The sequence below is a fragment of the Chiloscyllium plagiosum genome, chromosome 10 (genome assembly GCF_004010195.1).
Source record: "Chiloscyllium plagiosum isolate BGI_BamShark_2017 chromosome 10, ASM401019v2, whole genome shotgun sequence".
Classification (NCBI taxonomy): Eukaryota; Metazoa; Chordata; class Chondrichthyes; order Orectolobiformes; family Hemiscylliidae; genus Chiloscyllium; species Chiloscyllium plagiosum.
Window position 1 is genome coordinate 33,858,765 of NC_057719.1, and position 72,089 is coordinate 33,930,853.

A 72,089-nucleotide genomic window follows, 5' to 3' on the forward strand; every position below is an offset into this window, starting at 1 on the left:
ACCATCAAAATGAGACCCATAGAAAGAGTATTTGTTATGTGTAGCAAGGTATAAGAAAGCATGGATGAGGATAGATACCTCTCTAGTCTAATTAGAAAGTCCCCTGTAGTAAATACTATGTATTTATTGCATTATTGCACTGATTTATATATTGCATGAATATGATGTACATCACTACAGTGATTGTTAGAGCACAAGAGCGTTACGTCTGTCTCCTACCATCTGCTGCATTACAGTGGCCAAATCCCTAAGAAATTATCACACTGAGTGGTGCTTAATGCATTCATTCATATATTTACCCTTGTTATTCGACCCATAATTAGCATTTCTCTCCCCACTTCTATTTTTTCCCTTCATACTATTATTTTTATACATTTGTTTATGTATTCATATTTACCAATTTACCACTACCCCATCTCCCCTCCTGCCCATACCCAAGTCTTTAATTTTATAAATTCAGATAATCAGGACATCTTTTTATTCATCCTGAGCATATTATTTTCAGACATGGCAAATTGGTAGTGGTGTGTTGGATAGAAGTTCATTGACATGGACAGACCTCCTGACAGTCTGAGGTCCATAGTCTGTCTTGAATTGGAGAGCCTTTAACATCTTGTAATTCGTTCACAAAAGATTTCACTGATGTATGTCCTTGGTTTATGGCTATCAGTGTGACCCCTGCTAAAGCAGATGATTTTTTTTGTTTGTAATGTCTTGGACCCTTTGCATGTTGTTAGTCTCTCATTCATGACACCTTCTGCAGAGTTGTATTATATCTCCAATTTGATTCAGTGGAATTTGCCTATCATTCCACCCGTAGATCTGTGCTGACCTAGGTAGACTTTTTACTTAAATGCCTTGAAAATGTTGGGTTTTGTGTTTCCTTCTTGGTTATTGAATATTGGTGAAAACAATTTGTTCACTTGTACATTTATATTACCGGGAGATGCATTCTTGCTGGTATGATACCCTTTCTAGTTGTTAGAGGACTTTCTTTGGAAGATAGGGCAGTCGGACATTTTGGGTGAACTTGTCAATTCTTAATCACCTCGGTCCTTAGTGGCAGATTGAATTTGGAATGCAAAACTGTCTACAAAGCTGTGTGTAAATATGGCTCAATTCTGTTGACATTACTTTCATTGGCTGAGATAGTGGCGGTGAGAATCAGTTGTTGTCATCATCACTGAATCCCCCATTATCAACATTCTGAGTGTCGCCATTGACCAAGGTTCCTTGCATTGCACCTTTTAATCCTATGACCATTACCATCTAGAAGGACAAGGACAGCAGATGCATGGGAACACCAATACCTGCAAGTTCCATTCCAAACCACACACCATCCTATATTGCAATTATATTGCTTAGTCAAAATCCTGGAACTCCCTTCCTGATAGCACTGTAGATTACAATAATTCAAGAAGGCAGCTCACCACCAATACCTTAAAGCAGGGGTGGGCAATTAATTCTTCCAAAGGGCCACATGAGAAATCTGAGTTGTGTTGGAGGGCCAAACCAACAATAAGTTGAACATAATTCTGCTCAGTATTAATTTTCTCCCATTGTAAAAAGTACAAAATTATATAGTTTTGCACTGAAACTTATAATCAAAAGAATAAGGATATTCTGTTACAATAAAGATATGAAATTGTGGAGTAGGTCAAATATAGAAGAAATAAACAGTAAAAACAATAATTTCAGTATTTCATTTTATTTTTAACATTTTAATCTCACAAACCAATAATGAAAAGTTGTTTCATTATTGTTCAGTATTACAAACAGCAAACAACTCTGTACAAAAAGCAATAAGTGCTTTTGATGTGTTTCAGTTCATTTTACTTGTTTAGTGAGAAAAATCCAGTCTGTTTTGGGCTTGAACAAGTGCACTGAAATCTGGTTGAATATCTGAGGTGGATATGTGAACGACAGCTGAGAGGTGATCGTCGGTGATAGAGGATCTGTATTTGGATTTGTTGAACTTCATCACTGAGAATATCTGTTTGCATATATAGGTAGATCCAAAGAGGACTAGAATCTTCTAAGCATGCCTCCTTATGTGTGGAAAGTTCTCCTCTTTGAGGGAAGAGTAAAAATCAAGCAGTGAGACTGACCTAAAGTATTCTGCCAGGAGTGTGTCAGACTGCAGGTCAATGAGTTCAAGCTGAACATCACTAGGTGCATTCTCCACATTGCATGTAAATGGGGAAAAAATCATGTGCATTTCATTCTCAACCTTTTTAAAGTCTTGAAATCGCCTTGAAAATTCACCATGCAGTGTTTCTAACATAGATGAGTATCTGTGGAGGTGATCAGCTGAAGGTGTGGCTTCCTTCAGTGTTGGCAAGTGGGTGAGAATGTTGTCCTCCATTTGGCTTGAGAGAAACTGCAACTTTCTCAGAAAAGCCTTCACCAAGTTGTACATTTCATGGGCAAAAAGGTCCTTGCACTGCAATTTCATATTTAGTTCATTCATAAGTGCAGACACATCAACATCAAAACTAAGGTCTGCAATCTAGTCTGCATCTGAAAGCTGTGGAATGCCATTCCCTTTCTTCACACAGAAATCTTGAATCTCTTCTCTCAGGTCCTATACACTTTTCAGCATTTTGCCCAGGCTGAGCCACCTGACAGCTGTGTGGTAGCCTACGTCACGATATTCAGTCTCATTTTCCTCCAAAAGTGCAACAAACTGCCTGTGATTCAAAGCTCTTGCCCTGATGAAGTTAACTATTTTAGTTACAACATCAAACACATGGTTAATTTTTAACACTGACTTACACAACACTTCCTGATGTATAATACAATGCAAAAATACCAATTTCTGTTCAGGGTCAATTTCTGTCACTTTATCCTGCATTCTCTTTAAGAGTCCAACATTTTTTCCCATTAGATTTGGACAACCATCCGTTGTCACACCCACCAGCTTGTCCCATTTTAGTCCCAACCTGTCCAAACATGCATTTACCTCCATGAACAAACCATTACCAGTTGTTGTTCCTTTCATTGACTGCATGGCTGCCAGCTCCTCCGTGATTTTAAAGTCCATAGTTACCCCACGGACGAAGATGAGTAGCTGGGCTGTGTCACGTATGTCGCAGCTCTCATCCAAAGCCAAGGAAAAAAAGTCAAAGTTGACCGCTCTGTGCTGCAGTTGAAGCTCCAGATTTCTCGCGATGTCCCCATTCCTTCTCGTTACAGTGCGTCGGGAGAGGGGCACATTCTCAAATGCCTCCTTTTTCTCCAGGCATATTAGTTCTGCTGAGTCCAACAAGCATGCCTTAATAAACTTTCCATCAGAAAACGGTTTACTGTTTCTGGCGATTTTGTGGGATATGACATGTCTTGTCTTGTCGTGGGCGGCACGGTGGCACAGTGGTTAGCACTGCTGCCTCACAGCGCCAGAGACCCGGGTTCAATTCCCGCCTCAGGCGACTGACTGTGTGGAGTTTTCACGTTCTCCCCGTGTCTGTGTGGGTTTCCTCCGGGTGCTCCGGTTTCCTCCCACAGTCCAAAGATGTGCAGGTCAGGTGAATTGGCCATGCTAAATTGCCCGGAATGTTAGATAAGGGGTAAATGTAGGGGTATGGGTGGGTTGCGCTTCGGCAGGTCGGTGTGGACTTGTTGGGCCGAAGGGCCTGTTTCCACACTGTAAGTAATCTAATCTAAAAAAAAACTGACATTTTGAGGGCTAGCCAGCAAGCATCACTTTTAGCTGTTCATGCACGTACATACACGTGTATGTGTGTCCATACGTAAATAAAAAAAACATTCTTTTCAAAACAAAAGCAACACAGTTGTATTGTGTGCATGGCATAAGTACTTTTTCATTTATGTTCTAATTTAAGATTGACCTCATGCGGGCCGGACAAAGGGCCAGATATGGCCCGCAGGCCGTAAAATGTCCAGGTCTGCCTTAAAGGCAGCTGGGGACGGAAAAAAATGCTGGCCGCAGCAGCAAAAGGATCATCCTGTTGAATGACAATGAGACTTGTCTAATGTCACATTTGAAATTCATGAGATGCCCCATTGACAGAAACGTCTGCCTGTGGAATATTTGGTCTGAGTTATTAATTTCCGTTAAGAAAGCTTTGGGATTGTCTGCTACAGAAAACTGAACCACCATATTTATCTCTTTGTGTGTGTAGTTCATTGGACTTCTTGTTTCTCTATCCTGCTTCAGAACATTTTCTTTAAGTGTCCAACCTCCTAACATCAAAAATATTTCATTTTTTAAAGCTAAGAACTGCTCATGGCTGTGTGATCTCTTTTTTTGCAGTATTGGTATGTACTGTTACTATTTGGTGTTTATCCCACCCATTTCATTAGCTTCTCTGATGTTCTTTCATAATTTTTATACCCAAACACATTAATGGATTCCATATATCATCCCCTCTTAGGATTCATCTGTTTGTTTCAGGACCACTTACCACTTGAATGATATTTTCTAGGTTAGGTCATTATTGGACTGTCATAAATCTGACAGATTCATCAGTAATGTCCAGGACAATCCAGTCTCTTATGAATTCTGCCTTAGCATCCAGTGTGGAAGTTACTCTATACCTCAAGAAATGTGTTCCCCAAGTTATCTAGTTTTGACCAATCTTAAAATTAAATCTTCTTAGCAACGTTATTTCAGATATTTCGGCTTCCTGATGTGACTTTATCTGCTTTAAAGGTTGTTTAATCTACAACAATGACATTTACCCATGCTTTCCCTCTGTATTGGAGTATTTTCCTGCTTTTGTTGGTACAGTGGAGGTTTTTCTAAATTTAGCAGCTATGTTGGAGATTTTCCCATGGTTTGAAGACTTGCTACGACTCCCATAGCATTTGCCTTGTCTCCTTAAAAAAGTTCTGCCAGGCAAAACTTGCAAACATCTTGAAATTGCCCAATACTTACCTACTTTAATTGAAGACTTCCCCAGCTTTCCTTCCCTACAATCTCTGAGCTTTCACTTTCACTTTTCCAGCTCTGCATTTTGCTATCTGTGTGCTATGAGGGTGACATCCAATCAGAGTTACAACTTGTTTTTAAAATGATCACGACTGCTCACTCAGTTATGGCAGGGCCCCACCATACGAGTGTCCACCACACTACTGCTCACCATGCTGTATGTGTGAGTTCCTTCATGCCTGGAGTGGTCTAACCTGGATGAGGATAGCCACCAGAATAATCAAACAAGGGGAGGCTTGCTTGGTAAACTGTATAGTTTATTACATTACTGCAGCTGTTTACAGATAATATGAATGTGACTTCAATTTTAAGAGCCTAGTGATATTGTAGCTAGACTGTCAATCTAAAGACCCTGTTGTGTTCTGAAGATCCATGTTTGAATTCCACCACAGCAGATGGTGGACTTTGAATTTAATAAAAACCTGGAATTAAGAGCCTAATAATGATGCTGAATACATTGCTGATTGTTAATAAAAACCCATCTGATTCTCTAATGTCCTTTAGGAAAGGAAACTGCCATCCCCATCTGGTGCGGCCTACATGCGGCTCGAGATCCACAGCAATGTAGGTGGCTCTGAACTGACTTTTAGTTAAGAATGAGCAATAAATGCTGGCCTAGCCAGTGCTGCCCTCCTGTGAATGAATAATCAGGAAAACAATTACTACAGAGAGTGTAGGAGAATAATTGCTTCCTGCTTTGCTCTGGCCAGGTTCCCCATCACTCCATCATAATGGATGGAGCTTAATGCATGAAATCAAGAATTAACCATTTCAGATCCTTAAAAATTATGCATACTAAGCATTGGGCATTAAGCCATAGTGTTAATATTCAATTAAAACTTAATCAAACCCAATTATAAAGCGATTCCAAGTCTTTCAGTATTGTTATACAATAGCAATGAATTAACACACTTTCCAGATAATAAACATTTAATGACTCAACACTTTTGTTATTCAATTGGAGATTTTATCAAATGAAGCTGAAAATATTATTACAATTAAATCTAGGACCTATGTCTTTTTTGAGTATCTCACCTTTCTACTTGGTGATGGATTAGTTTAAACTATAAATAGGAAGGTTATATCATTTTTTGAAATATTGTATATCTGTGTATTTGGGGACATGGTGAGATTAAATGTAAAGCTCGTCCGAGGCAAGGCAATAGAGTAATCAGGGGGCAAATATGCACATGAAGACTTTCACCAAGTGAGTAGTTCCTTCTTTTAGAAAGGGCCAGTATTTATCAGAACTGAAAGATATAAAAGAGACCTAAGGGGCAACCTTTTCAACCAGAGGGTGGTACGTGTATGGAATGAGCTGCCAGAAGGAAATGGTGGAGGCTAGTACGATTGCAACATTTAAAAGGCATCTGGATGGGTATATGAATAGGAAGGGGTTTGGAGGGATATGGGACTGGTGCTGGCAGGTGGGACTAGATTGGGTTGGGATATCTGGTTGACATGGACAAGTTGGACCAAAGGGTCTGTTTCCATGCTGTAGATCTCTATGACTCTATGACTCCATGACTGAAATTAACAATGGGTTCAATAGTATGACAAACACTTCTGACCCGTATTTGAATCACTATTAAATATACAATATTTCTGAATGCTATGTATGCATTTGATCAGAAACGTCATGGTGTAATAAGTTAGCTGTTCGTCTTTCACTCCTGGTTCGAATCCAACCTCAGTCGATTAGATGTTAGCTCTACAAATGAAAAATGAGTTAATACATTTTCAAATTTAGCTCCTCACAAGCATTTCTTTGCACACCCGATCTCTAATGGTCAATGCCTCTTGGATAGAGTTGATAAAGTGTGGTGCTGAGAAAGGTACAACATGTCAGGCAACATCCGAGAAGCAAGAGAGTCGACGTTTCAGGTATAACTCTTCTTCAGGTTATTCCCGAAACATTGATTCTCTTGCTCCTCAGATGCTGCCTGACCTGCTGAGTTTTTTTTCAGCACATTGCTTTATTAACTCTTGAAAATGTATTAACTAATTTCTCATCATGACTCTGACTCTCCAGCATCTGCAGTCCTCACTTTCTCCTAGCCCCTCAGATAGGTCAATGAGAATGCTGATGGAGTGAGGCACAAACTTCAATGCACCAACCTTATGCAGACAATCTCCACTCCAGCTGCCATCTAACCACAGCCCAGCCGATCCCTCAATTGCATACATTTGCACTAACTTTGCTGATTCGTTCCTGTCTCCTGCTCTGTTCATCTTGGCAGCGACCAATAGTAGATTGAACTGTTTGCTGAAACTCACCAAATCCTTTCCGAGTATTGACCTTTCCATTTTAATCATGTAATTGTCATCCACATGTTACATTTAATTTATGTTCACCCTTAGAGCATGTCTGCAGTTTAGATCCATTTACATCCAAATTTCTGATAATCTAAGAAAGTTGACCCAATGGTATTTCTAAAATAACATTGTAAAAATAAAATCCATATTTGGGAGCATGTAATAGAAAGTTCTACTTTTTAGCAAGTTCTACTTTTTCAGCATTGGCATACCTCGTTCTTACCGTAAACATCAGAGAGAAAAAGTATCAAAGTGCTTGAAAAGGATTATATTCTCTTGGATTCTCATCTTGTTATCAATATCTTTTTAACTCTCAAAAGACATATCAATTCCTATTGAATCTGGGAGTACGTTTTATACATTTAAATAATTATCATGCAATTGTAAACCAATACTTACTGTAAAGGAACAAATGGCTGTTTTTGTTGAAGGAGGAACTAACTTTCCATTTGAACCCATCTTTGAGTTAGATTAATTATACAGTATCTTTTGTTGTGTGGTTTATTGCCAAACTGTGAGTTTGGGAAATTTACAAGTTTATCATAGTGAAGGCAAAGTCAAGAACTGTATCCAGACTTAAAATTTAAACTAACATTATTTATTATACATTAAAACTAAACACTTACACATGGTCATCATGGATATATTAGACTATGACAGACAGTTGTATTTGGTAATGACTGACATCTTTTTCATGTGTCCATGTTCGTGCTTTCGTGTGACTCTTCAGTGCAGTGCAGTGATGTTCTTCCAACGTTTTTTTAACTCTGTCCACTTTGTGCCATTTATACTCAGTGATGTGCAGTTCTGTGACAGCATTGCAAGTCTGCTCCAGCGTCCTGATGTCCTTTCATAACACAGCAGAGAAACTAATCAGAAGATGCACCACAATTTTTGAGTTGATTTCTCATTTCCCATGACTGAACAAACAGTTTAAAATAAAACATTTAGAACACCTGGAAACTTACAAAATGCTAAGGAGGCACCAAATAAAAAATAAAGGAATAAGAGCATTAGCATTAGCAAAGAAATATGCCTTTAGGATTTCTGCTGTGATATAGGTTAACAAAACAGTTGAGTAGCCAAGTAACTATAATGTGGGAAAGGAATAAATTTAAATTAGAAATAGCCGCACCTAAACTCTCTAATGGATGATTAATGCACAACTGAAATGTATTTCAAGTTTTGGTCATCTTGGTAAAATGCAGTTATAGCCCATATTGCTTAATTTGTACCTTTTGATTGGTTACTCATCCAATACTTTGTAAAACTGATATTAAATGTGCTAAATTATTTGGACTGTATGAGACTGTGGAGATCATGGTGCTTTTAAAACAATCACTGACAACTCAGACTGACTTTTCCATTTCAGATTGTTTTCCTGCTCTGTATGCACTTGTTGATGGTCTGATTTAGGTGTCATGATTTAAGGCAATGAATGAATGTTTATGTCATGGATATGTGTTCTGATTTCTAACGTAATAGTAATTCTGACAAAATTGGGAGGAGTAAGTGAGGCTTAATATATGATAAACGCTACAGGTAGGGGGCAGTTCCCTTGGGAAGCTAAGAGAACAACTCTGGTTTGGGTGGGTGTCTTGTAAGGGCCCATAAAATGCAGCAGCAGAGGTAGGTCATTCGGTTCACTCAGTCTGTTCTCCATTGATTGAGATCACGATGGACCTGATTATCTTCAACTGAACATTCCCATCTTTTTCCCCATAGCTTTGGATTCCTTTTCTGATTAAAAAATCTTCTCTCTCATCCTTAAATATTACTAATGACCCAGCCTTACCATTCTCTGCTGTAAAAAAATTCTGCAGAAATTTTACTTACTGGGGGTAGACATTTTTCCTCATTTCTGTCTTAAATGGATATTCTTTACTCTGAAATTAAAACATCTAATCCCAGATCCTCCCACAGAGGAAATAGACTTTCTGCACCTACACTATCAAACTCCCATTTTTAAAATATGTTCATTCATGGAATGTGGGAGAGCAGTTTACTTCCCTAAAGGGCATTATTGAACCTGATGGATGTTTCCAACAAGCAACAATGGTTTCATGGTCACCGTTAGATTCCTAATTCCACATATTTAGATTAGATTAGATTAGGTTACATTACAGTGTGGAAACAGGCCCTTCTGCCCAACAAGTCCACACCGACCTGCCAAAGCGCACCCACCCATACTCCTACATTTACCCCTTACCTAACATTACGGGCAATTTAGCATGGCCAATTCACCTTACCTGCACATCTTTGGACTGTGGGAGGAAACCGGAGCACCCGGAGGAAACCCACGCAGACACAGGGAGAACGTGCAAACTCCACACACAGTCGCCTGAGGCGGGAATTGAACCCAGGTCTCTGGCGCTGTGAGGCAACAGTGCTAACCACTGTGCCACCGTGCCACCCAATTTAGTGAACTCAAATTTCACCATCTACATGGCAGGATTCAATGCTGGGTCCACAGAACATTTCTAGCTATCACCTTCCCTTTATGAGTACAGGTCCAATTTACTGGACCTCTCTTCCCAATAGAATCCATCCATTCCTGTTAACAACCTAGTGAACTTTTTCTAGACTGCTTTCAATGCTAATTCCGATTTTTCCTCAGATGATGGGATTAAAACTGTTCACAATATTCCCTAAATGCTCTAACTAGTGCCTTGTATAGTTTTAACAAAACTTCCCTGCTTTTATACTCCATTCCCTTCCAAATAAAGAGCAACATTTTATTTGCCTTTTCTGTCACCCGCTGAGGTTGGATGTTAGTTTTGTGATGCTTGGACAAGGACTCCCAAATCCTTCTGTGCTATAGCTTTCAACATTGTTCTTCCCATTTAAATAATATTCATCTCCTCTTTTGTTTCCTGGCAAATGCATAATCTTACATTTTCCCATATTATAGTCCATCCGCCAAGTTTTGTCTATATCCTCTATAGAATCACAGTGATATCCTCACCATTTGCCTTCTCACCTGTTTTTGTGCTACTTGCAAGCATGGTCAAATTACATTCACTTCCCTCATCCGAGTCAGTTTCCTTTCATCTTATTCTGCCCAATGGTGAAGGAACTGATGCCTCCAGTGGGATATTGTTTGTGCTGTTCAGGTTGTGGATAAACATGTGATGCCAACCATTCTCATTTTTTAACAGGGTCTATTTGGCCTAAAGTGTTAGAGGATTCTAACAAGAAAAGGGCCTTTTCATACACAAAACCATTTATTGCATGATAGCAATCACGTATAAATTACATTAATCAGATTGAGATTATTACTTAGACTACTGGGAGATGTAGGATAACAGATCTGACCTTTTTTTTGCCTTTCTCCATGCAAGCACTTATGGCATTATCAGATTAGGTAAATCTAAGCTTAAGGCTTCAACAAGTTCAGAACCAACAACTCATATAAAATTTTCTGCCATTTCATGTTCTCTTTCCAGGTTTCTTTGTGTTGTAGCAATATTCCCACTTAACATGACCAATTACTCTCTCATACATTGTGGAGCTCCCAGTGGACCACTATATTTGACATCTCTGTTCCACATACACTAATGAACCCTGACTCAGGAAAATGGTTAGTGGGTTAAGGTCAATAAAACTGTGTGCAGGTTTTTGAGGAAACTGAGTCCTGTCTAAAACATCAGATACTTTCAACTATCCGATGATTTAAGACTCAATTTTTACTCAATCAGTTCAGCAATTGTCTGATAACATATCTGCACCGATGGCACCAACATCTTTTTTAAAAGTGACTTTGCATGTGTCCTAGTGAACCACTTAGGCCTTCAACCCTTTGTATATTGACCTAACGCGTGGTTCAAGATGCTCTTGTCAAATTGGACTGCCTTAACCAAATCAGTTGTTACACCTGCTCTATAGGTTTTCTGTCTGAGATGAAGAGTTTAAAGTGGAAACGATACACTCGTCAAGGGCCATGGCCCATCAATGATTAGTTCTCTTCTCATTGTCCTTGTACCAGAGTATATCTGAAAGCCAGAGAATCAAATGTTCCAAAATTTATCTTATAGAAATGGAGAGGCTGCCTGTCTTGGCTTGAAAGGCCCTGGTAGCTCATGCAAATTATGAAACAAAGGCCCATTTTCTATGTGGGGTATTGGCTGTTCGTTCTGCACCCTGAAACTGGCCTGAAATAATCTCTGCCACCAACGTCTGTGGGTTCTCTTTCAGCTGCTGTACTACCTGCTTTCAAGTCCAATAGTTTCTGTTCATATTTCGGATTTTCATTGGGGTAATTTTAAGCTAACCAAGTGATTAGGAAGTTCATGGAATCAGATCACCTGCAAGCTTTACACCTCATTGATTTGCTCTTGGTCAATGTTTTATGTTAAAATTACATCTACTGCTTCATTACACAAAAATGTCTGAATGATCATCCAAGGTGCACTGATAATGGATCCAGAATAAATTTTCAAAGGGTAGTTGTATCTATGGTGAGGTCGAACTAATACACATTTACAGAAATATGATCGTCATGTCCCTTCATTTTAGTGGCAAGGGGACAATAATAGGAATAGTTCAAATCAGTAATTCCAGTATTTATGTAAATAGCAATGTTCTTTGAAACTATTACCTACAAGTGGTCTGAAGATGATTTATTACAGCTTTTAAACAAAAAAAGTGAAAACATAATTATAGGAATCAAAATAGTTGAACATTTTTTAACAAGGTTTTCAGCACAGTATGGTTCCTCAGCTGAATGTGAAAACGTTCACTAAGACTGTTGCTAGACAAGGAATGTTGAAATATAACATCATCAAGCTATCTTAATTTAGAGCAATAAAGAGACAATCACCCTGTATTTTTATAAACTGAGCTTTACTGCTGATGACTTGCAGAGGCTTTCCATTAACTGGGTCAGCTCTTGCATATCAATTGGAGGAGTAACTAGTATAAAAACTTTATGGTGTTGGAAAACTAAATTGCAATTTTAAAAAAATATATGTTTTAGCTAAAGCTTGGAATAGCTGACTATGCACTTTGTTATTAAGGAATACTGCTTGACTTACTCAGTTGACTATCAATTAGCTTCACTGAATATTCCTTCACTCTTTCTCATTCCACTTTTGTGTGACACTAATACAAGGACACAAGCACATTCCCAGGGCACAGCAGAACAAGGAAAGATTACTGATGATGGCCTGCAAAACCATTTTGGATGAAACTGGTCTCAAGAGATACAGTCTGATGTCGAGCTTGGTAGAAATTCTGACAGTAATGTAGCATGAACCCTATGAATTGTGGTGGTACTGACTCTGAGTGCAAATCCTTTTATCTATTAAACAGCAGACTAGTGCTGTAAGAGATTCAATGATGTGAGCAGGTCAGGCAAGGTAGTACACCATCAACTCTCCTGTTCCTTTTTTGTGTACCAGCTCATTGTTATGCTGTAAAACTAATTGTTATACAACAAAAAATACATTCAAATACAAATTTGTGAGCAAAGTTATGAAATAAAAGGGCCAGTGGATGAGTAGCAATGTGGATAGAAAGTTTGGCTAAGTGATAGGAAACAGAATAATGGTCAGTGGCTATTTTTAGACTGGGGGCAGGTTAGTAGTGAAATTCACCAGGGGTCAGTACTGGTACCATTGCTTTTCCTGAACTAAATTAATAATCTGGCTCTAGGCGTGTGAGGGCATTTTTAAAGTATGACACAAAACGTGCAAGTATTGTATACTGTAGAACCCAAGACATGTTGGTGGAGTGGGCAGATGGGTTGCAGATGAAGTTCAATGCAGAGGAGAGTGAGATGTTACACTTTGGTAGGAAGAACATTATAAGACAATATAAAATAGGAGGTACAATTCTACAGTGGGGGTGGAATTGTAAGAGCAAAGGACTTGAGTGTATATGTGCATAGATCATTGAAAGTGGCAGGAGAGTTAAAGAGAGCAGTAAGGGAAGCACTCAGTATGCCCATCTTTAATATTGAGGCATAGAGTTCAAAAGGAATGAAATGATGCTGAACTTGTATAAAACAGTTATTAGACCTCAGCTGGCATATTGTACACAGTTCTTGATGACACATTATAGGAGGAATGTGAACACATTGAAGAGAGTGCAGAAGCAGTTTACAAGAATGATTCCAGGGATGAGAAGCTTTAGTTACGATGATACTGTGAAGAAGTTGGTACACACTCCTTGAAATGAAGGATCTCTTCTACATTTTATGGTTTTATGATTTTGTAGATTGGAGATTGGACAGAATAAGACAGAGTATATAGGGAGAAGCTGTTCCCACATGTAAAACGAACAAGAGTAAGAGAGCATGGATAATCGGCAAAACTAAAGAACTGATCATTGACTTCAGAAAGAAAAGAGGAGAACATGCCCCCAATTACATCAACGGGGAAGAGATTGAGAGAGTGGAGAGCATCAAGTTCCTCGGAGTGACGATAACCAACAATCTCTCCACCCTGCAGGCACTCTGCCTCTGTTCCTGATGAAGGGCTTTTGCCCAAAACGTCGATTTTCCTGCTCCTCGGATTCTGCCTGAACTGCTGTGCTTTTCCAGTACCACTCTAATCTAGAATCTGGTTTCTAGCATTTGCAGTCATTGTTTTTACCTATACAACCATCCTCAACTTGCCATGTAGATGTGATGGTCAAAAAGGCACATTCCCAGCATCATTCTTGTAAACCTGCTTCCCTCTCCAGCAAGGCCCAAAATTGCTCACAATATTCAAAATGCAGTCTGACCAGAGCCTTATGCAGCCTCAGCAGTACATCCCTGCTCTTATATTCCAGCCTTCTTGAAATGAATGCGAACGTTACATTTGCTTTCCCAACTGTCAATTGAACCTACATGTTAACTCCCAAGAGAATCTTGAACTAGGACTCCTAAGTCCCTTTATGGCTTTATATTTTGAAAGTCTTTCCCCAATTAGAAAATAATCTATGCCTTGATTCTTTCTGCCAAAGTGCATAACCTCACACTTGCCCACATTATATTCCGTCTACCACTTCTCTGTCCACCATCCTTGCCTGTCAAAGTCCGTCTGCAGTCTCCCCTCTTTCTCAACACCATCTGCGCCTCCACCTACCTTTGTGTCATATGCGAACATATCAACAATGCCCTCAGTTCCTTCAATAATGTGAATAATTGTAGTCTCACCACTGACCCCCGTGGAACTACACTGGTCACCGGCTGCCTCCCTGAAAAGACCCCTTTTTACCCACTCTGTGTTCTGCCAGTCAGCCAATCCTCCATCCATGCCAGTAATTTACTCTTAACACCATGGGCTCTTATCTTATTTAGCAGCTTCCTGCGTGACACTTTGTCAAAGGAACTGAGAGCAGGAAGATCTGATTTTCAATGTGGCAATATTTCATGCATAATCAATAAAGCACATGGTTAACAATGTTAAACCATACCTTTGTGATTAAGTTAGCAGCAAATGAACAAATGTCTTCAGATTCACAACTGTTTAAAGTTGGCAGCAGCAGATGAGGTAGTCCTGCTGGTCGGGAGGAGGAAGGAGCAGCTCTTGTTTCTCACAGGGATCTGGGAAGGCAAATTGTTTTGTGTCACCATAGTCTTACTAGACCATAGGGACTGCTCTCTCATTAGAGAGAAGCAACTGGTGGTGATTTAACCTGAGGGCCACCAGACCTCAGGTGAGAGAAGCAGTTAAGAAGGAGAGTCCTTCATGGTAATCTCAAACTGGTGATGGGAATTGAACCCATGCTGTTGTCAGCCAATGGAGCTAAACCAATGTCCACTGGAAAGAAGAGATTGCGCTATTGCATTGACCTTAGGTGATGGCTGTTTAGGGAGTTGGGTCATGACTTTCCTTAGGAAGAGTTGTCTTGATAAGAGCTTCAAAGGTCCAAGTATGGCAGCAGTACCATTTCAAAATGCTACACAGACATGTAAACTAATGCTGCTGGCTTTCAGGGAGTTGGTGCCTTTTCTGACACCATTTAGGTATGGCCCTCATGTCTTTGACCCCATAAGGTAATGATGGGGGTCCACTGCTCTGCACTGTTCCATCGAAGGAACTTAGGATCTAAGCCTTTTAGTGAAATAGAACTCAAGACACCTCCTCCTTTCAGGTAGAGTTTACTGATTATTCAGTCACCCAGTTTCTACACAGTCACTTAATCAATTAACCCCAGTCAGAAGCTTTAACCCTTGTGATCCTGCATGCAAAACTGATTGGCCTCCTTGAATATGCATAGTCAATTGGCTATTAGAATGATGAGAGTGAGTAAGGAAGGTATTGCAGACAATAGCAACAGTGAGAGTACGTGAGCCTTGGTGAGAAGTGGGTACAGTAGCAGAGAGAGAGTAAGTGTGAGGTCTTGGAGATAAGATGGTTGCACTTGCCCTGGCTGAAAGGAGAAGGACATTACTCATTTTCCTGCAGTGCCAGGCTTTCCTCAATTGGCTGAGACTGCTCTAACCCAGGGGGTAACTATGATCCAGGCTGGCATGGCATCTGGTATTCTGGTCTCCACTACTGATCCTGGGGGAGGAGAAAGTCCAATGCAGTACCACACATCCAACAGGTCTTCCAGGAGCCTGCCCACAAGGCAGGGTGCCAAATTCCCCCTGATCACCATCTCTCAGGCAGATGTCAGAGAACCATGCAGGGCAGCTCCAGATTGAGAATGCTTCTCCAAGTTTACAATGGGCTTTTAAGGATATTGCAGGTGCAAGCTATGTCAGTGATCCATCAGATATCCACTAAGTAGCCAGTTGTTCCAGGAACAGGATATGGTAAGATTTGTCAGACATTAGTTGTGAGAGACTCTGTGCAGGTGTGGTAGGTAATTAATGAGATACATTTGACAAGATATGTTGCGAGAAATTGCTAGGTCCTGGCAGCAAAGTCCCACTAAATAATTCAAAAAGACTCAGACATGGAGTCATAGAGCTAAAGTCATACAGCACAGAAACAGAGCCTTCGGTCTAACTCATCCAGGCCGATCAGACATTGCAATCTGTCCCAGTCCTGTTTGCCAGCATTTGGCCCATATGCCACTAAACCTTTCCTATTCATTAACCCATCCAGGTGCTTTTAAACCTTACAATTGTACCTGCCTCCACCACTTCTTCTGACAGCTCATTCCATACATGCAACAGCCTCTGTGCGAAAAAGTTATCCCTCAGGTCCTTTTTAAATCTTTCCCCTCTCACCTTAAACCTATGTCCTCTAGTTTTGGATTCTACCACTCAAGGGAAAAGACCTTGGCTATTTACTCTGTCATTCCCTTCATAATTTTATAAGCCTCTATAAGGTCTCCTCAGTCTCTGACGCTCCAGGAAAAAAAAAGCACCAGCATATTTGGGCGGCACGGTGGCACAGTGGTTAGCACTGCTGCCTCACACCGCCAGAGACCTGGGTTCAATTCCTGCCTCAGGCAACTGTCTGTGTAGAGTTTGCACGTTCTTCCTGTATCTGCGTGGGTTTTCTCCGGGTGCTCTGGTTTCCTCCCACAGTCCAAAAATGTGCAGGTTAGGTGAATTGGCCATGCTAAATTGCCCGTAGTATTAGGTGTAGGGGAATGGGTCTGGTTGGGTTGCTCTTCAGAGGGTCGGTGTGGACTTGTTGGGCCGAAAGGCCTGTTTCCACACACTAAGTAATCTAATCATCTTCAGCATCCCTCTGTGCTCAAAACCTCCTGACCTGACAACACCCTTGTAAATCTTTTCTGCACCCTCTCAAGTTTAACAACATCTTTCCAATAAAAGGACAACCAGAATTATATGCAGTTTTCCAAAAGTGGCCTCACCAATATCCTGTATAGCTGCAATATGACATCCGAACTCCTATACTCAATGCTCTGACCAACGAAGGCAAGTGTGCCAAATACCTTCTTCACTACCCTGTCTGCCTGTGATTCCACTTTCAAGGAGCCATGCGCCTGCACCCCTAAGTCTCTTTGTTCAGCAACATGCCCCAGGACCCTACCATTAACTGAGCCAAATATACACAAGGTTGAACCCAAAGTTTCATGTCTGTGACCATCATATCATATGATATAACTTATGCCATTACTAAAACATTTTCATGCATTTCAGATTTCACACTGGAGAATAAACCAAAATTAATTCTGACAAAGACTTTTCAATAGATTGAAAAATCAGTAGAGTTGTAAATAATTCTGTAACAAAAGGGCCATGCTTTGATGAATTTTAAATGAATCTGCTGGAAAAAAAAAAGGTGTTTTGCAGATTTAAAAGAACATAGAATGTCAGGTTCCCTTTCAGACAGCCCAAAGAACCTGAGAAAATAACAGTTCTATATTTGAAGGTTCAGACAAATAATAAAATTGATGACTCATCTGACTCATCCAATTGAATGTCAACATTTTGACAAAATTGTTAGTGAACAGAATGGATAGCGTATGGACTAGATAAAGTTGGTTTCATTTCGAGTCAAGCTTTTTTGCAATAGTAAGCTGTTACTTTTTATCTCTTTGAGCCATAAGGAAGACTGATGTCTCCACAATGGTGGTTTTTCATGGTGTGGCAAGATAGCTAATAGAATGGACGAAAGGTATTGCTAGTTCTCTTTGAGACAGATTGACAACATTCAATGATGGATGATGGTGCAAAAAATCATAAGGTACATACGGATGAGGAAGGCTACTGAGTTTGTGCTAGCTATTCAGAAGCTATTCAGATTTACAGACCTACTGTTAAAGCATGCAACTGGCAACAAGGCTCCTTTGTTCTATCCGGGCATCAAACTAAGTGTTGATTGCTCTTTTCATGAGAATGTCACCCTGCCATAACTTCCCTTTCCCCCCGTTTAACCTATGGCCCCTTGTCCTATTTATCAAGAAGTGAATTTAATCTTGCCAAATTGTTTCAGTTTTGGAATTAAATGTGGTCACCCTTTCCAGATACCTCAAAGAAAGATTCCCCACAATGAACTGCCCAAAATGTCTTTTTAACTCCAGTGGACAGCAATCACTTTGTAAGTTTTGGGAGGAATGTCTTAATATAAAATCTATTTAAAAAAAAAAGATTCAGAATCCTAACTGCATTCTCACTATTAGTTGGTGATAGTTTTGATTAGTTTACAACAAATTGGTGACAGATTGGTGAAAAATAATAATGCAAAATCCTCAGTTCACATCTCATATCAATAAAGAGTTGTTTTTGTTTTCAAGGCAGGGCTTATACAAAAATGATTTCCTTACAGTTTTGGTGTCTTCACCACAACCTGAACAGAGGTTTGGCAGAAACCCTGGGTGGGCTGTTGACCTCAGGAATTTCCATTCTGAACAAAAGATGGCTTGGGTGTGGATGAATTGGGGTTTAAGATTTTTGATTTGCACAGCCAAATGCAGTTCAGATCAAATTGTTCACTTTATTTTACAGAGTGCCTTTGAATGACAGGGCGAAGTGATGTCAGAGATTTAATTAATGCGGGCAGGAAGGTACTTATTGTCCCAATTAACATCAGGAGAAGATGGTAATAAAGTCTTTGCAAATATGTTTTAACCTGGTTTGAAATTTAATGTGTGCAACACAGGTTCCTCGGGGCTTGGGAAACTGAATGGAGAACCAGTGTTGAGTTTAAGCAGTAGTTTCGATGGGTTTTTAACTTCATCTCTGCCTCTTTGAGATAAAATCTCACTTATAGAAACCTTTGGCTCCAATTCCTCTGGCAAATACTTGGAAAACAATGCTTGTGTGGATGCAGCTTTTATCAAGGACAGAGGCTTCAGGATACAAGGTGCATAAGGAAAGAAAGATCATCACCATCCATAACAGTAGTGACATGTAGCAGTGGGATTAGCAGATTGTCAAGAAAGAGAGAATTGCAATGGAGTGAAGTGCCCAGGCAAGAGTCCAGGACAGAATTGTACTGAAATCCTGAAACTCACTTTGTAACAGCGCTGTAGGTCCATTTACATACTAACATATGAATTAGCAACAGGCAAGATTAGGGTGTTCAACCCTTTGAGCCTTTTCTGCCATGCAATAAGATTATGACTGATCAAATGTAACCTCAAATCTGAATTTCTCAAATCTGCAAATTTACCTCAGATAACTTTCCACACCTTTGTTGCTTGATAAGAAACTATCTACTTCTGCTGTGCAAAATGTTCAACATATCCACCACATTTTCCAAACAAGATATTCAAAAGTTCAGGACCCTCGAAGAGACAATATTTCATCTATACCTATTTTAAGTGGACAATCACTGATTTTTAAACAGTGATCCTTAGTTTCAGATTCTCCCCTATCGAGGGATTTCACTTGAGTCACCTCTTATTCCTCTAAACCCCAGTAGATATGAACTGAGAATGTGGTGCTGGATAGCCACAGCAGGTCAGGCAGCATCCGAGGAGCAGGAGAATCAACGTTTCAGGCCAGGGCCCTTCACGTTGGGCCCGAAACATCAATTCTCCTGCTCCTCGCTTGCTGCATAGCCTGCTGTGCTTTTCTAGCAACATACTCTCGACTCTTATCTCTAACATGTGCAAACTTCACTTTTTCCCAGTAGATATGAACCTGGCCTGTCCAACCTTTCCTCATAAGATAACATTTTCATTTCAGGCCTTAGTCCAGAAAACTTTCTTTGGAACACATGTACTTTATTCTTTAAATAAGGTTATTGATGCTGCGCTCAGCACTTCAGATGTGGTCTCATCAGTGTCCAGTACAACTGAAGCATAACCTCCCTACTTTTGTAGTCAATTTCCTCCCTCAAAAAATTATACTCTGTTAGATTTTTTAATCACATGCTATACCTTGTATACTAATCTTCTGTAATTCATGTACACAACACTAAGCTCTATTTGCTTTTTAGAGTTGTGAATCTCTCAAAATTTAGACAATATGTGTCTTTGCTATTCTGCCATCTTGGTTTCCTGAACGTAGGGCATCCTTCAATATTGTGATCATCCAACATTAGCTAAGAGAGCCATCCTTCCACCTTATTCCAGTTTCCTGTCATTCCTAAATAACCTATACCTTTCTACATGACAAAGACTGCAGTAGTTCAAGAAAACTGTTCACCACTAGCTTCTCAAAGGCAATTAGGCATGGTTAACAAATGCTGGCTTAGCCAGCAATACTACCATCAGATGGCAATTTTTAGATAAAGAATGTCTTTTTATTGTTGCCACCTAACCCTAACCCAAACCCTAACCCTAACCCTAATCCTAACCCTAACTCTGACCCTATTGGGCCACCATCATATTCCAGGGTCTGCTTGGCCTATTGTGGTATAGGAAAACCACTTGGTAGTCTAAGAAGAAGATCTTGTCTTAAAAATAATGTAGTTCATTGCACGATGGCAACTATGTACAAGTTAAACTGATAAGACAGACATTGCCTTCCTTGGTCAGGGCATTGAAAGAAAGGTTGGCAAGTCATGTTACAGCACTTCGGTCAGACCACATTTGGAGTCCTGTTTGCATTTCTGATCACTGCACTATAGGAAGGATGTGAAGGTTTTGAAGAGGGTAGAGGAAAGGTTTATGAGGATGTTGTCTGGATTGGAATGTATTAGATATAAGGAGATGTTGGACAAACTAGGATTGTTTTCCTTAGAGGCTGAGGGATGACCTGAGAGAAGTTTAATTAATGTTATGGAACTGTCAAGCTGCCATGGAAACTGTGAAGCTCTCATGATATTTAATCTCATTTTCTATCAATTTAAAAATAAACTGCTGGCAATGCAATAAAATCAATGTTTACTTTTGACTCCATCTGTTAACAATTGGGATGGCTGTCACCATTTCATTTATGATACCTGATTGATTTCACAATCTATCATTTGTACAATGGGGCACCTGTCACTTCAATTTAATTGACATCTCCAAAAGCTTGTAAAGTCAGTGGATTATGTCAATGAATACAAATGTTCATTTTAATAAGGTATCAAGTAACTTAAGGAAGTTAAACACAACAAATGGGTTTTTATCAATGAGAGAGTGTTGTTTTTAAACAGTAAAATCACCAATCGACACTTAAGTTCTTTAACTTAATTCATCACATGAGCTGACGTGTGTCATTATGGATATTCAGCGCATTAGCATAAAGCATGTTTGAGCAAAGATAGGAGGGCAATTTTGGAATTGGATGTTGGGACTATGTTGATATAGAGTCTATAAAAAGACCCTGGTGAGTAAAGAGGCAATGTAGACATGGAGGGGATGAGTGGCCTCCGAAACAAAATAGCCCAATGCACTTTCTCGTGAACAAAAACAGAAATTGTTGGAAAATCTCAGCATGTCTGGCAGTATCTGTGGAAAGAAAGCTGAGTTAACATATTGGGTCCAGTGAGCCTTCCTCAGAACAGGAATTTTGTCTTGAGTCTGAGTTTGCAGATTCAGGAATTTTGTCAAATCTGTGTTCAGACACAAATATAATCTTGGTTTACACTTTCCTGTTATGTGTGAAATATTTTGAGCTTCCCATCAGACTATGTCTCCTATTCATTCTCCACTTAATTTTATTTTTAATGAGATGTGGGTCTCACTAGGCCAGACTTTGTTATGCATTTGTTGAATGGAATCCTCCGCTATCAACATCTTGCAGGTATCTATTGACAAAAAACTGAACTGAATTAGTCATAATCGTAATTGCAGTGGCTACAAGGGTAAGACAGAGGCTAGAGATGCTGCAGCATGTAACTCAACTTATGACTCCCCAGGGCCTTTCTATCATCTACAAGGCACAAGTCAGAACTGTGACATACTATTTCCCACTTTCTGGATGAGAGCAGTTCCAATAACACTCAATAAGCTTGACACTATCCGTAATTGATTGGCATCCACAAATATTTACACCCTCCATAATGGAAGCTGCGTAGCAGTAATGTGTACCATCTACAAAATGTACAAATCTATGCAGAAATTCATCAGGGATCTTTAGAAAGCACCTTTCAAGCCGATGACCACTTCCATCTTGAAGGACAAGGCCAATGGTTACATTGGATTACCACCACTCCCAAGTTCTCTTCAGGAATAAAAGAATGACGAGGGTAGGAATAGGACCAGTCAAGGATAGTAGTGGGAAGTTGCATGTGGGGGCTGAAGAGATTGGGGAGACACTGAATGAATACTTTTCGTCAGTATTCACTCAGGAACAGAACATTGTTGCCAATGTGAATACTGAGTCACAATTAAGTAGAATGAATGGCTTTGAGGTATGTAGGGAAGAGGTGTTGGAAATTCTGGAAAGGGTGAAAATAGATAAGTCCCCTGGGCCTGATGGCATTTATCCTGGAGTACAGGAGGTTAAGGCGGTGACCTTATACTTTTATAAAATCATGAGGCATTGATAAGGTAAATAGCAAAGGTATTTTCCCTCGGATAGGGGAGTTCAAAACTAGATGGTATAGTTTTAAGGTGAGGGAAAAGATTTTAAAGGCACTCGAGGGGCACCTTTTTCACGTAGAGAATGGTCCACATGTAGAATGAGCTGCCAGAGGAAATAGTAAAGGCATGCACAGTTACAACATTTAAAAGACATTTGGACAGGTAAATGGGTAGGCAAAACTAAAGGGATATGAGCCAAGCACAGGCAAACAGACTTGCTCAGTTTAGGACAGCTGGTTGGCTTGGATAATGTGGGCTGAAGAGTCTGAATGTGCTCTGTGACTATGACATTTTAACATTGTTGTTTTAGGCAGTATATAGAAGACTAATATGCACTGAAGTGAAGAGAGTTCAAACCATTGGAATCACAGCAAACAATGCTCACCAATAATTCTGAAAGCTAAATCCTTCAACCATCAATCCCCAGGACATCCAAAAGGCAAGCAAAAATTCCTCATTTACATTGCGTATTGTGCAGTTTACCTTCCCTAAAGCTGTTTAAATAGGAACAATCTTGGCCAACTGCTGTGAACAACAAATGTAAACAATTTGCATCGGTCAGGTGGACAAGAAAGTGGTAAACGGAATCCAACCCGGAGAAGCATAAGATGCATTTGGGAAGACCCAACAAGTCAAAGGCATACACAATAATTGAGAGGATCCAGAGGATAGAGAGAGGAAGTGAGGGACTTGGGTTGTTAAGACAAATTGAACATATTCCGTGATTAACAGGTATTGAATGTAAAAGAGCAGGAAAGTTAGTCAAACTGTTAACAGAGTAGGTTTGGGGTTGTTTTCATTGGAGAAAAGAAGGTTTAGGGGTGACTTGATAGAGCCGAACAAGATGGTTCGGGGTTTAGATAGGGTTGACCGTGAGAACCTTTTTCCACATATGGAGTCAGCTATTACGAGGGGGCATAGCTTTAAATTAAGGGGTGGTAGGTATAGGACAGATGTTAGGGATAGGTTCTTTACTCAGCGAGTCGTGAGTTCATGGAATGCCCTGCCAGTAGCAGTGGTGGACTCTCCCTCTTTATGGGCATTTAAGCGGGCATTGGATAGGCATATGGAGGATAGTGGGCTAGTGTAGGTTAGGTGGGCTTGGATTGGCGCAACATCGAGGGCCAAAGGGCCTGTACTGCACTGTATTCTTCTATGTTCTATGTTCTAAGCTATCTGTCATCCTGACTTGGAAAAAAGTTGCCATTCCTTCAGTGTCTCTGGGGCAAAATCCTGGAACTCACTCCCTAGTTTTCAAAGCAACTCACCATCACCTTCTCAGGAGAAATTAGGGATGGGCAACAAATGCTGGCCTAACCAGCGATGCCCACATGCCATGAATGAGTAAGAAAAAATATGGCGCTGAATATTGTTCAATCAGCAAGAGGTTTTTTTTGTCCAAGTATGAACTGATGCAGTGAAATTTCATAAGGTACAGTCAAATTTAAGGATTTGCAGTGAGCTCCCTCCTAACTATATACTACAGTGTTGCCATTTTTCATGGGTCTATGGGGCCAGTGGGACAGAATATACACAGGGGCAATGATGACGATGTCTGGGACATTGCCTGAAAGGTATAATTCTACTAAAATCACTGTGTTAAGTTGTTGCTTGACTGGTGTATGGGACAGCTCTTAGATTTGTTAGGGGGGGATGTAAGGTGGGGGGAGGAAAAGTCATCTAGAACTACAGGCCAATGGTTGAGGACATGGGTTCAAATCCCACAATGGAAGATGATAACATTTGAATTCAATAAAAATTTGGAATAAAAAGCAACCTCATGATGACCATCTAATCAATTATCATATCAGTTCATTTGGTTCATTACTGTCCTTCAGGGAAGAAAATGTTACCTGGTTTGACCTACATTAGTTATGGACAATAAATGCTGGCCTAGCCATCAATGCTCACATTTCATGAATAAAGAAGTCAAAACACAATTGGCAGAAACCCTCAGATATTCATACGGTCAATTTTTCAGGATTGATAGGGCTGTACTTGATGATGCTTCTTGTATCTTAGTGCAGAGTGATCAAACTGGTTTCATTCCTTTGTAGCTGTTAGATACAACTGAGGGAAGTTAAGAGTCAATCACGTTAGTGTGGGCATGGAGTCACATGTAGGCCAAACCAGGTGAGGATGACAAATATTCCTTCCCTAAAAGACATTAGTGAACCAGAACAGATTTTACAATAAGCAATGGTTTCATGGTCACCATTAGAGCAGTTTTTAATTCCAGATTTGTTAATTGATATTTGTCAATTTTACCATCTGCGATGGTGCGACTCAAATGTATGTCCCCAGATCATTAGCCTGGGTCTCTAGATAAATCGACCAATGACAATACTGTTGCATCTTCCCCACGTTTCCAGCCTCAATTCTGAAAACCTAATTCCTGACAGTGCAAAGACAAAAAGAAATGTCATGAAAGTGACAAAATCTTCCCATTTTAGACTGTGAAACACATGCACTTTATGAAAGTCTCACTGTATGTTAAACAACACTTCCAAGTCCAGTGATTAAAATATCTCTAATTGGAAAAGAAAGTGATGGAGATACACAGCATGTCAGTCACATCTTCAAAAAGAAAACATTATTAGTGTTTTAGACTATAATTCTGGCTTGGCAGGTAACACAAAAGATGTTCTTTGCTTTTCTTTCCAAATTGTCATTCCCAATATCATGGGAGGAATCTTACAGGGCCTACAATAAGAAATGTGATAGAGTGATGTGAGAAGTTCAATGAGGCCTAGCTCTACATTGGAAACAACTGTCCTCATCTTTTAACTGTGTTCTGGACATAGAGGCAAAATTTTCTTTCAGCAGTAGTGAGTTGCCTATTAGCAGGAATAATTATTTGTTAATGACCTTAAAACTGCCACATTACTATTCAGTTTCTACAGTACCATCTATTGCAAGCAAATTCTTGACATGGGAGTCAGAGACAACTCTAGCTCACTGCTTGTTCCAAAGGACCACCACATTGGTCACCAGGATCAACACCTCAGGGCACACTTGATGGGCACCCCACAATCAATGATATTAGTGACTGACACATGATGGCTTTAACAGCCATCATGATACATCTCCAATCCACTCACAAAATACTTCCGCACTTCAATATTGCACTTTGGGGTATAATGGTAAGGATCTTTCTAACACTGCAGCAAGGACACTTTGTGCTCAGTGACACCCAGTGCATAGGCTGGATCAGGTTACATCTCCAGGCTGTTCACTTGTTCTTTTAGCACACACCTGCATTGAGCTACCCTGGATTTCACAGCAATTCTGCCTTGCCTTGCCTTTCTGCACCTTGCCCCTTACCCAGAGATACTAGGCTCACAATACTGCTGTATTGCCATGCCATTCAGCACAGGCACTAAGGAAGCTTGTCATGCCCATCAATAGGTCTCAGTCAAGTAAAGGGAGATAACCTTCACACAGAAGGACCTGACACAATAAGTCAAGTGCAGTCTCCAATGACAGAATCAGGAAGCTTGTCATGATTGCCAGCAGTCTTTAGTCACGGTTTCCCAGTGCATTGCAGGCAGCCTCTGATCAATCCTGGCCCTATTTGAGGTGCTCAGGATCCTCTCCTCATAAGTTAGAAGCTGAATGATGGGCAGCCTACCAACCATCTGGGCTCTTCCTGCAATGAGAGAGAGGTAGTTATTAACAAGAAATGAAAGTGTTATGCAGGGTTACTGATATTCAGGGGTTAGAATGGTGAGAGCAACTGAGGAAGATGTTTGCAGGCAATTTTGAGAGTAAGAGCATGAGCCTTGGTGAGAGATGGGGACAGTAACGGCAACAGAATGAATGGAACGTATCAAAGAGAAGATGGTGTCACTTACACTGGAGGAGTAGAGAAGGTCATTGACCCAGGTGCAATGACCCAGGTGGTAACCTCAGACCAGATTGGCATGGTCTGATGTTGTGGCCTCTACTGCTGTACCTGGGGAGGAGGATGAACCACCTTTGCACCAGCCATGTACCAGGACTAACAGGTCTTACCATGCCTGTGACAAATGCCAAGAACTGTGCACAGCAGCTCAAGCTGTCTGGTTCTGCAAAGATCTTTTAAAGATAGTGTTAGGGATTCCAGTCCACTCTAGGATATTCTAGCAGTAGCAAGGTGTTCTGGATCCAACAAATGGTAGAACGGGACTGAGTTGCGAGGGGCTCCATGCATGGAGTAGGTAGTTAATGAGGCTATTTTGATAAGATGTGAAGAGAAATCTAGTTGAACCTCATGGAGGAAAATCAATGAAACTGACACTACCAAAAAAAAGAGTAGGAATTAGTTCTTTGTGTTTCCATTTCAACATTTGCAAGATTTTTTTTCTTTTCATGTTAACATATGCATTGTTATTCACTACAAAGATCAGTACATTTTCATGAGAAAGGATTCAGACATTTTTGCTTAACACTGATCATATCAATAAAACTGTGAAAGCTATTTGTAGGGGTGAAGTTTCAGTGAAGCTTCTGCATATTAATAACTTATTAAAGAACATGAATTCAGAAGTCGAAGCTTCTGTCTGCAAAATCTTCTTTAAATCTTTGAGGAGGTTATAGATAGAGTGGAGTGGATATATTTTATGTGAGCTCGTTCAATTTCTTTGATTAAGTCCCACGTGATAAGTCTCCAGTGAAACTGAATGCTACAGTGCCAGGGATGGAAATCTTGGAAATGGATCAGAAATTAGTTACAGATAAGAAACTGCACACTTAGAATTGGAAGAATGTTGAGTGGAGTCCCACAGAGACGACTGCTTGAATCCTTGTTGCTTCTGTTCTATATTAATAACATAGCGATATAAGTTACATCTAAGCTTGTCATATGTATTAGCCTAATAAAGTATAATCTAGAAAGGACCAATTGTTGCATCAAAGGATCTAGGGTAAGACTTAGATTGGACAATTCAGCAACTGCAATGTGAAACCTAACGCTCATGAATATTTTAAGATTTGCACATCAATAACTGTTCTCAAAGTGATAAATCCTTGGAATAAGTTTCCAAGGAAGGTTGCAAAGGAAAAATATCAAGAACTTTATATATAAGGTTGAGGCTATACTGGGAAAGTTGAAGTACTTAAACGGATGAATTTTAATGAATCAAATACCCATTAGCGTCCTTGATTTGACAATGTTCTTAAAGAAGGCATTAGATTTTGAAAAGTCTAACAAAGTTGAGGCTTTTGTTGTGAATTAGGTTTCTGCTCTAGAGGAGGAAACCTAATTCTCCATGATGTTTCTGACAGCTGTTAATATTGTGGAAATGTTCTCAGGATCATTCTTCTATATTAATCTCAACTTTGATCATTAGGATAGGTTTGCCTGGTCTGCTTAAGCCTGCAGGAAAGGAAGGTAATCTCTGTGACATGTCAACTGAGGAAGGGGTGGAGCTGTATGACACTGCTGGTCTGCAGTGTTTATCAACATTTAACATTTGACAGGACTAATTAGAAAAATCTTTTTAGTCAGCTTTATTGCTAGGAAAATGTTTGCGCCAGCTGCCCTGTAGTCATTTCACACAAGAACATCTCTCCCTCTCTCTAATGGAATCTACCATGAGCATTCCCATATTTTTTCATGGCAAAACAAGAGGGAGAAGAAGTGATAGGATAATTTGGATATGCCGGTGTTGGATTGGGATGTACAAAGTTAAAAATCACACAACACCAGTTCATAGTCTAACAGGTTTGATTGGAAGCATGAGCTTTTGGAGGGCTGCTCCTTCATCAGGTGGTTGGACTATAACCTGGTGTTGTGTGATTTTTAACTTTGCGATGGGATAAGATAAAATCAAAGGTGGAAAAGAGCTCTTTGGAGATAACCTTTCATCATAGCATGCAGGCGTTTTTCTTGTTTATTCACTCATGGGGTATGGGAGTCATTGGCTGGGCCAGCATTTAATGCTTATCCCTAGCTGGCCTTGAGAAGGTGTTTGTGAGCTCCTTTTTTGAACTGTTGCAGTCCGTAGGCTGGAGATACATCAACCAATCCCTCGAAAATGCCTCATGAGAGATCAAATTAACAAGGCAACAGTTCAACAACGAGACTTAAAAAGGCCAATGCTCACTTCCAAGTCTTTGTGTAAAAGATGGGGAACTGATCGCTGTATGCTCCCTCTCAAGTAAGCAGGTGTTTCAGGAGCCTGGTTAAAAATTAAAGATTCCAAGAGCTGTGACCAAGATCAAGGAAAGCATCATGAAGATGAATTCTAGGCCTGTCACTTGTGCTGGACCTTAAATTTATGTTGGAGACCCAATTGTATCAGATGCAGACCCTGAAAGATATTATTGCAAATTATCTGCTTTTGTAAAGGGCACTTTCATATTTCTTCCTGTAAGATATCAACCAACTCCCTTCTGGAGAAGTGACTGACAGCCTATGTGCCTGCTTTGGTACTGAGCACCACAAGCACCCTCTACTGGCACAGATGCCTGCCATTGGGTTGGAATGAAGAAGCCTCACTTCGTCTGAGGAAGGTCAAGAGCATTCTGACCTTGCAGGTCTATCCGAGCATTTATATTGGGATGTTACTGGCGCAGACTTTCAATCTTATGGGAACCTGTGTGAAAATAGCTTCAGTGTTTGGCAGCATAAAATCACTGCACTTCAAAAGGAATTAATTGTACAGGAAAACATTCAATATGTTTAACCAATCTGCTAAAATGTGATATAAATGCAAATGATATTTACTTTTAGATATCCCAAAGCAGGATGGAAAGGAAGTGCTGCCTTTGAAAATCATTTTGAACAGAAATAATTAATGCTGAATTCACATTGTCCAATTCTGGGTTCAATTTAGATTTGCCATCAGTCCATCTCTAAAAGTTATTATGCTTATTGTAAGTGTGTGACCTACAGAAATTTTACATAGCCCCCAGCCTCTAAAACATTCTTATAATAATGTTGAAGTTAGACTATTATTTCTACTAGGAGGAAGTAAAGACTGCAGATGCTGGAGATCAGAGCCAAGAGTGGTGCTGGAAAAGCACAGCAGGAAGGGCTTGCTGATGAAGGGCTTATGCCTGAAACGTCGATTATCCTGCTCCTTGGATGCTGACTGACCTGCTGTGCTTTTCCAGCACCACACTCTTGATTACTGTTTCTACTAACATTATAGGCTAAAGTTTTAGAGTATTGAATTGAGACTCTGAAAAGATTTTCCATGTAAAAGCACTCCAAAAGGAATGAATGTTCATTACAACAGCCTAATTCATATCATAATAACTTTCTCAAAGTTAAAAGCTGTCTACCTCACTCAATCACCTCTTCATCCACCTCAGATATTTTCAACTTGGCTTCTATCTCAAAAAGTAAGTTTTGCAAATGATAACGCTTGTGGGCAGATCAATACATTATATAATCTTCATTATACTGGTTTTGTTTTATATTAAAGTTTATCCAATGAAGAGAAATATTGGGCAAAATGTTTCAAATACATCTATGAAAAGTAATGTAAATAAAGCTGTAACTGTGATATGTCACTGAGCCAATGTGCTGATTCATCATTCTACAAGTTATTGTAGAAAGATTCGGTCTCCATATTAATTTCAGTATGCACAATTTCATCTACATATTTCATCATTTTCTTGTTGATTTGATTTATTTTGTTTTCTCTTTCATGTTTTGTACCTTTCTCTCTGGTAAACCACCAATAATTTCTTAATATGGAAAAATTAGACAGTAAAGGAAATGGTAGCAAGAAATGAGAAACCTGCATTACTTTTAATACTGCCCTTAATTAATGGCTGTCCCATGATTGAGAATGAAAAGTGAACATTGAAAGCAGGATTAGCACAAAGCACCATTGGACAGGTAGTCAGAGCTGGAGAAATTAATTAACAACAACAAATATCAGATGGTGGAGATTAGAGTCAAGATGAGAGTGGTGCTGGAAATGCACAGCAGGTCAGGCTGCATCCGAGAAGCAGGAAAATCGACATTTCGGACAGGAGCCCTCCTCGGATGCTGTCTGACCTGCTGGGCATTTCTAGCACCGCTCTGATCTTAACAACAAATATCAGTATAAATGTCTCGTACTGGTATTGTAGTTCATCCTGACAAATATGAAATGAGGTTCTGAGAGGAAGTGTATGGATTAGCATTATAGAATAAGTCATTTGCTCTTGTTGAAAGAAGGTTGTTACCATTTAGTTAACTGTGACCAAACTCTGATAAGATCACATAACCTTTATGATTAAAATTTAATTCAGTGTTGGACTTTTCATTCATTGAAATATAACTGTCATCAGTGGGATCAAATGGCAAGCTTAATTAAAAATTGTTGCATTACAGATTAATACTTAATTGTAAAAGAGTTTATAATTTTGTCACACCTAACAGGGAGAGAAAACAAACAATCTTGGATGTTTTAATGCTCAAGGCATTTAGGATCTCTGGCTTGGGATGTACAACACAAAGCTGAAGATGTTCCTATTTTGTCATTACTTTTATTCATTCATGGGATGGGTGTCACTGGTTAGTTCAGCATTTATTGCCTGTTCCTGGTTATCCCACTTGAACCACTATAGTCCTTAGAGGCATCAAAGTGTTGTTATGAAAGGGTTCCAGAATGTTGATGGAACAACAGTGAAGGAACAGCACTATAGAATCAAGTCAGGATAGTGCGTGCCTTGCGGGTAAACTTCCAGATAGTGGTATTCCCTTATATCTGTTACCCTTGTCCTTCTAGGTGTTATAATTCTTCTAGGTTTTGGAAGGTGCTGCTCGTGAAACCTTTGTGAGTTACTGTCATGTATGTTCTAAATAGTACATATTGCTATCACTGTGCATTGAGGTGATCTTGGGGAGATTCAGGGCACCAATCAAATGGTTTGGGGTCAGGATTTTTGAGTGTCATAGAAGCTGCACTCATTCAAATAGCGAGTATTTCATCACATTCCTCACTTGTACCTTGGAGGTGGTGGACTGGCTCTTGTAACCAGTGTACTTACATGGCTGGTTCAGTTCACTTTCTAGCCACTGGCTTTACCCAGGATGTTGGTAGTGGAGATTCAGTGAAGATATTACCATTTAATATTAAGGGGCAGTGGTCATATTCCCCCTTGTTGGAGAAGGCTATTGTCTGGCACTTGTGTGAGTTGAATATTACTTTCAACTTCAGTTCAGGTCCTTGACATATAGATACAGACTGCTTCATTATCTTGAATTATGTTGAACATTGTGCAATTATTAGCAAGCATCCCCACTTCTGATTTTATCATGGTGGGATTGTCATTAATAAAGCAGCTAAAGATGGCTAGACCTAGGACACTACCTTATGGAACACCTGCAGTGATGTCCTGTGGCTTAGATGATTGACCACCAACAAACACAACCATTTTCATTTGTGTTCAGCATGACTCCAACCAGTAGAGAGTTTTCTCCCTAATTTCCATTGACTCCAGTCTTGTTCCAGCACCTCGATGACACATTCAATCAAGTGCAGCCTTCGTACCAAGAACAGTCACTCTCACCTCATGTCAGGATCTTCAGCTCTTTCTTCCATGTTAGAACCAAATCAGTAATGCTTCAGGATCTGAGTGTCTCTGGTAGAATACAAACTGAGAGTCAGTGAAAAGGTTATTCCTTTGCAAGTACAACATGGTATAATTGTCTACAATCCCCTCAATCACTTTCTTGATGATTGAGAGTGGACTGACAGGACTGTAATTGACTGACTTAGATTTGTCCTGTTTCTGTGTGAAGTATATAGATGGGCAATTTTCTATTTGTCAGAGAGAAGCCAGTGTTGTAGCCATTGATGTGTACTGAAATAAATACACACGAGCCCAAAAATGCAGAACAATATTCTTTTCATCCCTCATTCTAAAGTGAAATATGCTTAATCAATTCACTACAAAATCTGAAATTCATAGTCACCAGGATCGAGAATTGATAACAAGGAAACCTTTAAATTGTTACATCTGAGGCACAAGAGAATTTGGGAAAGGACATGTAGGCAGTTTCAGGATTCTGGGTCACTAGCAGCAAATAAAGGACGAACAAAGACAGCTGGGGGAACTGGTGAAGGTTAGATGGTCGTGGAATAGCATTTATTCAGGAAAGGGAAGTGATTACGAAGGCATAAACCTGGAAAGGGAGAAGAACAGAAAGTGAGAGAATGCCAGAAAAAGGACAATACTTAGAATTGGTCAGTTATGAACAGGCAGTGTGTTTCTGGGTTGGGATGAGATCAGGAAGGAAATTTAGATTAGAATTGAGATAGTAACCAGCACATTGGGGCAGTGATCAGGAGAAAGATCCAAACAGGTGACCATAGTGGTGATTAGAACAGGGATCTAACAAGGGATCAAGACCTTGATCAGGACAAGAGATTGAGGAATTAGTCAGGGAGGAGATTAAAGTAATTGCTCGGACAGGAATCAAAGTAGTAATTGCAACAGGAATTGGGCATGATAAGAATACAGGTACAAAGCAGCATTTGGACTGGGGCTCAAAGCAGTAATCAAGAGGAAGGTTCAGCCGAAACCTGCAGTATCTCATACAGGGAGAACTACCATTTGGATACAGAACTGGCTCAAAGGTAGAAGACAGAGGGTGGTGGTGGAGGGTTGTTTTTCAGACTGGAGGCCTGTGACCAGTGGAGTGCTGCATTTTGGGAAAGCAAATCTTAGCAGGACTTATACACTTAATGGTGAGGTCTTAGGGAACGTTGCTGAACAAAGAGGCTTTGGAGTGCTGGTTCATAGCTCCTTGAAAGTGGAGTCGCAGGTAGCTAGGATAGTGACGAAGGCACATGGTATGCTTTCCTTTATTGGTCAGAGTATTGAGTACAGGAGTTGGGAGGTCATGTTGCAGCTGTACAGGATATTGGCTAGGCCACTGTTGGAATATTGTGTGCAATTCTGGTCTCCTTCCTATCAGAAAGATGTTGTGAAACTTGAAAGGGTTCAGAAAAGATTTACAAGGATGTTTCCAGGGTTGGAGGATTTGAGCTATAGGGAGAGGCTGAATAGGCCGGGGCTGTTTTCCCTGGAGTGTCGGAGGCTGAGGGGTGACCTTATAGAGGTTTACAAAATTATGAGGGGCATGGATGGGGTAAATAGGTAAAGTCTTTTCCCTGGGGTGGGGGAGTCCAGAACTAGTGGGCATAGGTTTAGGGTGAGATGGGAAAGATATAAAAGAGACCTAAGGGGCAACATTTTCACGCAGAGGGTGATACATATATGGAATAAGCTACCAGAGAAAGTGATGGAGGCTGGTACAATTGCAACATTTAAAAGGCATTTGGATGGGTATATGAATAGGAAAGGTTTGGAGGGATATGGGCTGGGTGCTGGCAGGTGGGACTAGATTGGGTTGGGATATCTGGTCGGCATGGACAGGTTGGACCGAAGGGTCTGTTTCCATGCTGTACATCTCTATGACTCTATGATTATATTTAACATGGTTTCAGCAAAACCATGTCTTTTATTGTAATTATTAGTAGGTCATTGATAGTATTTCTGCTTTTATACTTCTACCAGTCACCAGCTTTAGAACACTTAACAAAAATTTAACAACATACGACTTGAGAACATTCTTTAAAAACAATCTTAAAGAGGATCAACTGAAACAAGACGATACTGAAAATTAATTATTGGAATTGGAAGTTTCAGAACCCCAAAAGTGAAGTTAGTTAAATCATTATTATTTCAATTGTCTAAGTGAGAAGCATAATTTTTTTTTCATTAATTAACAATTTTCATCTATTTTAATTGTAGTTTCGAACAACATCAGAGACAAAGAAAACAGGACAAAAGATGGAGTTTAATAAAGGTAGTTGTGAGGTGTTGCATTGTGGTAAGGCAACCCAGGGCTGGACTTATACGGTTAATGTTAGCGCCCTGGGCAATGTTGCTGAACAAACAGACCTAGGCATGTCAGTGCAGAAGAGAGAGTGAGAGAAAGAAACCCACTCTGCTAACTGACACAGCAGTGAACCCGCACAGTTACTGCCTTTGCTGTTTGAATTCATGGATCACTGGACATCGGAATGTGTCTGGGAAAATTAACAAACACTGAAATTCACAACTGGTCTTGGAGGAACCTATTTGGGAGCGGTCACAGCACAGAAACAGATAAGTGGATATTTTAAGCATGGCCTTACAGTAAGTCTGCAGTAGTGAGTAGAGTGGGTTCTTTCTTGATTATATGTTTTATCGAGACATGCCTCTTGATTAAACTTAAAATATAAGCCATAAGTACTAATTTAACCTGGAGCAGTGTTTTGTAGAGGAATAAGACAGTGCTATATTCTGGGTCTGTAGATTGAAAGAAGCAAAAATGGCCTTTAGTAGAGTGATATGCTCTTCTTGTCGGAAGTGGAAGTTTAGGGAGAGTTTACGGGTTACTGAGGATTATATCTGCAATAAATGCCATTGGTTGCAAATCTTATCAGATCAAATGGATTAGTTGGAGAGACAGTTAGAGGCAATGAGGAATTTTCAAGAACAAGGGGATGTGATGGATGGCAGTTATAGGAAGGGGGAAAAGTTACAAGTACAATCACATAGATGGATTAACTCCAGGAAGGGTAAGAGAGGTTAGGCAGGTAGTGCAGGAGTTTTCTGTGGCTATTCCCATTTCAAACAAGTATGCTGTTTTGGAAAATGTAGGGGGTGATGGATTCTCACGAACAGCCAAGTTTCTGGTATTGAGACTGGCTCTAATGAGGGGTACATCGGGTTCCAAGTTTTTCACACAACGGGTGGTATGTGAATGGAATGAGCTGCCATAGGAAGTGGTGGCAGCTAGTACAATTGCAACATTTAAAAGGCATCTGGATGGGTATATGAGTAGGAAGGGCTTGGAGGGATATGGGCTGAGTGCTAGCAGGTGGGACTAGATTGGATTAGGATATCTGGTCGGCATGGACAAGTTGGACCGAAGGGTCTGTTTCCGTGCAGTACATCTCTATGACCCTATGCAGGTACATAGTTCCTTGAAAGTGGAGTCACAGGTAGACAGGCTGGTGAAAAAGGCATTTGACCCAGTTGCCTTAATTGGTCAGTGCATTGATTGAAGAAGGAGTTAGGATGTCATATTGTGAATGTACAGGATATTGGTAAGGCCACTTTGGAGTCACATGTATACTTCTGGTTGCTCTGCAATAGGAATGATATTGTTAAACTTGAGAAGGTGCAGAAAAGATTTACAAGAATGTTGCTGGGACTGGAGTGATTGAGTTAGTGGGAGTGGCTGAATAGGCTGGGGCTATTTTCCCTGGAGCATCAAAGGCTGAGGTGTGACTTGTACAGGTTTATAAAATAATGAGGGGAATGGATAGGGTGAAAAGCCAAAGTCATTTTCCTCGGGTGTGGGAGTCCCAAACTGGAGGGCAAGGTTTAAGGTGAGAGGTCAAAGATTTAAAAAGGATAAGGGGTAACGCTTTCATGCAGAGGATGGTGCATGTTTAGAATGAGCAGCCAGAGAAAGTGGTGGAGGCTGTTACAATTACAACATTTAAAGGGCATCTGGATGAGTATATGAATAGGAAGGGTTTAGAGGGTTATGGACCAAATGCTGGCAAACGGGACTAGATCAGATTGGGATATCTGGTTGACACGGATGGATTGGACTAAAGGTCTGTTTCCATGCTGTATGACTCAATGACTCTGTGATCACACATTATTCAGTTCAGTATGAAACTAACTCATGGACTCAGAAATCATCGCAAAGATATTATGGTAGCCATCTTTGATCCAGTCACAAAGTCAATGAATCTTATTGATTGAAGCCATTTAGAGAAAGCTTCTACTCACAAATCCTTTAGACTGCATTCAGCTATGTTGGAAAAGAAATATGACTTTATCAGCTGTGGAATAGATTAAAAGAGTAGGGAGAAAAAATACCAAAGAATTCCGATGCTGGAAATCAGAAACTAAAACAGAAATTGTGGAAAAACTCAACAGGTCTGGCAGCATCTGTGCAGAGAAAGCAAAGTTAATGTTTTGAGCCCAGCAGCCCTCAGTAGACCCCAGTGTGAGCAACAAATGCAGTAGACTAGATTGAGTGAAGTGCAGGTAAGTCATTGGAAGGTGTGTCTGGAGCCTTGGAAGATAAGGAAGGAGGTATTACATCTTCTGTGATTGCAAGGGAAAGTACCATGGGGTTAGAGGGAGATATTGGAAATGGAGGAGGAGTGGACAAAGGTGTCCCAGAGGGAACAGTCCCTTTGGAAGGCTACAGTGAGATGCCTCCAGCAGACACAATTCCTGTTTTTGTATAAGAGAATGGAAATTATGTTGGAGCTATACAAAACTTTGGCTAGGCCACAGCTGGAGTACTATGTGCAGTTCTGGTCAGCACACTATAGAAAGGATGTGATTGCACTGGAGGGGATGTAGAGGAGGTCTGCCAGGATGTTACTGAGGTCAGAATATTTTATCAATAAAGAAAGGCTGGGTAAGCTTAGGTTGTTTTCTTTAGAGCAGAGAAGGTTGAGGGGGAAACTTGATAAGGCTAAGTGGGGCAGAGATAACGTGGATAGGAAGCAGCTGTTCCTCTCAGTTGAAGGGTCAAGAACAATAAGGCACACTTCTAAGGTGAAAGACAGAGATTTGAAGTGGGTTTGAGGGAAAATGTTTTCACCCAGAAGTTGGTCAAGCTCTGAAGGGTACTGCGTGTGAAAGTAGTTGGGATAGGTAACCTCACAATCTTGAAAAATACTTGGATGATCACTTGAAGTTTTAAAACATTCAATGCTATGGGCTTAACACAGGAAGTAGGACTAGTATAGGTTATAGCATATTTTTGGCAGTACAGACACAAGATGTGGAAAGGTCTTTTATGTAATGTATGATTTTGATTCAATGGTCTCTATAAAGATGCCACATTAGTAAAGGAAAACCATATTTTTCATTCAAGGCAGCAATTAGAACAGCAGGAACTTTAACAGCTTTCAGTTTTAGCACTAAACAACCATCTTTACAACAGAGCTTCAACTACAATTTTAATCAATAAAGAATGCAACAAGGCAACAAAATGAATGTAGTGCAAGAAAATCAAATTCCCAATAACTACCACCTGATCCAGATGCTAATGACAGACAAAGAAACTAACTTCCCATACATTTTTGCAATTCCATCAAATAAACATAACTGATCTAAAGGAAAATAGCAGAGAAAAATAAAGCTCACCAACTTGACCTGAAGTGTTTCGATAACATGTCATAAACTTTTCTGACCTATCTACCACACAGGTGAACCAAAATTAAGATTTGGGGAGCAATGGAAGAAGTAAAGAATGAAAATACATTAGATGTCTTAACAAAGAAGACAAGGTTACACCACGCTGAGTTGGTGCATTGGAAATCGATCCACACCATCCCTATGGTTCTTCAAGATTTTTTAAGGTATGCAAAATTGCCCAAAAATCTGTTTCTAAACCGAGGTAGAGAGAAAGCATGAACCAGGCTTCTGTACTTAACACGATTGACTATTTATGACAAAGAAATACATTCTGGAGTTTGCACAATCTCCTCATGTCTGTGTGGGTCTTCAACTAAGTGCTCCGGTTTCCTGCCACAGTCCAAAGATCTGCAAATTAGGTGGATTGGCCATGCTAAATTATCTATAGTGTTTAGGGATGTGTGGGTTAGCTATGGGAAATGCAGAGTTATAAGGATAGGAAAGGGGGATGTGTCTGGGTGGGTTGGTGTGGACTTGTTGGGCCAAATGGCCTGTTTCCACATGGTAAGGATTATAGGGATTTTAGCTGCAGATGAACAATTATGAACTATTGCCATATAACCCTACTAGTTAAAACTCTCACCTACACATTACACACATAAGGAAAGAAAGTGACAGGAAAATGGTCATGGATGTGATGAGCAGAGGGAAAGACAATTCAGTAGTCCCTGTGTGCTGAGTTCATTAATATGGTCCTTTTGGTTTGTGGGATGTGTTGTTTCTTGATTCTCCGTTTCCAGATGCTTTCACTTGCAGAAGGTGTTCGGTTTGCACTTATGAAGTCTTCGGCTTATTGGTTAAGAATCACAGAATACAGCAACTGCTGAGAGAAAAATAAATTGCCTTTCTTCAAGTTTGAGATGCTTTTGACTACAGAGCATAAACAACTTCTTCCCTTCCAGAGGTCTTATGGTTTTTGCCCAAACATTCATACTCCTAAGCTGCTCAGCCAACTGGAACCCAATCGCATAGTTGTTGGTAAGTAAGAGGTCTTTGTCAGTGATAACTGGTCCATAGATCAAGTTGACTTGTAGCCATCCAAATCTCCATTCATCTGCAGCCCCCTGGCCCGTGTATCTGTTATAAGGCTTCGGCTTCGGCTTCTGCTTCTGCTTGAACAAACAGCTGCAAAAACAGCACTTACGATGTTTGTCAGCTTATTTACTTTTAAAAAGTAAATCCTTCAACAATCCTTGCCTTTGAAACCGGTTACTTTCCTATTTCAGTCCAGAATCAAAAATTCTGAAAAATAAAATGATACAGCCTTTTCATTTTCTAAGTAACTCTCTTGGAAATCCACATCAATGTTTATGATAAAAGAGAAACAATTTGGGAAGTGTGCTGTGTAAGGGCTTTAGGATTTTTGGGCAGCCTTGCAGTGATGCTCACTTTGGGCATTAACAAAACAATGTTGACCGAGATGGTTAGTTAATTAGTAAATGAAAGATCGGTGGAATTCAGAGACTGTACTCTTAATAATGCAAGATTAGAGCCTGGTAAATTTCAGATTACCATATACATGTATCTAGCATGAACACAATATAAAGACTTCTAAAGTAGCTGGACATTAGTCTCGACATAGATTTTGACCTTGTCTTCTCTTCAACGAGTGTGTCTTGAAGGTAAACTCATGGATATGGACATAGAACTGCAGAACAAAATAAAAGTCACTTTAACAAATATAAAGTTTGCAATAGCCCAGCTTGAAACTTCTGCGTCAACGTGACTCATATTTCCACAACATTGAATTGCTAGCTTTAGTTTGGATCTAGATCTTGAGTGAGGACTCAGTTCCAGGAGAGGGAAGTGCCAACTGGGTGAGTCAGGGAACTGGTGACGCTGAAATTTGGAGATAAGTGAGCGTAGAGAGGCACCAGTTTGGAGATTGGAGTTGGGAGAGGTTCTAAATCAGAGTTTGGAGTGGGGAAAGATTCCAGCACAGAGGCTGGAGTTAACAGGGGGGTCTAACATGGAGTTTGGAGTTGGGAGAGGTTCCAGTTGGAGGATGGGTCATAGAAAGAGTCTACAGCCTGATGGTTGGGGATCTGCAAAGAACACAGTTAGAGGTCAGGGCATGGGTCCATTCAATGGCAAGAGGCTGTGACTTGGAAGTCATAGAGTGAGAGAGGCTATGACTCAGAGGTAAGGAAATGGGGAGAGGCAACAACTCAGAGATTGAAGAGTGGAGGATGCAGTAAAGAGTTCTGGGTGAAGTTCTTGACATTTTTCTTTAGTTTTTCTAGGAATTGAATCTTGGTCAGATTTTCCCCTGGAATGTTGAATGTTTCACTTTACCTCTGGAAGAACTTTATAAGCAACAGGCAATGAGCCTTCAGGAGAATATAGGTCAGAATTTCCAGACAGTTGCTTCATGAGTTTTGTATATTTCAAGCTGCAAAATTTAAAGTTTTCTTTCTTTGACCACAAAGCTGGTGATTCTACAGAATGCAGTTCTATTCCTGAGAAAATGGCACAGCTTATTTTTTAAGCAGCTTTTCTTGCCCCTCCACCATTTAGTATCCTGAAGAGAGCTGCTCAGTCAGAGATGCTTCTGCCCAATGCACCTCTGTGCATCTGTCATCTATGTGCAGACTGTTGACCAGGGGCTCCCCATTCATAACTCTGTTCCTGTTTGCCTATTTACGGCAGGACTTGGCATATAGAGCCTGGTGGAAGCCTTAGCATGTCTTTGCTTAACATGGGACCTTAGAGAGCCAGCATTGTCCTTGCAATCTTGACTAGTTGGCAGTCAGACATAAGTGACATGTTGAAACATAATTACCATTACGTTCTTCTTGTATTAGTGGCCAGTGAGATCTACCCTTCTCCTCTTCGATTATTGAATACGTTTTTTTTAACATTACATTACATTACAGTGTGGAAACAGGCCCTTCGGCCCAACAAGTCCACACCGATCCGCCGAAGCGCAACCCCCCCATACCCCTACATTTACCCCTATACCTAACACTACGGGCAATTTAGCATGGCCAATTCACCTGACCAGCACATCTTTGGACTGTGGGAGGAAACTGGAGCACCCGGAGGAAACCCACGCAGACCTCCCCCTGACTTTATCACCATGAATGACCTTACCAGGAGCAAGGAGCACCTGAAAGCAGTACTCAAAGACTCATTTGAATGCACACGCCTCTCCATCACATCAAAATGGTGATCCACTACTGGAAGTAGAATTTCAAGAGGTTTATAAATTGACTTTTATGCTGCTTCCTGTGATGTTCAGGACCTTGGCCTTCAAGAGAGAGAGAAGGAATGTCAGTGAATATGCTATAATATGTTTGAAGGATGCACTGTCATAACTGAATATCTGAAAGCTGAAAGAGTTGGATACCAGTATTGCTGCTGGATCAATGAAGGGGCCATGATACATTGAGCAACTTGAAAGGTAGGGAGATGGGTAGGAAATGTAATTTAAAGATTCATTTTCTGACCATGATGACCTGTGTGAGCTCATTGAACTTATTGTTAGCAATACAACCATGTCTTCTGAGCTAGACTGCAGAAATTGACTGTCACAGCTGCCTGCTTCTATTCCCTTTGGAAGATATGTCATGAAGGCTTCCTGACCCATACAGAACATCCTCCATCTCCACCTCTCAATCTCCTGCACAAGGTTTCCAGCATGACTTCCCAGATGATGGGAGCTGACCTTTTTGCCTGTTGCTCCTTTGGCAGCCTCCATCCTTCCCTCAAGCACTTTTAAACACAATTTCCACAACTGAAACAACACGTGTGCAAAGCCCCTTTTATAAGAGATGGACTGGATTGAATAAGTGCCGGTTGACAATAACTTATGTCAGTCATGCATATACCTGTACCCCTGCTGTATGTACAACCAGTAAACCGTGTGGTTCGGACTGGGCTGTATGCTACATTGAGATGAATATGTAGCTCAAAGATTGCACGTTCCCTATCTCAACGTGATCTGGTGCAAGGTCATCTCACATTGAGACCTTCACAGCATCTGACTGGTTAAAGCAAATATTCAGCCCAAGATTACTGATCATAAAAAGCACAAACATAGTCCATGACCAATTTACAGTGTTCTGAACATTTTTATTGAGATAAATAATATGGTGTTCCAATTTTATGTTTTATTCACTAAGTTAGTGAAGTTGATCTCACGACGTTTCAGCATTTATTTTTCTGCTTAGTTGAAACTTTTTCAAAATGAAATATCCTGATCACTGTCATTAATCCTGATGTGCGTTTAATGCCTTTTCATTTTTGTTCCTTTCTGGTAGAAAAATCAAGAATTTAATTAAAATGATAATTATATGGGTCGCCTTTCTTATGTGCTTCTCAGTCATAATTTAAATGAATTAAAGATTTAAAATAAGCTGTAGAGGTCTAGAAATATAATTAGGAATTTGATGCTTCATCTCATATTGTATGATGAAATTCTGTACTCTTCAAAACAGAATGTTTGATCAAACTGTGTAATAACTATATAATCTTATTCCTTCCACTTTCTGAACCAACTGCTCGAGTTACACAATAAGTAACAACAATGTCACTTAAAACTTGTGTGGTAAATACGATTTGTTTTAATGAATACAAAAGAGAATGTGGAAGGTGGAACAGGTCAATGCAGTTGGAAAACCAATACACCCTCATGAATTCTACTACCCAGTAATTCATGAGGTCATTTGGAGGATGATTAACCTGTTATAAAGTAAATTAATTTAAAACAAACCTCTGTTTTCACACAACTGATTGTGATTAAATTATCAGTTCATTGCTTCAAATTCAATACATACCCAACACCCCACAATGAAGAAATAAAGACCATGTCAAAGAGTGTGGTGCTGGAAACGCACAGCTGGTTAGGCAGCATTTGAGGAGCAGGAGAATCGACATTTCGGACATAAGCCCTTCATTAGGAATAAAGACCGCATGCTTGATTCATCTTTGGGGGGGGGGGGGAGTGGGCCGGGCATCAAAGTAGTGTTCACACGCAAATGGGTCATCTCAATCCTCACAACTCTCCCCAATGTCTATCTCAGATAAAAGTAGATCTCATGAATCAAGTTTTTTTTATCTTCTCTGACTCCACCCGATCATTCACATCTCTGACACACCTTCATAGATTAATAAGTACAAATTGTTATAGATTTATAGACATTTGAGTTAAGGACATGAGTAATTTTACACAAGATTTGATTACCATTGTTGATATTTTTAAGTAAATTTGTGCTTCATTCTGAACTGTAGAATGTAATGTGACCTCAATAGACAAGTGACCCCAATAGACAAGATCATAAGACTGTGATTTTGCTTCAATTCTGATTTTAAAAAAGCCATATCTTGAAAGGGGTTCTGAAGACTTTATTAATGGATGATCATATAATTAACTGAGCAGTGATCACACTGGCTTTCTGTATATACTGAACACAGATGTACAATCCTCCCATATACATTATGGCTACTTAGAGGATAAAATGCTGACCAAAAAAATAAGTGGAAAAGATAAGACCATATTTATTAATGTTTACTAAGTGAGTTTGGAACAACAGATAAAAGATAAATTGAATTGGATGCAGTACAAATGTTGTAATTCTGTGGCAATCCCCAGTTGAGTATGTCTGGCAGCTCTTACTTGGCTGATACCAATGGGGAAGCAAATTACCACTTGATTTATTGCTTAAAACATACATAAGGTATCAAACCCCCACTTTGAGTTGAACTACAAAACCTTTATTTTTTTCCCAAAGTATTTCCTTTGTGACGCCATTGACCTTTCGAAATATGAAATACCGTGTGTGCTCTCTACCACATACTACTTACAAGGCTATAATCAGTTCACAGATCCTCTCTCTGCTAGCATTGCTAAAGCAAAGGTTTAAGGTGTGAGGTGCTGATAAATTGAATCCCTTTTTCTAACCAATCAGACAAAATATTTTGAACACATGTCCCAAAGCTAAATAAAGCCACTTCCATTTTCACACTGATAGTGTTAGTGTTTGAGTGAGTGCTTCAAATGACTGATAAAGAAGAAAATTAATTGGTTTTGCTTCTGATTTAGTGATTTGGGATGCAATGTGTTGTGTTGTATTGTACCCAAGGAAGATTTGGTTCCATTTTTGAGGCAAAAAATTAACAATCTTGCTGCCCAATTGGGTAACTGAAAGGTCAACGACAAGACCAGAACCAAGAAAACTAAAGCATTTTGTTCAACGGCAAGAAACAAAATGTTTATTCCCCAACTTATTGTTGTGAGATAATTTTGTGTCTGCAGGGTTCTGGTTTTCACACAGTAATTTGCTAATTTTTAGGTGATTCGAAACATCCCTAGATCCCTGGTTCTAGACGCTGTACTTATTTAGGGAATGTGAAAAGAAGAAGGCCATAAATAGGTGTTTCAGGGCTAAAGAATCTCTGCATTATTTTAAATACAAAAAGGTAAGTATCTACAAGAAATAAAAGTAAAAGCAACAAACAGTGAAATTAATACTATCAATTAAGAAGAGGTCGGTAATGAAATCTGAAATATTAAATTAAATACAGATTAAACAGCGGTTTTAATCACAGAAACTTTAATCAGGAATCCTAACCTTGGGGTCCCATGTGCTGTCACCACCCATTTTCCTATCCCAGCTAGCTAAGTCTTGGGAGTTTAAGCACACCACTGTGGAAAACGGGATTGCGAAATACAGCTGGCTGTTGAGGGTTTTCCTGTAGGTCCTCTTGTTTCAGAATAGGCCAGCGTCTAGAATCTGTTGTTCGGATAATGCTCAGTTGACTTCCCCCTTCTCAGATTTCCTTTGTTGCGATGATGCCCTTGCTGTAGCTTCCTGATTCAGTTTCTCTGTTCAGTCTCTGTGGTCCTTGGTTGTGAAGCTGCTTGTTGAGGCTGGAAGCATGTGGGGAAGCTGTTTGTGTAGAAGCTTGTTGTTGAAAAGGATCTCTGCTCTGGTCAGATCAGGGCTAGCAGCTACACAGACTGTGTGCCCCATTATCTCCCCTCAAATCTGTGTTGTCCATTGTGTTTCTGGTGTTTTCTTCTGAAGTCAATTGTATTTCAGATGGTTAGAGTATGTGTGAATGGATTTTAATTAAACCTGTTGGACTATAACCTGGTGTTGTGTGATTTTTAACTTTGTACACCCCAGTCCAACACCGGCATCTCCAAATCGTGGATTTTAATTGAGGTTGAATGTCCAGTATCTCTGTCGGCCTCATGTCTGTACCATGTAGCCAGAGGTGTAAAAGTTAGTTTCAGTTTAGGTTTGGTTAATTATTCTCTTAGAGTGGAGGTGTAAATTGGAGTTCCACGCTGAACAATAGTTCCAGACATAAATCATTCTGTCCCTGCCTGTATTTGTTGCAGCCTGAGTTCAGGATTTTGTCCAGTGTTTTAGATATTAGAAAAGTCCAGTATTTTAGATGATGGGGATTTTTGCTCAATCCTACATGAGAATGAAAATATAGGCAGTCTTACTAGAAATTTGCAGGGTAGAATATGGAGATAACAGAATATGTATATGTATAATTCAGGGCTTTTTAACGATGGTAACCATGTGCTTTTCTGTTTATTGAGTAGCATTTTATTTTCAACATTGTTCCATTTGTGTGTGAGATCATGTGAAATGCATGGAATATACAGAGCAGAAAAAAGTTGTTCAGTGCAACTTGACTGTTTTGTGATATACCACACCAGTCTCTTCTACCTGCTTCATCTTAGCCTTTCTGCTAAAAGGTATGCTTACACTAGAAAGGGTGCAGAGGGGATTTGCAAGGATATTGCCCAGACTCAAAAATGTTAGTGGATAGGGTATATTTTTGGCTGCAATAGAGGAGACTGAGAACACAACTAATTGAACCTATAAAACTGAGGACTCCAGATAGAATAGATGGAAAAACTTCACCTTATCCTGTAACCAGGCAAATATTTATAAAATGAGGAGGTTTTAAGGCAAATTGAGTTAATTTCTTTCATCAAAGGGTTACAGCACTTACTGCCTGAAGGTGTGGTAGACACAGATTGTTCACAGTGGAAAGTGAGGACTGCAGATGCTGGAGATCAGAGCTGAAAAATGTGTTGCTGGAAAGGCACAGCAGGTCAGGCAGCATCCAAGGAGCAGGAGAATCGATGTTTCGGGCATAAGCCCTTCTTCAGGACCTTAAGAAGGGCTTATGCCCGAAACGTCGATTCTCCTGCTCCTTGGATGCTGCCTGACCTGCTGTGCTTTTCCGGCAACACATTTTTCAGCACAGAATGTTCAGTGCCTAATATGTACTGAGACAGGCAGCTGAAGTGCTGTAACCTTTAAAACTACTGAGTGGTAGCTGGAAAGTGGGGATAGGCTGGATGGCTACCTATTGATCTACGCTGCCATGATGGTTGGAATGACCTCCTGCCATGCTGTAAATGGTTCCATGATTCAATGAATAAACAATTAGATTAGATTAGATTACTTACAGTGTGGAAACAGGCCCTTCAGCCCAACAAGTCCACACCGACCCGCCGAAGCGCAACCCACCCATACCCCCACATCTACCCCTTTAACCTAACACTACAGGCAATTTAGCATGGCCAATTCACCTGACCCACACATTTTTGCGACTGTGGGAGGAAACCGGAGCCCCCGGAGGAAACCCATGCAGACACGGGGAGAATGTGCAAACTCCACACAGACAGTCGCCTGAGGCGGGAATTGAACCCGGGTCTCTGGCGCTGTGAGGCAGCAGTGCTAACCACTGCCCACGGCAGGTTCAATCAATTGAAAGAAACCATGAAGTAATTTTCACAACATGTCAAAGCTGCTCAGATGCATGAACAACTATCATTTTTTTACTGGAGGCTTAAACTTGCATTTATTTTTCATCCTTCTATCTCTTGTGCTTTTGTCTGGTCTTCAAAGTTATTTTTATTTAAGATAGCATGCTTTGTTGTTATGTCTAAAAGAGGTATTTGATTTCATGAATGATTTTAAATAGGATTTTACTTGAGTGAGGAAAATGTATTGAAGATGATTCTAAATATAACTATCCTGCAACATGAGGAAATGCATGAATAGATAATCTATTTAAAAACATTCCATTGATTCAGATTTGTTCTTTTCCTCTATCAGATTTCTGATAGTCTAGAATAGCAGTGAATCATGAAAAAAATTCCTTAACCACAAAATAAGCCAAATTAAATGAATGAATTTTGGGTGGCGGGGGGGTCCACTAATTGTAACATCATTTTGGACATATTTTAAAAATTCTTCACCACCTAAGCCTTTCACATTTAGTCTATTCCATTTAATATCAGGGAAGTTGAAATCCTCTACTAATATTCCTCTGTTATTTTTACACTTCCCTGAGAGTAGCCAACACCTCTGTCTTTCTATCGCTCGCCTGACTGTCTGAAAATCTGTGGTACACCCCGAGCACAGTGATTGCCCACCCTCCTTTTTTTTAAACTTTACCCATTTGGCATTATTTGAGGAATCTTCTAAGTTAGCATCTCTCCTTACTACAGGAATTGACCCTTTGAACAAAACTGTGTCAACACTTCCACTTTTACTCCTCTCCATTTTGCCTAAAGATTCTATACCCTGGAATATTGAGCCACCAGACTTGCCCCTCCCTCAATCATGTCTCTGTGATAGCAATGATGTCATATCCTAAGTATAAATCAATACCCTCAATTTGTATGCCTTATTTGTAAGAAACCTTGCATTAAAATAAATGTGATGTGGAGGAGCCAATGTTGGACTGAGGTGGACCAAGTTAAAAATCCCACAACACCAAGTTTAGTCCAACAGGTTTATTTGGAAGTACAAGCTTTCAGAACGCTGCTCCTTCATCAGTTACCTCGCTATCTACAAGGATGTTGGTCCTATTCTACTTCAGGTGCAAACCATCAGACTTGTACAAGTCCCACCTTCTCCAGAAACAAACCCAGTGATTGAGGAATCTAAAGCCCTCCTTCCTACACCAACTCCTAAGCCACACATTCATCTGTACTATCTGTCCATTCCTATATTCACTAGCCTATGGCACCAGGAGTAATCCAGAGGTTTTAACCTTTGAGGTCCTATTTTTTAATCTGGTACTTAACTCCCTAAATTCTTGTTGCAGGACCTCATCGCTCTTTCTATCTATGTTGTTGGTCCTAATATGAACCATGTTGTGTGACTACTCACCCTTACCTTTCATGATGCTCTGCAGACATTCAGTGACATCCTTGACCCTATTCCCAGGGAGGCAACAAACCATCCTGGAATCATGTCTGAAGCCTCTCTCTAACCCTTACTGTTGAATCCCCTTGTGCTTGCTCTGGTGGCACTTCCCAGATGAACAGTCACAGATAAACTATTCTCAAGTGTGACACACACTGTGACTTTTACCTCGTTAATTTTAACCCTACTGCGAATCCTCTTGCAAGGATGCCTGCCTTGAAGAAGTTAAGAAGTTTTCCTCCTCTCTCTACAAGAATCTCAGGGAGTCCCTCTCCCACTGCAACTCCCAGTTCATTTCCTCTGCCCTGAAGCTCTTCAACCATATCCTGAAGTCCACCTATCCACTCCACCCTCCTCCCTGACCTATCACCTTCATCCCCTCCCCCACTCACCTATTGTACTCAATGCCACTTTCTCCCCATCCCCACCCTCCTCTAGCTTATCTCTCCACGCTTCAGGCTCTCTGCCTTTATTACTGATGAAGGGCTTTTGCCCGAAACATCGATTTGTACTGCTCCTCGGATGCTGCCTGAACAGCTGTGCTCTTCCAGCACCACTAATCCAGAATCTGCAGTCATTGTTTTTACCTTCCTGACTATCTGTCTGCCTCCCTTTTTCTGACTGATGGACAAACACAATGATTTTCTTTTGTGCTTGGCATTATTCCAGCTAATGGGAAATTTCTGGATTAAATTAAATGCCCCACAGTGTGGAAACAGGCCCTTCAGCCCAAACCGACCCTCCAAAGAGCAACCCACCTAGTCATTTCCCTCTGACTAATGCATGGCCAATTCACCTAACATGCACATTTTTGGACTGTGGGAGGAAACCGGAGCACCAGGAGAAAACTCACACAGACACATGCAAACTCCACACAGACAGTCACCCAAGCCTGGAATCAAACCTGGGACCCTGGTGCTGTGAGGCAGCAGTGCTAACCATTGAGCCACCGTGCCACCCTTCTTGGTGATTTCCTCCTGAATCAAAGTGCTCAGATAACTATATATTCTTCCTCAACCTCAGCAACAGCTCTGATCGAAAGTTCCCTGAGATGTTGGCAATTGATATAGATGTGATTACCTGGCATTGCAATATGCCCCACTAACTCGCAGACTGCAACTGTAGTACGTCATTTGTACTGCCAACTTTATACTTTATTTTATTTACTTATTGAATTAGTTCATATATTTCATCAACTTGGCTTATGGTTCTTAGCCTCTTAATTAATTATTTGATATCATTTAACTTACACATAGAGTGAATTATATGTCTACCTGTAACATGGCCTGTATAAGTGTTGGAGGCAAAAGCAACTCCTTCTAGCCCTTCTGCACTCAGTCCCCACTTGTACCAACTTCTAAAGTTGCACTGTTTTCTGCAACTACTCAGTGCTGACCACTCAGTTAAATGTTGACTCAATGACAAGGCATACTCAACCCACCTCTGGAATTCACTAGATTTTGTCCATGATTGGATAAAGGTTGTAATGAGGTTTGGAGCTGAGTGGTTCTGACAGTACCTAAACTGAGCATCAGTCAGCAGCTATTGGTGATTAAGTGCCCCTTGATAGCAATGCTGACAATGCCTTCCATCACTTCACTGATCATTGAGGGTAGGTTGATGGAGCAGTAATTGGCCAGAATGGGGTTGTTCCTGTATTTAGAATTCATTTAAGACATTCAAGAACAAGAATGTGTTCTTTTGTTGTTCACAATGACTAGTCTGTTACCTCTTTGCTGTACATTATTATTGCTACCAGTGAAATCATCTATTATAAAACCTTACCAAGCTGAAAATGCTGCAATTTTTCCAGCACCTAAATAACCCACACAACATCCTTTTCATCGAGTATAATTTCAGTGCTCTTGTAAAAAGCTAGCTGTCCAGAATTAGCAAGGTCAGGTATGTACTGCATATTAAGCAGTTGAACTGATCTATAATTCCAACCACATCAAAGACACAGGAAATTTAAGACAAAACAAATTTAGTATAGTATCCTTTGTAAGAGTGTTCATTTAATTCACACCCTGGTGACCTGGACTTGAGAAATATTTATCTGCAGTTTGCCATTACTTCCACCAATGAATAAGTAGGCTTTTGCTTTCATTTTCTTCTTTTCATGAACATAAAGAAACCAACCCAAACTAAGTAATTAAGATGTTGAACATGCAGTAATATTCATATCTCTCTTTATTGAATTATCCTTTTTAGTAACGTTCTTACTCAGGATCATATTATTCGACCAAGGGAGCAGTTATGACTTTTGCTATGTATGCCTCAATGAATAATGATGAGACTACTTGAGCTTTGCTGCTCCCATGAGCTAAATGCAACTAACACCTTCTTTCAGAATAAACTAAGCCATAAATGTCCCAGAGACATTCAAGATCAGGCACTGACATCCAATGGATCTGATTATCACCATACTAGACTCTCCAAAAAGCATTCTCAATACATGCAACTTTCAAAGCTTTCATATCACCATTGGTCATGCTACCTTCCTATGCAATTCTGCAACTTAATTGACTAGACAGTCTCCAACTCTCTCCCATATAGTGCAAAAATTTAGTGGAGCTATAATAATGCACTCTCAACATCTGGGAAGCAAGAGTGGAAGAGAGTTCTGTCATTGATGCAAAGCAGTGATTAAAAGAGAGAGCTGAATGAGAAAGTTCTGAGTGCATGTAGAGCTGTTCAAAGTAAAGTGCAACAAATTATTTGGCAGCGTGCCAATGACTACAGGTTGCAACTCTTTCAAAATATCCAGAAGTCTTTCTGCACAGGGTGTGTCGAGGGCACGTATGAAGGAATTAAAAAGGGCAATGGGCCCATCAATAAGAAAAAGACTCATTAAAACAAAGGCTGAGGTATTCATCACTGAGTGCAATAAGTGATTGGAAAGATGAGTGGAACACTATCTTGAGTGTCTCTGGGAAAAATAGTGTTACCAAGGAAGCTCCAGACACCATAGAAAACCCACCTGTAAAGCCAAGATGGATACTGAACCCTCATTGGAGGAGTTTAGCAAAGCTATTGACTACTTACAAGTAGACAAGCTTCACAGAAAACTGGACCTAAACTCATCAAACATTGGAAACTGGCACTCTAACAGCATCTCTATCCGTCCTGGAGAGAGGATAGTGCCTCAGGATTTGCATGAAGCAAAGATTGTGACCCTATACAGAGGAACCTTGATTATCCGAAGGACACCGGCAGGGAGTATTTTATTTGGTTAATCAAATGCCGGATAATCGAATGCCTGATAACATAGTTAGCCAAGCATCAGGACCTTGCGATCTTGTTCAGGTAATGCGAAATTCAATTAATCGAATACCGGATAATTGAGGTTACTCTGTATAAGAACAAGGGTGACCACAGCAGCCACAACAACAATCAAAGCATTTCTCCCTGAACTTCATGGGAGAAGTATTTGTCCATGTTGTACTAATGCATCTGTAAATCTTAGTTCAATGCAACTTTTCTGAATCCCAGTGCAGTTCCAGAATTGAAGGATCATCAGTTGACATAATCCTCTCAGTCTGGCAGCTGGAAGAGAAATGTCGTGAACAAAGGAGAGCATTATATACCGTCCTTATTGATTTCACTGAACTGTTCGACCATGTGAGCAAGGGCAAGTTATTTAAGCTGTTAATCACCGAAGCTGCTTACTATAATCTCCTCTTTCCATTACAGCATGATGGCTATGATAAGGCAACATCAGAAACCTATGAGATTGACAGTGAGTTGCCATACCACCATCTAACAGCACTGACAGCGTGACTCTAGTGGATGTTGATATGTTCACATACCTGAGCTCCATAATTACCAATAATTTATCACTTGATGCTGAAATCCACACATTTCATAAAAGCTGCAGCTGTTCAGTATAAGCCAAATAAGAGAATGTGAAAAACAGCAACAAAACAGTGAGCATAAAATTGGGAGTGCAGCCCCCTGTATCCTCAGTGCACTCCAGTACATAGGTAAGATTTGGGCAACATATGCTAGACAGTAGGAAGAAATAAACACTTACATCCCCTGACAGGATAAATTCACCAACAGGAAAGTTCCTAGAGTGTGCTCCAGCGCTCACTGCACTCATTGTTCAGCCAACACTGGCTAAATTGGCTCACCCACATTTATCTGATGGATGAAAGCTGTGTATCTAAGTGAACTGGCCTCTGGGTCACAATCTCCTGCATATCCATACCACTGCTACAGGGCCACCAACAAGTGAGATAAGAAAGTAAATAATGACATTGACAGTTAGGAGACAATCATTGATGGTCATTTTGCCTTGAAGCTGACTGTTTGGATGGAATTAGAAGAGGAGGATCAAAAAGCTCATCTGCCTGACAAAAGAGCCCACAGAGGTCAGCACCAGGCAATTGTGCACTTTCTCAGCCCACTGTCTTCCTCTGTAGTGAACGTGGCAGAAACTATCTCACCAGCATAAGGATCCTGAATACAGTGACATGAACATCAAGATGTAAGCCTTGCAAGGGGAAGACTGCTAGGAGAAAGTGAGGACTCCAGATGCTGGAGATGAGAGTTGTAAGTGTGATGCTGGAAAAGCACAACAAATCAGGAAGCATCCATGGAGCAGGAGAATTGATGTTTCAGGCATCCTGATGAAGAGCTAATGCCTGCAATGTTGATTCTCCTGCTCCTCAGATGCTGCCTGACCTGCTGTGCTTTTCAAGCACCACACTCTCGAAGGGGAAGACTACCAATAGATCCATTCACACTTTAAAGGCAATTATCCATGGTGTGCATTTTCTGTAACTTTACTGTGTTTGAGTGGGATTTCTGTTCTTGTAGCGAAAGTTTGAACAGCTTGGAGATGCAGTGGCCGACACACGCCAGCAGTCAATGGCCAGCAAGTTTGGTATTGGGAAGCAAATGGCACCGGATAATCATGCGGGGGGTGGGGGTGGCTGATGTGAAATTGCCAAGACTTGTCATTGGGAAGGATGATCCACACTCAACCAGCTGAACCCCCAGCTTTCATCCCACCATCGGGAAGTTGTTATATTGTCCCCTTCTCAATGAAGTGCCTTACCTGCCACATTTCCTGCTCCTGAGAGCTTCAATGCTTATTGCGCCACATGCACAACTAGATCTCAATCAGATGCTGCTTCAAGTCTGAAACACTTATTTTAAACTGCTGATTGCTGGTTATTTCAACTGATTTATTGAATCTTTGCAGCTTTTTATTCTTTATATTATGTTATTAGCTCCCCAGCTCCCTTGTTTGCTCCACAGATTGTTTAGCTTGGTAATACTGCTCCTGACAGAAACATAGGAGCAGGAGTAGGCCATTCTGCCTTTCAAGTCTGCTCTAGTATTCTAGCTCGTGACTGATCATATTCCTCAATGCCGTATTCCCACATTAACCCCAATTCCCTTGATGTCATTAATAACTGTAAACCTATCAAACTCTATCTTAACCTTACTTAATGACTGAGTTAGGAGAAAGTGAGGTCTGCAGATGCTGGAGATCAGAGATGGAAATGTGTTGCTGGAAAAGCGCAGCAGGTCAGGCAGCATCTAGGGAACAGGAGAATCGACGTTGGAGTGGGAGTCCAAAGACCTGCATATCCTGGGTGGAGTGGGAGTCCAAAGACCTGCATATCCTGGGTGGAGTGGGAGTCCAAAGACCTGCATATCCTGGGTGGAGTGGGAGTCCAAAGACCTGCATATCCTGGGTGGAGTGGGAGTCCAAAGACCTGCATATCCTGGGTGGAGTGGGAGTCCAAAGACCTGCATATCCTGGGTGGAGTGGGAGTCCAAAGACCTGCATATCCTGGGTGGAGTGGGAGTCCAAAGACCTGCATATCCTGGGTGGAGTGGGAGTCCAAAGACCTGCATATCCTGGGTGGAGTGGGAGTCCAAAGACCTGCATATCCTGGGTGGAGTGGGAGTCCAAAGACCTGCATATCCTGGGTGGAGTGGGAGTCCAAAGACCTGCATATCCTGGGTGGAGTGGGAGTCCAAAGACCTGCATATCCTGGGTGGAGTGGGAGTCCAAAGACCTGCATATCCTGGGTGGAGTGGGAGTCCAAAGACCTGCATATCCTGGGTGGAGTGGGAGTCCAAAGACCTGCATATCCTGGGTGGAGTGGGAGTCCAAAGACCTGCATATCCTGGGTGGAGTGGGAGTCCAAAGACCTGCATATCCTGGGTGGAGTGGGAGTCCAAAGACCTGCATATCCTGGGTGGAGTGGGAGTCCAAAGACCTGGCATATCCTGGGTGGAGTGGGAGCCAAAGACCTGCATATCCTGGGTGGAGTGGGAGTGAGTTAGTACAGCCCTCTGTGCGTTACAATCTTAAGGTTTCTCAATTCACCAAATGGATCACTGGTCTGCCTCCGAATCAATACCTCCTGGAGCTCAGACCCTGGCAAGTTATTGCTTCCCATGCATCTGAATCTTTGTGAGTGAAATGCCATCACTGCTACCTGCCCTGTCAGTTCACCTCGACTGACAGCGGTTGACTTCCCACCCAGGCGGCAGTGAAGAGTGCACTTGACGAAATACACAACACCACAAACAGGCTTGAGGTGGAATACCCTGAAGTCTTGATCATCTTAGCTGGTGACTTCAACCAGGCCTCCCTCAAGCCTGTGCCATCGAAATACCATCAACACATCTCCTGTCCCATCCGAAGTCCGAACATCCTTAACCATTGCTACACAACCTTCAAAGATGCCTACGGCTCCATTCCCCTGTCTGCATTTTGGAAAATCAGATCATTGTGTCCCTCCTCTCAGTTTACAAGCAGAAACTGAAGCGTGAGGAACCAGTACATGTCGGTCCGAGGCAATGGAAGGGCTTCTACAGGACTGCTTAGAGTCAGTGAACTGGACCATATTCAAGAACTCAGTGCCAACCTAAATGAGTATGTCACTACCATTACAGACTTCATTAGTAAGTGCATAGAAGACTGCATGCCGAAGAGGTAATCCAAATTTTTCCCAACTGGAAAAAATGGATGAACCGGAAGATCCACTCCCTCCTGAAGTCCAGGTCTGAAGTGTTCAAAGTCAAGCAATCCTAACCTCCACAGGAACTCCAGATATGACTTTTGTAATGTCATCAGAGCAAAGAGACAATAGCAAACTAAGCTTGAGATCCAGAATAATTACATGGACACCTACTGTCTGTGACAAGGTTTACATGATATAACAGGCTATGAAGCGAAGTTGAACACAATCATGGATAATAGTATATCCCTACGCTGTGAGCTCAATGAATCTACACTTGCTTTGAACATGATGTCACCTGTCCCAACAGCCTCGGATGCACCCGTACACTCAGTCACTGCCACAGACATTAGATCAGCCTTCTCGAGAGTGAACTCACAGACAGTGACTGGCCCTGATGGAGTACCCAGCCGTGCATTCTGATCTTTTGCTGACCAGCTGGTGGGAGTATTCACTGACATCTTTAGCCTCTTCTTACTAGGAACTGAAGTCCCCACCTGTTTCAAGAAGACCACCATCATCCCGGTACCAAAGAAAAATCATGCAGCATGCCTCAATTAATACCACTCAGTGGCTCTGACCTCCATAATTATGAAGTGCTATAAGAAGTTAGTTTTAGCTCACATCAACGCCAGCCTTTCAAATTGATTTGATTCCTTGCAATTCACCTCCCGGCACAATGGGTCCTCAACAGACACCATCTCCCTGGCCCTACACCCATCTCTTGAGCATCTCGATTACAAGGCTCCACTTTCAATGCCATAATTCCAAACAAACTTACCTCCAAACTCTGAGATCTAGGTCTCTGCTCCCCTCACTGCAACTGGATCCTTGACTTCCTGGCCCATAGACCGTAATTAGTAAGAATAGGCAACACACTTCCTCCACGATAGTCCTCAAAACCGGTACCATGCAAGCCTGTATACTCAGCCCTCTACTGCACTCCTTATACACTTCTAACTGTGTGGCCAAATTTCACCCCAACTCCATTTGCAAGTTTGCTGACGATGCCACCATTGTAAGTCGGACTTCAAACAACAGCGAGACAGAGTACAGGAAGGAGGTTGAGTGCTTGGTAGCATTATGTAAAGACAACAATCCCTCTGTCAACATCAGCAAAAAGAAGGAGCTGGCCATTGACTTCATGAAGCGAAGCGAAGTCTGTATCAAAGGTGCTGAGGTGGAGATGGTTGTGAGTGTCAAAATCTGAGAGTGATGATCACCAACAATCTGTCCTGGTCCACTCACATCAACACAGCGATCAAGAAAGCACAACAACGTCTCTAATTCCTCAGGAGGCTAAGGAAAGTGTGCATGTCACAAAAACTCTTACTAATTTGTATAGGTGCACCATACAAAACATCTTACCTGGATACATCACAGCATGATATAGCAACAGCTCTTCCCAAGACCACAAGAAACTACAGAGAGTTGTGAACATAGCCCAGTACATCACACAAACCAATCTTCCATCACTTGACTTCATTGATACTTCCCACTGTCTTGGGAAAGCAGTCAACATAATCACAGACCCCTCCCACCCCAGTTATACTCTCTTCCACCTTTTTCCATCAGACAGAAGATATAAAAGTTTGAATATATGTAGTAATAGATTCAAGAACAGCATCTGATTTTTGTGATCAGATTTTTGAACAGACCTGTCAAATGTTCATGCTGATCTCTTTCTCTCTCTCTCTCCGTATCTTCTCTGCGGCTGTAACACTGTATTCTGCACTCTGTTCTGCTACCCTGATTCTCTTTGTATAGTATAATCTGCCTGTAGAGCGCGCAAAACAATATGTTTCTCTGTATCTCAGTACGTGACAACAATAAATCAAAATTTAAACATCAAGTGTAGAGAATTCTAAAGCTTCACCATTCCCTGAATGATGAAATTCCTCCTCATCTCAGTCCTAAATGGTTTATCTTTTATTCGGAGACTGTGTCTCTTGGTTCTGGACCTCACAGTCAAGGGAAATATCCCTTTTAAATCTATTCTGTTTATATCCCTTTAAAAACATTGCAGGTTTCTGTGAGATCACCTCTCATTCTTCTAAACTCCAGAGCAGACATGCCCAGTCTCCTCAATCTCTCCTCCTATGATAGTCCTGCCTTCGCAGGAATTAGTCTGTTGAACTTCTACTTCATTCCCTCCATAACAAGTATATTCTTCCTTAGGCAAGGAGACCAGAACTGGACACAATACCCCAGATATCAGCTCATCATGTTCTTCCCAATTTAAGAAAGATTTCTTTACTCCTGTATTCAGTTGCAATAAAGACTAACCTACCATTTACCTTCCAAATTGCTTGCTGCACCTGAATCCTAGCTTTCAGTAATCTTTAAATAAGGATACCAGTCCCTTTGGGCATTAATACTTTGTAATTTCATACTATTTAGGAAATATTCTGCATTCTTCCAACCAGAGCTAATAGCCTTACAGAAATACACATTATATTCCATCTGCCAGGCTTGTACCCACTCAGTCAGCCTGTTTAAATCCCCTTGAATCCTCTTTACATCCTTCTCACAATTCCCATTCCCATCAAGTTTGATATCATCTGCAAACATGAAATAATTACAATTGGACCCCATATCCCCACATAATGTATATAGATTGTAAACAGCCATGACTGATATGTGGATACTTGTGAAGAGAATCATAGAATAAAATCCTTACAGTATGGAAGCAGGCATTCAGCCCATTGCGTCCACACTGACCCTGCAAAGATCATCCCACCAAGACCCACTCCCCCACACAATCCCTGTAGCCCTGCATTTCCCATGGCTGATCCACCTATGCTGCACATCCTTGGACACTGTGGGCAGTTTAACATGGCCAATCCACCTAATCTGCACATCCCTGGATACTGTGGGCAGTTTAATATGGCCAATCCACCTAACCTGCACATCCTTGGACACTATGGGCAAACTAGCATAGCCAATCCACCCAACGTACACATCCCTGGACACTATGGGACAATTTAGCATAGCCAATCCACCTAACGTGCACACCTTTGGACTGTGGGAGAAAACCCACACAGACATAGTCACCCGAAGTTGGAATCAAACCCATGTGCTTGGCACTGTGAAGCAGCAGTACCAACGACAGCTGTGCCTGTGGCAACCCACTGGTCATGGCTGCCAAATGAGAATGACCCATTTATTATTTCTCTTTGCTTTCTATCTGTTTACTAACCTTCAATCAATGTGAATGTATTTCCTCCAATACTCTGTAATTTAATTTTGTTTACAAACCTCCTGTGAGGATTTAATTAAAAGTCTTCTGTAAGTACAAATACACCACATCCTCTGGCTCCTCCTTATCATATCTGCTATTAACATCATCAAGAGTCTTTCAGATTTGTTGAATATGATTTCCCTTTCATAAATCCATTTGACCCTGTCCAATCAGATTTAACAGAGCAAATATGCTGTAATTACATCCTGCATTTTCCTTATTAGTGATGTCAGGCTGACAGGTTTTCTCCCTCCTTCCTTCCTTAAACAATGTGAATACTTTGAAACCTTTCAATCTGCAGGTACTTTTGCAAAATCAATAGAATTTACAAGATGATCACAAATGCATCTATTATTTTTCTAACCTAATTCTTTCAATACCTTAAGGTTATAGCCATCAAGTCACAAGGATTTGTCAGCTTTCAATCCCATTAATTTCTCCAATGCATTTCTTTTCTACCAATACTAATTTCTTTCAGTTCCATACTTTCACGAGAACCACGGATTATAAATATTTCAGGGAGATTTCTTAAACTCTGTGAGGGCAAGCAGGAAGTTTTTTTATTAACTTCCCTGCCATTTATCTATTTCCTGTTATAAATTCTCCTGTGTCTGTCTGTATTGGGTCTACATTTGTCTTTGTTAATCTCTCCTATTGACATAACTGTAGAAACTTGTCCATTCCTTTTTTTACATTGCCTATTAATTTACATGTATATTCAATTCTCTCTTTCTTTATCAATGCCATGGTCTATATTAGCTGAATTCTAAAATTTTCTCAATCCTCAGGCTTACAGCTTTCCTTTGACAACTTTGCAAGTCTCTATATTTGATCTAATACTGTCTTTAACTTCCCTTGTTAGCCATGGCTGTCTTGCTTTTCCTATTGGGTATTCTTGTCTTAAAGGAATGTGTTATTGTAAACTAACTGCTAATTCTTTAAATGCTAATCACTGATTATCCACTGTCAAGCTTTTCAGTCTATTTTTCCAATCAACCACAGCCAACTTCCTCCTCACATCTTCATAATTGTTCTTGTTTTGATTTAACTCCGGTTTTAGAACAGCAGCTATTCATGATGATTTTACTTGCCATTTACACTTCATCTGAACCCACCTTTTGTTTATTTACATATTCCATAACTTTCACCTTCTGCCTCCCACTCCAATAATCCTTATGTTTTTCTCCTCCTCCTCTCTTTCATGTCTGTACACTTGCTTAAAGGCTATTACAACTCTAACATTTTCCAGTTTTGATGAAAATTCAAAGTAAAATATTAACTCTGTTTTCCTTCCTGCAGATGCTGCTTGACCTGCTGAGTTTTTCCAATATTTATGTTTCCTGAGTCTGCTTTTATATTAATTAATATATTTTGTTCTCTGGCCTATCGGCTCAGGAAGAATATTAGCTGCAACAAGATTTTTATTGAGTATCAAAATAGAAATTACACCTTCCCTAGGCGATCATTTCTTCTCCACTGTATAAAGTGTCAACCTACATTACTTGGGCCCATAAGTATGCTGGGAAAACTGTGCAAATAAATGGCAGTTGCTAATTTTAGTTAATTAAAAATCTGGTTTAATGTATTTATTTAATGTTAAAAAAAAAGGTGTCAACTACTACAGGCTTTCCCTGACAAACTGGTGGTGTTTTAATGAACCTACCTTTTCCAGATTTTACACCATGAGCTTTGACAAAGGGTCAGTTAGACTCGAAACATCAGCTCTTTTCTCTCCTTACAGATGCTGCCAGACCTGCTGAAATTTTCCAGCATTTTCTCCTATAGTTTCAGATTCCAGCATCCGCAGTAATTTGCTTTTACTGAATCCATTCTGTTGGCATTATTCTATATCACAAACCAGCCGTCCAGCCAACTGAGCTAACAACTACCATTCTGAGCAGAAAGGTGTATTATGAAGTGGCTAAGTTTTATCCCTCAACAAATGCAATAATCTGAACACTTTTCCCAAAGCTCGCCACACGAACCTCCATTCTGTTTGCAAAAAGATTACCATATTTTACCAGGCCATAATGTTAACCAAATCTAGAAGTAGTCAATAAGTTAGCCTGTCTATGACTGTGGCTCTTGCACAATGTTTGTTGCTTTAGACTACTTTCACATGTGCCACTGTGCCAGATATTTGTGGCATTTCTGAGATGGTCGGTCTTCCAGACTCTCTCAGGTTTTACTTTAGAACTGTACTTCAGAAGTACCTAGTTGTTTGTAAAATATTTTGGGCACCTGAGATTGTGAAAAGTGCTACAGAACTATTTTTTCTTTTTTTCCCTTGCAGAATGCTGTTGGTCAGGTTTCCTCACTCAATAACAAGTGATTTAACAGAAAGTTTTGATTAATTAGCTAGTTTTGCAGTGCTCACCTCAGCTGAATTAAAGACCATGGCAGATTTTAAGGGATTAAAACTGTATTCTTTGAAATTATTGGCCAAGATAGTTAAAGAAAAAGAATCACAGTTTAGTTCACATATTCAGTAATACAGTGTGAGAAAACAGCCAGAGTAATTTTTTTCAGACTTTCAGAAAACCATAGCTTGAAATTGAATTGGCACATCAACAGCAATACCAAATTGCCAAGGACAGTTTTTGAGTTTCTCATGTCAGGATTTTCAATTCTTGTTCAGGAATGTGCAGCTTCCAAGCTTGTATCCTGACCCAGGAAAATGTGGCACTGAAGGTCAGATTTTAATGTCCCCTTGAGATAGGCTGAGCCAACCTGAAATGGGAACAGAAGTTATCAGGTAGCAGAGTGGAAAAAAGGTTATCTCAGTGCACCAGTGCTGTGATAAAGTTCAATTAATATGCTATTAAAGTACATCCTTCAGGTTCCCCATTCACTCTTCACAATCCCTTGCATCATCTCTATCAATCCATACCCATCATGTCCCCTGCACACCTTCATGGCCAATGATAGAATTTAGGAATAATAATACCAATTCATGCCAATCTTTGCACTCTACCCATCAAACATTGCCCTTATCCCAATCATGTAAACTCACTGAGATATAAAGTGTTTGTTACAGACTTCACAATATAAAATAATTTAAAACCCATTAATTTTATTTACACAACTTCAAACTAAAAAGAAACCTTATAACAATAAAACTAATTCAAGTGCACAATAGCTTATAACAACAAGCATTTGGAATTCAGCATCCCACATAAAAGAGTTTATAACCAGTTGTAGTTGTCAACCAAACTAAGAAATTGCAGGCCATCTTCTTTGATAATGAATAAGTGAATAGTGAAATAAGTCATGCATCAGGAATCCAGCAATGAAAGTCCAGAGGTTTGTGTAAAGTGACAAAGCAAAATAGCATTTTATAGTATTGCAGATATTTTGTTTTCAAAAATTAAAACAGCAGGACTTTTAACTACTTTTATATCTTCACACCCCCCTTTGACGAGTGCTTTTAAGAAATCCTCTTAACATTTTGATAGTTCTAAAATAGCACCTCTTGACGAGTCACTTTGATAGTTACTTTCTTCATAGCTTTGATTTGACAGGTGTGCTGACAGTTCCAATGAACTTGACAGTTGGTGAGTTTATATACATTTGTGACACACACATTTATGCCTAGTTTTGACAATTCCAAAGAGTACGTTACCTCTCCCAAAAGGCACCTGAAATTCACTAAAAGGCACTTAACTTTAACCAAAGGTTGTCCAGAACCAAAGCTAAAGTGGTATCCTACCTCTACAAAAGGGTATTGTGTCTGTCCAAATCAATCCACAACATCAGACTTGCTCTTCCGTATTAATCTGCACACTTCGGATGTCAGACTCCAAGCCTACCAAAACCCCATGCCTGTGAAGTTGCTTGATGCTTTATATAGCACGCTATTTCTATAAAATACATATTTACAAGGCCTGTCCCATCTCCAACTCTCCACCCACCCTCATGCAAAAATAGAAGTGCAATATTTGTGGATAGGACACTTCCAGCATTTTCAACACGATGAAGAGGATCTCTGTAATGGCAAGAATCCGAGTTTTATTTTTCCAAAATAGCCTGACAAATGAAAGATTCTACTGTAGAATGTCCTGAATTACTGAGAGTTTGCAAAGAGTTTGAATGTCACCTCTACCAATTAAAAATCTTCTTCAGCATCTTCCTAAATCCTTCCTATCCTCTGTCAAATATTTGATTAATCTATCAGGTTTTGTGCTGCATATATAATCTTACATAAAATATAAAATAACTTATGGTATATAAAACAAATTAATTTGCATTTTGGGAAAGCAAATCTTAGCGGGAATTATACACTTAATGGCAAGGTCCTAGGGAGTGTTGCTGAACAAAGAGACCTTAGAGTGCAGATTAATAGCTCCTTGAAAGTGGAGCCGCAGGTAGATAGGATAGTGAAGAAGACATTTGATATGTTTTCCTCTATTGGTCAGAGTTTTGCCGACAGGAGTTGTGAGGTCATGTTGCGGCTGTACAAGACATTGGTTAGGCCACTGTTGGACTATTGTGTGCAATTCTGGTCTCCTTCCTATCGGAAAGATGTTGTGAAAGTTGAAAGAGTTCAGAAAAGATCTACAAGGATGTTGCCAGTGTTGGAGGATCTGAGCTACAGGGAGAGGCTGAACAGGCTGGGGCTGTTTTCCCTAGGAGGCTGAGGGATGACCTTATAGAGAGTGAAAAAGTTGCCACTTAGGTCTTTTTTTTATATCTTTCCCCTCTCACTCAAAACCTATGCCCTCCAGTTCTGGACTCCCCCACTCCAGGAAAATACTTTGTCTATTTATCCTATCCATGCCCCTCATGATTTTATAAGTCTCTATAAGGTCACCCCTCAGCCTCCAATGCTCCAGGGAAAATAGCCCCAGCCTATTCAATCTATCCCTATAGCGCAAATCCTCCAACCCTGGCAACATTTTTGTAAATCTTTTCTGAACCCTTTCAAGTTTCACAACATCTTTCCGATAGGAAGGAGACCAGAATTGCACACAATATTCCAACAGTGGCCTAACCAATGTCTTGTACAGCCGCAACATGACCTCCCAACTCCTGTCGGCAAAACTCTGACCAATAGAGGAAAACATACCAAATGCCTTCTTCACTATCCTATCTACCTGCGGCACCACTTTCAAGGAGCTATTAACCTGCACTCTAAGGTTTCTTTGTTCAGCAACACTCCCCAGGACCTTACCATTAAGTGTATAATTCCCACTAAGATTTGCTTTCCCAAAATGCAGCACCTCGCATTTATCTAAATTAAACTCCATCCACCACTTCTCAGCCCATTGGCCCATCTGATCAAAGTCTCATTGTAATCTGAGATAACCTTCTTCGCTGTCCACTACACCTCCAATTTTGGTGTCATCAGCAAACTTACTAACTCTGCCTCTTAAATCATTTATATAAATAATGAAAAGTAGAGGGCTCAGCACCGATCTTTGTGGCACTCCACTGGTCACAGGCCTCCAGTCTGAAAAACAACCCTCCACCATCACCCTCTGTCTTCTACCTTTGAGCCAGTTCTGTATCCAAATGGCTAGTTCTCCCTGTATTCATGAAATCTAATGTTGCTCACCAGTCTCCCATGGGAACCTTGTCAAATGCCTTACTGAAGTCCATATGTATAACATCTACTGCTCTACCTTCATCAAACCTCTTTTATCCACTTTTATGCGTTTCAAGAAATCCAGCACTTCTTCCTATGTAGTATGGGCATTTTTCAACATGTCACCATCTATTTCCCTACATTCTATATATTCCATGTCCTATTGCACACTAAATACTGGTGCAAAATACTTGTTTATTATCTGCCCTATCTCCTGTGGCTCCACACAAAAGCTGCCTTGCTGATCTTTGACGGCCCTATTTTCTCCCTCTTTATCCTTTTGTCCTTAATGTACTTGTAAAAATACTTCTGATTCTCCTTAACTCCATTTGTCAAAGCTATCTCATGTCCCTTTTCTTCTCTCTTAAGTATATGTCTATTGCCTTTATACTCTTCTAAGGATTCACTCAATCTATCCTGTCAATACCTTCATTTTCTGAACCAAACCCTCAATTTCTTTAGTCATCCAGCATTCCTTATACCTACCAGCCTTTCCTTCTACCTTAACAGGAATAGACTTTCTCTGGACTCTTGTTATCTCATTTCTGAAGGCTTCCCATTTTCCAGCTGTGCCTTTACCTGAGAATATCTGTGCCCAATCAGCTTTTGTGTATTTGGATATGCAAGGACTGGTTAGGGATAGTCAGCATGGCTTTGTATATGGGAAATCATATGTCACTAAGAAGTAACAAAGAGGATTGAAGAAGGCTGAGCAGTGGTCATGATCTATATGGACTATAATAAGGCCTTCAACAAGGTTCCCCATGGGAGACTGGTTAGCAAGGTTAGATCACATGGAGTACAGGGTGAACTAGCCATTTGGTACAGAACCGGCTCAAAGGTAGAAGACAGAAGGTGGTAGTGGGGGGGTTGTTTTTCAGACTGGAGGCCTGTGATCAGCGGTGTGTCACAAGGATTGGTGTTGGGTCCTCTGTTTTCTCTCATTTATATAAAGGATTTGGATGTGAACATAGGAGGTAAAGTTGGTAAGTTTGCTGATGACATCAAAATTGGAGGTGTAGTAGACAGCAAAGAAGGATACTTCAGAGTACAATGGGATCTTGATCAGATGGGCCAATGGGCAAAGGAGTGGCAGATAAAGTTTAATTTGAATAAATGTGAGATGCTGCTTTATAGAAAGGCAAATCAGGGCAGGACTTATACATTTAATGGTAAGGTCCTGGGGAGTGTTGTTGAACAAAAAAAATGAATCCCAGGTAGACAGGATATTGAAGAAGGCATTTGGTAAGCTTGTCTTTACTGGTCAGTGCATTGAGTATAGGAGTTGGGAGGTCATGTTGCAGCTGTACAGGACATTGGTTAGGCCACCTTTGGAATATTGAATTCAATTACAGTCTCTCTGCTAATGGGAAGGATATTGTGAAACTTGAAAGGGCTCAGAAAAGAATTTCATGAATGTTACCAGGGTTGGAGAGTTTGAGATATAGGGAGAGGCTGAACAGGCCGGGGCTGTTTCCCTGGAGCGTCGGAGGCCATTAACCCAAACCTTGAAGTTCTTTTTGTCTTCCCAGTTACTGCCTGAATGGTTGAATCAGGGATTCTACAGCCCCTCTGAATGTGGGCTGGCGGGCTGTTAGAATGCTGAGGAAATGCATTAGGAGAAAAGAACATTGTTATGCAACAACTTCAGGACAATTCAAGAGGCAAGAATGCCAATAATTTGGCTGTATACTGAATAGATATGGGCTACACGTTAAAATCATCAAGTGCAAAAACAGAAATTGCTGTAAAACCTCAGTGTGTGTGGCAGCATTTATTTCGCTTCACAGATGCTGCCAGACCTGCTGTGCATTTCCAGCAATTTTTGTTTTCGTTTCTGACTTTCAGCACCCTCAGTTCTTTCGGTTTTTATAAATAATCTAGGGGCCCAAGTCTTCCTACCGCATTGCCAAAGATTGATTCTCCCACCCCACCCCTCTCCCTACCCCCTCCACCAACCCCTATTCATCAGCATTAAAATGGGCCCTGCTTTTCAGGGAGATCTCCAGGTACATCATGGTGGCCTCTCACATCTTCCTCAGGTAGGAGTGTTGGCTTTCCCTCTTAGGGATCCAAGTCACAAGCAGTAGGGGTCCTTGTGGCGGTGGTTGCCTCTGGCCCTGCAGTAGCAACCCCAAGTCTAGATGGTTTAGTTCTTCTTTTTTCAGGGACTGTCTGCCTGGACTTGACACATTGAAGAAACTCGCAAGCTCCTCAACATGAAGCTGTCCAATCCTTTCTTTTGGAGAAATTGAGATCTGCAGATGCTGGAGATCAGAGTCGAAGTGTGTGGTGCTGGAAAACACAGCCTTTCAAGCAGTATGTGAGGAGCAGGAGAATCAATGTTTTGGGCATTAGCCCTTCATCAGGAAGGGCTGCTGCTGAAACATCGACTCTCCTGCTCCTCAGATGCTGCCTGACTGGCTGTACTTTTCCAGCACCACACTCTTCCACTCCTTCCCTTAGCACGCTCAGCAGTTTGTTCATTCACCTCTGACACGAAAGTCCCCTCCATGATCACACTGTCTGCTCACATGCATTTAGCATCCACATTTGGTCCCAGCCACTGCACTTTCAGCGTGTTGCTAATATGTTGTTCAGCATTTTCTGTTTTTATTTCATCAAAACTATTATGGGCTCTAGTCTAGTCTATCAAAGGAAAAATATTAGTTGTGACACCTAAGCTTGAATAATTACTTTTCTGTATTTACTTGATATTTTTAGCTTTTGATTCATACCAATGTTATTTACCTTTTCTTGACTTGCTATGTCTTTCAATAAGACATCTCTTTAGTTATAAGTCTCCTGTAAGGGACCTTGTCAAATACTTTTCCAAAGTCAAGGTATACTTTCTGTTTCCTTCATCCAGCAACACTATTAGTTTCCCACAAATTTCAATTAATTCATTGGACATGACTTTCCCTTCAAGAATCTAGTTTAGATTTTGTTTATGGCCTTCCGTGTTGATAAATGATCATGAAATGTTACATTGCAGCACATTCTTGTATCTTTTGTATTATTGATGTTAAGTCAACTGTCCCATAATTCTTAGGGTCACTTTGTCCTTTGGTGAAGATTGAAATCATATTCATTTGTTTTCAATGCTCTTGCTATTATGTGTGGTACAAGCACTCAACGAACAAGCTTCACCTTCCTTAACTCCCTTGAGCTCCTTGTAACTGACGATCAAAACAAACTCTTCAAAGGATTTCTGCATAAGTAAGATTTGTGGGAACTGAGAGCAAGTTTGGCTTTCAAGCAGACAAGGAGTATTGAATGGATTAACTTCTTGATCATCGTACAGTAGCAATTGAGTGGTCATCCAGCATATATAGGAGAATTAGCCTCATGGGGTGTGCTTATTTGGGCAGCAAGCCAGAAGAGTAGAAAGTACCAATGTTTCCAGAAGCAGGGAGGATCCCACTGCATTCCATATTTAACTGAAAGGCTACTGTACACCTGGACAAGCATTGGCAGTATAATGGCCCAGGCACAAAGACATACTGTTCATGACACATAGTTGGCATGGCTGTCACTCCCTCACCCAAACACCCTCTTTGTCTAATCCTATTTACTGTGTAACCACCTATCCTTAGCTACATCTCTCAGTCACCAATACTCTGTCGACTAGAAACCCACATCTTGTCATTGCCAGGACGTGAGCATCACAGGCAGGCAAGAAATCAGACACGTTTGTAAACATTAAAAACACGGAAATAGAAAAACCACACCGGATCATCAACGCCACACTCACAGGAATCCAATTCACGAGAGAAGAAGAAAAGGACAACCAACTCCCATTCCTAGACGTGATGGTACAGAGAACACCAAACGGAGAATTCACCACAAAGGTATACAGGAAAGCCACACACACAGACCTTATCAGGGTACATTTGTACATCTGCTTTAACAAAAAGTTAAATGATGAAGTATGATACTTTACAACACCATTGTAGGGAAGGCAACACTTGCAGGTTTCATTAAAGGGATTGATGGTAGTCCAGCAATGATGGGCAAAGTACTTAGCTGGTGATCATTTAATGAGGTTGAAACCCAGTGAGATAAATCAATAAACGATATAAATGGAACACGAAATGACACGACCAGCTATCCTTAGTAGCCACACATGCAGACAACAAGCAACATGAATTTGACTGGGACAACACTGCTATCATAGGGCAAGCCAGACAGAGGACAGCCAGGGAATTCCTAGAGGCATGGCATTCATCCACAAACTCCATCAACAAACACATCGACCTGGACCCAATATACCAACCACTACAGCGGACAGCTGAAACTGACAACCGGAAGCGGCAGGGACAGACCACTATGAACACCGGAGGAAACATCAAAGAAGCGCTTTGCAGGAGGCTCCCAAGCACTGATGATGTCGCCTAGCCAGGGGGCAAAACGTTTGCAACAAAAACTTCCAGCTCGGCGAACAGAACCACAACAACGAACACCCGAGCTACAAATCTTCGCACAAACTTTGAAATCAGACTTGAGCAATTAATTATAGCCAGCAAATCAAGCACAAGCAAAACCAATAGATGCTGCAGTTCACTCCCATGTTGCCAATCAAGTGCTGGTCTTATGACCAACAACTGTTTTATAGTCCATGATGCATCTAGCTCACATTTACTAGAACCAGGTGTCAGTCAGGTCTGGCTTGTAGCATCCAGCACAGCTGAGCTCTGTCATACACAAGGAGAGCTTCCTCTTCTACAACATCCTCATCCAGTTCCTCAAAAGACTGCTCCCATTCCCCTAATTCCTCAGCATCTATCATATCACTTCATTGCCTGCTCTGATAGTCACTGTGAGTGTCATTTTCACAGCTGCTTGTTTAAGCAGTAGTTGAAATGTCTTGCAGATGAGTTGGAGCCAAGCATGTGTTCAAGTGGAGATTTAGCTGGCAAAAAGTAGCTGATTGGTCTATGGACTAATAATCGGTTATCGTGATAAAGGTCTTCTGCTTACCAACAACTATGTGATTGGTTCTCAGGTAGCTGAACAGCTTTGGGTTGTGAATAAGATTGAGGAAAGCCATGAGTCTCCATCAACTCCCTGTGTTCTGTCTTCTCAGCTACCTTCACCCACCCCCCCCCAACCCCACCGTTGGCCTCCTATTTATCTCTCAGCTCCCTTCCCCTCACCAACCCCCCACACCCCAATTTTGATGAAAGGTTTATGCTTGAAACGTCGAGTCTCCTGCTCCTCGATGCTGCCTGACTGGCTGTGCATTTCCAGCACCAAATTTTTCGACTCTGATCTCCAACATTTGCAGTCCCCACCTTCTCGTAAAGTGCATAAACCATGTTTTACATATTACACATGTGGAAGACAGATCAACCGAAGGCAGCGGCATTTGAACATGTGTACAAATGTTGTATACAAACTAAAACGCATCACCCACTCTTCCCCTGAAATAGCAGGTGCTGTGCTTGGAGGCAGGGCTTGCAGACCCAAACCTCGGCCACTATTTTTGTAACAATGGACAGCTTCTGCATCTGTGAGAAAACATAGGTCTAAGTATGGTCTAATCAAGATTGGATACAAGTTTAATATCGCCTCTTTATTTTTCAATTCTATCCCTCTAGAAGTAAGCCATAGTGCTTCTTTGTTTTTGTTGTTGCCTCATTGATCAGCATTACAACTTGTGTATTTGAACTCCCAGATCACTTGACTTCTCTTGTCACTTAGCATCTTAGTTTGTAATTACTATGTGACCTCCTTGGTTTTCTTAACAACATGTAATATTTCACCGATGTTGAAATTGTACATTCTACTGGTGGTGAGCAACTGGTGTAGTTTTGATCTACAGCAAACTTAGTTTTAAACAGCACTTTATGAGCTGGCAAAAGTTATATGCCCCCAAAACCACACAGTTTATTGCATTACATTGGGTGGCACGGTGGCTCAGTGGGGTTGGCACTGCTGCTTTACAGCTCCAAGACCTGGGTTTGATTCCACCCTTGGGCAACTCTGTGTGGAGCTGCACACTCTTCTCCTGTCTACGTGGGTTTCCTCTTGGTGCTCCGGTTTCCTCCCACAGTCTAAAGATGTGCAAGTTAGGTGGATTACCATCCGAAATGCAGGATTATGGGGTAGGGGTGGTCTGGGTAGGATGCTCTTTGGCATGTTGGTGTAGATCAATGGGCTGAATGGCCTGCTTCCACACTGTGATTATTCTGTCCAATTATTTGGTTTTCTTTAAAAAAAATTACCTCAATATAAATATACTTGTTCAATCTAATGGCCACATGGAACAGTTAATTCAATTTCGGATTGACTTCTCCTCAAATACCACAGTGTACTGCAATCTCCAAGGAGTCAGTTGAGGGTGCGATGAGAAGCTTCTCTGGCAGTATGTTTTATTTAAGGCAAAGTTGCATATTATTTAAGTGATTTATGTTATGAATAAAGTATAACAGTGATGTGTATACCCCCTGCATTATGTTTCTATTTCTTAGGGTGTGTTTTTACATTGATTATGTAGGCGGCCTGATCAATGGAATATTTGATCATCTGACATAATTCTATTCCCATACATAAATAAAAGGTTTTCCAGACTTTGCAGCTGGAAATGCAACTGGCAACAACTCTCTAGCAATATTCCCAGTAATGCTTGTTCCTCCTGCATGCACAACTGAGGTCCCCACATGACAGCAGCTACTGGAAGTGGCAGTCTCACATCAACATGGCAACCAATATCTACTGTCTGCCCAGCAGCTGCTGCGCTGTTGTGTGTGGGAGCACTGCTCCTTAATGAGACAAGTTTTATAAGATATGACAAAAATTTTCATGAAATGCCATGTCAAAATACTCTCCAGAAAACATGGTGAAACTTGGGCTCTTCCTCAAAAATGTCAGATACACCCGTAGGAGCTTTGTGTGTTTTGCAGTAAGCTTTGAACAATAGAAGGCATGACTTCTGAATGTTTTTTTAGGTATGTCGATTCAAAAGGGAGGACCTTATCCATTTCAATTCAGTTTGGAATTTGATAGAGGTCTGGTAGTCTGATGACCAGATACAAAAAAGTAATGAAGCTTTCTTTTCTTCATAATACCATAAGACCATAAGACATAGAAGCAGAAATTAGGCCATTCAGCTCATCGAGTCTGCTCCACCATTCAATCATGGCTAATTAGTTTCTCAATCCTATTCTCCCACTTTCTCCCCGGAACCTTTGATCCCCTTGATACTCAAGAACCTATCTACCTTGGCCTTAAAAATACTCAATGACCTGGCCTCCACAGCCTTCTGTGGCAAAGAATTCCATAGACTCATCACTCTCTGGCTGAAGAAGTTTCTCCTTATCTCCGTTCTAAAAGGTCTTCTCTTTACTCTAAGGGTGTGCCCTCGGGTCCTAGTCTTTCCTGCCAATGGAAGCATCTTCCCAATAATCTTTCAACACGTGAACTTATCCTGCAAGTGTGAGTAAAACAAGAGATGCAAATGTCTTGATGTTTCACCAAGCTTCAGTGACTCTCAAGTGGAGTGGTAATTCTAATCCAGTCCATTTGTATCCACAATGTGGCTATTTTGGGAAGATAGTGGCATAGTGATAAGATCACTAAACTAGTAATCTATTGACCCAAGCCAACACACTGGGGACCTGGATTCAGATCTCATCATAGGCGAAAGACCTGTCACCTTTACTCCTACCTCCATCCACTTTTTGCACTCTCATCTACCTTACCCCCAGGCCCAGCTCCTCCCATTTATCTCTTCACCCCCAAGGCTCCCAACTTCATTCCTGATGAAGGGCTTTTGCCTGAAATATCAATTTTCCTGGTCCTCAGTTGCTGCCTGACCTGCTGTGTTTTTCCAGCACCACATTCTTGACTCAGATCTCACCATGCTGACTAGCGAAATTTAAACTTGATAAATAAATCCAGAACTGAAACCTATTGTAAGCAATGGTGATCATAATGCAATTATAAAGTATTGTAAAGACCGATCACGTTGACTAATGTCTATTGGGAAAGAAAATCTGCTGTCTTTACCTGAGCTGGCTTACAGGTGACTCCATACCATCTGCAATTTGGTTGACTCTCAACTATACTTTGAAATGGCCAAAAGAGTCATTCACATGTAAAGCAACTGGGGATAGACAAATGCTGACCCAGCTAGCGATACCCATATCCCATGAAAGCACAAATAACGCAGTCTATGCTTGTCAGGTGATTGTAACAGCTACTTTAAATCCATTTTAAATCATGAAAATGTCAGGTATTAAAGTCAAGTAATGAAAATTGAATATTGGCAGTCAATTTTCAGTATAAGGGT